The sequence below is a fragment of the Anopheles marshallii genome, chromosome 2, assembly GCF_943734725.1.
Source record: "Anopheles marshallii chromosome 2, idAnoMarsDA_429_01, whole genome shotgun sequence".
Lineage (NCBI taxonomy): Eukaryota > Metazoa > Arthropoda > Insecta > Diptera > Culicidae > Anopheles > Anopheles marshallii.
Genome location: NC_071326.1, coordinates 61,847,433 through 61,919,521, shown reverse-complemented (window position 1 = coordinate 61,919,521; position 72,089 = coordinate 61,847,433). Strand labels below are relative to the sequence as shown.

General features: G+C 39.5%; 5 protein-coding genes across 6 annotated transcripts; 4 read left to right on the top strand and 1 right to left on the bottom strand.

The window, feature by feature from the left end:
• The first annotated feature begins 20,945 nt into the window (after positions 1-20,945).
• LOC128706857 (superoxide dismutase [Mn], mitochondrial) lies at positions 20,946-28,566 on the top strand. Of its 2 annotated transcripts, none has more exons than XM_053801799.1 (4): positions 20,946-20,994; positions 27,829-27,908; positions 27,981-28,356; positions 28,424-28,566. In XM_053801799.1, exons 1-4 carry the CDS (start codon positions 20,946-20,948, stop codon positions 28,564-28,566), a joined length of 648 nt encoding a protein of 215 aa, XP_053657774.1. The 2 variants fall into 2 exon arrangements, with proteins under 2 accessions (XP_053657774.1, XP_053657773.1); XM_053801798.1 differs by lacking the exon at positions 20,946-20,994 and adding an exon at positions 27,541-27,578 and having other exon boundaries at positions 27,806-27,908.
• Positions 23,610-26,396, top strand: LOC128706855 (protein Son-like). The gene has a single exon (XM_053801797.1). It carries the CDS (start codon positions 23,610-23,612, stop codon positions 26,394-26,396), a length of 2,787 nt encoding a protein of 928 aa, XP_053657772.1.
• Positions 28,567-30,380: 1,814 nt separating the features above from the next.
• Positions 30,381-39,555, bottom strand: LOC128708552 (sal-like protein 1). Its single transcript, XM_053803530.1, has 2 exons — positions 39,063-39,555; positions 30,381-31,744 (listed from the first exon to the last, which is right to left on the bottom strand). The coding sequence occupies exons 1-2, from the start codon at positions 39,553-39,555 to the stop codon at positions 30,381-30,383; spliced, it is 1,857 nt and encodes a 618-aa protein (XP_053659505.1).
• Positions 39,556-40,620: 1,065 nt separating this feature from the next.
• LOC128707789 (pre-mRNA-splicing factor Syf2) lies at positions 40,621-41,316 on the top strand. The gene has a single exon (XM_053802745.1). The coding sequence runs from the start codon at positions 40,621-40,623 to the stop codon at positions 41,314-41,316; it is 696 nt and encodes a 231-aa protein (XP_053658720.1).
• A 612-nt stretch (positions 41,317-41,928) lies between these two features.
• On the top strand, positions 41,929-43,613 carry LOC128719196 (activator of 90 kDa heat shock protein ATPase homolog 1). The gene is made up of 3 exons (XM_053812819.1): positions 41,929-42,710; positions 42,783-42,918; positions 43,479-43,613. The coding sequence occupies exons 1-3, from the start codon at positions 41,929-41,931 to the stop codon at positions 43,611-43,613; spliced, it is 1,053 nt and encodes a 350-aa protein (XP_053668794.1).
• Positions 43,614-72,089: the final 28,476 nt, after the last annotated feature.

Here is a 72,089-nt window from a genome sequence, read left to right as displayed (position 1 = left end):
ATGCCGACTGAGTTATGGTATTTAAGACAAGTTATTTTTGTAAATCAATTTTTATGGAAGAACATAGAAAAATGACAAGTATAATATTAACTTTGTCAACTAAAACTCATAACTCAAATCGCAACGAAACAGTAAAGAGATAATCGTTAATTTGCTCCATTAAAAAGAAATGTTTAAAGTTAGATAGGAAAAATAAAATAGCAAACATTAAATGATTCATTACATACTGTATCATTCCTTGCTTTAAATAAATAATAGTTTGGATTTCGTAAACTAAATGTTACATTACTCAACATTTTTAGTAAATACTATTGCTATCAAGCAAATCAAAAATACGACACTCGTTAAATAAAAAAGTTGATAATATTTGTTATAGAATAAATGAAGTAAAACTCACAACAAAAATAGACATGGTTTATAGATATTGGATACATTTTAATGCATTAATCAAATGTCTACTCATACATGATTATGCATCATTTGTTTGAACTATTTGAAACGCGTCTATACCATATATCTAATTCCATATGATTCTACTAACAGGTCATTAGCCTCTGAATCACCGTTATTGATTGCTTATTCTAGCACAAAAATATTTCCTCACGTGCAACACTGCAATTCTATCACCAACTACACGGTGCAATCCATTGAAAAAATCGTGCCTCAGTATCATGTGGTGTTTCCACACTTACTGCACAACCACAGATGCATCGAAATGGATGGAAATTTTTCAAGGTAACATACGGTGGTAAGCCACGCACTCGCCAGCACACACGCGCAAACCGTATGGACAATCGGGCGCCTCCATCGGAGGAGGCGTCAGCTGCAGTACGAATGTATGAACCATGCTAATAACACCTCCTTTGCCTCCAGCATTCGGAAAGGCTATGGAATGCCGCTAGACACGCACACATACAAACTGACGATCTACATTTTTCTACTCTCGTGCCCAATGACCGGGCCACCAGGCGTTCCGGGAAAACGGATGACTCATCCTGGTGTGCTCGACTTTCCTACTCATTTATTTATTCTTATTATTCGGCGTTGATTCAAAGCACGGCATGAAGCGGAAGTATTCGTACGGTTGTGTTCTTTGTGTTGCAGAGCTGGAAAAGAGCATCTTTTTGGTTGCCCACTACACACTACGGGCGAGTGTGTTAGTCGGAAAAATCGATACAAGTTTTCCGACTATTCAGTCCGCGCTACCACCTGCGGTAAAAGATTATCCCACGTTAGATTGGTCAGCCGACATATTTGTATAGTATTGTCTCCTTCTCAGCAATGGAGCGTCGTATTCACGTGAATATCTTTTCTCGCTTTCTCTCTCTCTCTCTCCCTCTCTACTCTGGGGGTGGGTTTTCCTCGCAATCGATATCAAGCGCTCATTCTCTTCCTCATCGAAAGCTGCTCACTGTACGAAAGGCTCTTTGGGAAACGATAAATGGTTATGCATGGCTACTAGCAATGCATACAAAAGGACTGTTGTGTGTATGACAACTTCCCCGATACTGATTGAGAGGATGATGCAGATAATCATTGCTCTGTTTCGTGACACATCTTGTGCCAGATGGGGCCCGCACTTCACAGCCAGTGTCCAAGGATCCACTCTTGCTGCATCGAGTACGTCGTCAGTGAACAACAAACAAACGAGGACTTTTGAAGGATAGAGAGATTATTACGGGTGTTGTCTCGAGTGCTTCCAGAAGGATGTACCATATTGAGAGCTGTTGTGTAATTTATCATTGATCATAAATACCTGATACTGTATTTTTGTTGCAAAAACGCTGATGAATGATACTGTACGATTTGATAAACATGGAGTCACGACATCAAACTGCACTACTCAGAAAACAACAACATTTACACATTTTACAAGAAGACATATTGAGTAAAATTCTTTAACTTGTGAAATCCTTTTTTCTCTATTTCTGCATAAATTTGCAGAAAAAAACTCCACAATCGTCTGCATCGAAGACAACGTCATAAAATTGTTTCCATATTGAACTCACACCAAGTCACTCACCTAAAACCTCACCTCACTCAACGCTGGCACTCACTAGCGAAAAACATGAATATCCTTTATGGCACTCGCGTGGAAATCGCGAGTGGGCATACGCGTTACTCCTTCAAACCCGCCGTGTTCCTACGTAGGTATGTTTTTTTTCTCGTCCAAAGAGAGTAATACATAGAGATGCAGAGAAAAAGAGCAAAGGAGAGTGAAATAGAGAGAAAAAATGACGAGAGATGGAATGGAAATCTTTCGAAGAAAAATTGCACTTAGGAATTCACAAAATGGCGCTGCAAAAATTTAATTTTTCACTTAAGCAAAACATGTTCAATTGTTCGATTCTTCTGATAACAGAAATTGTCCATTTTCACACGTTTTCCATTACAGCACGTTTTTGTTCTATCAAACAATAGTAACCAGGACACTATGTTATAACCATAAGGAAAGAGCGACAGTATGCATGCCAATGCCAATGGCTATATTGTTGGAAATTCCATCACAAATGCACACCATTAACTTCACACACATACAAATATAAATATACATTCACATATATACAATCACGCATGCTATCAGCGGACATGACCTTTAACAAATATTTATTGTGCCTGGGTGCGTCGTAGTAGATAATTAAGATGATTTGCTTATCACGAAAAGGCACGAGACAATTATTTCCATTCCATTTTGATATCCCTTTCTCACTCAGCGGAACTTAAAAAAAAGACAGATAAACATTTTTCTTCACTTCCGAAACATTAATTATTCAATCATCACACTTCGCCACCCTTTAGAGCCGAGTAGGGCAGACACAAGATTGACCTCGAATGGAAGACAGGTACAGCCAGCTCCCATACAACATGGGACGCTGGATTTGTAACACTTACTGAAGGGATGAAGAGATGTGGACGACTTTTCCGCGATGCAGACAAATGTCTACCGTTGCAACAGCTTCTTAGTAGAATGGTAGTCGCACTAATCCAAACACGCGCGTACACACACACACACGCTCAACGGTGCACGTAAGTCGTCGTCGTTGGAAAGGATGGCCTACGCTAGTCACTTATTGGGGTGTTACTGCTTTGCGGTTGGAATTGATTTTCTGGCTTTCCTATACTTCACACAGTGTACGCCCGCGCACGATTTTTGGGGTGTTTGCGTTCCGTTCCCGTTTTCAATCCATGCTGGAAGAAGGCAAGTTTGGAACTGAATCATATGCCCAACAAGAAGGACACACTCGCAGAAAATAATTCGCTCACAAAAGGAGAGGTTTTCGACGGGCAGAAAGCTCTCAATATATCCCAACGTCTCAATATCCTTCGAATCGGTGACGGTCACTCTATTGTGCATAATATGTGATGGCATTCGGTGTTTTGAGCAAACACTCAAATGAGAGCTCTATTCTCACAACACTAACCAGCAGCGAGCGTAAATGTACCGAAGGTACACATTTCTGTGTGCATAGAGAAAACACAGTGCGAGAACGTTCGAGAGTCCTGGTACATGCGCAGTAACGCTCCATGGTACCTTATGAGATGCTTTATCGTTATCGATTCCAATGCACAATACATCTCCCATAGTGAAAAATGGAGATTAAAACTATAAAAATACTCAAATTTCAGATAGAAAAAGAGTCAGCGGGATAAAATGAGAAGAAACACAGCGATATTCCAACATTATGACAGAAAAGTGCCTAACCTTTATGAAAGATATCATATTCTTTATGTTCTCCTGTGGTAAGGGACACCGAGCACAGTTTTGTTGTTTTTATGTAAAAAAAAGCATAACTCGTACATGAGCGTTATTAAAAGCCACAGAGTCAAAGTGCTGAGAAATCATGAAAAACGTCACGATGCTAAAATGTGTATATGCATGGCGGACAACCGATGAGCGGTTCAAACTCAGCACCTCTTCTTGGCACCACTTTCCCATGGTAGGAGTGCGCGCGCAAGCCATAATAGTGAGTGGAAAGGCTTCGTACCGAGTTCTTCACTCTATCCCTAACCTCACGCTTTTTTCCATGTTGGCAAAATATTTTGCGGAAACACTGATTGACAGGATTCGACGCGGGTCATGATTCGGGAACGGAGACGGGCACATCGTAAACGGTCGGTAAGGGGAAACTGTGAAAAGGCGGCCGTTTGCGGTTGTTTTGAAACGAATGAGAAAACTTTCGGTCGAATAGGACACACATCATAGACAGAAACGTGCTGCTGGTCCTGTGGTGGTGGTAATACATAGGGGTTTAAAAATAAAACTCAAATGAAGCAAAACGCAACGCACATTACACGCGTATCGGATGTGTTATGCGATTATATGCGAAACTTTCTGTTAAAGAGAAAGTCTTAGAAAGAGAAACGCATAATAGTATAGCAGAAAACATAGTTGCAGAATTTATTTGTTCGTACTAGACGTACCTTGTACGGTTTGATGACGCTTTAATATCTAATCATGGCTTTATGGAAGTAAAAGCTGTTGTGTTGGAAGTAAATGGATATAAAAACTGTAAAAAAACATCTGTTTCGTGCATAATTTACGTAAATATTACTATAATCCTAATCCAATGGAAATCAGATATGAATTGAAGGCCTAAGTTTCGAACTATTGAATGCACACAAGCCATGGAATTCATGCATTCCGAAGTGCCTGCAATTATGCTATTCACATTACAAAATAGCGTATAATGCGTTTCCGTGAGAAAATAATCAGAATATTCACCCTTTACAAAAAGGAAAGCAATCTGTACATTAAAAGCAATGATAAGATGCCAATAGCACTAATTCACCACTATCTACTAAGAATGACTATTATTTCTATTAGATCACAAATTCTGTACCATTTCACCATCTCTCTGAAGAGTACTACAGTAATATTGAATACATTCCACTACACTACACTAACACATTTAAATTAATACAACTTACGTATTGCATTATGTATACAATTAAGTTTTATTTATTTGTAACACACTTGAAATAAATATCTTTTTTACACTTCTCTTACCAAAGTGCTACATTTCGCTGTGTTAAGGCCTCTCTTTCTAGCAAACAGTTCTATGAACTCCTTCTACCAACACGTTTCGCACGTGCCCTTAATCAATTCAGACAGTTTAGGTGTCTTCTTTAACAGCGTCATCGTAAGCAATAAGCAGTTTGAATGAACTTCATCTCTACAAAGAGTGAAACCCGGTATGAGTTTTTGCTAAACTTTGAGAGAAAAAATAGCAACAAAGTTTGGAAGTTTCTAAATTAGCTACATCGAACTGGCATTCGCATTGGCGATCATGTTTTGGGAGTAGAAAACTAAAAAACGTTCTCTCCCAACAAGAGTTCTTCAGCATAAAAAGAGAACATTAGCATCACAAAATAAATCAATCGTATTCATTTATACTTTTATTTGCTTTCGTTGGGTACGAAAAATGAACCGAAAACTATTACGTGATGCGTACACTCTTGAGTGTAATCAAATATCCTTACTGACAGCCTTCTTCGCCAAGGCTAGTGCAACAAATAGAAAACAGCTAAAAAGCAATTCGCACTGACGTTTCATGCCAGGCTGCAATAAACTAAACGTGTCATCACCCTCCCTTCCAAGAAAAACCTTCAAGAAACGACGAGTGTTTTCGGATGCTTAGAAGACTGCAGTCTAGGCGCGAAAACAAAACGAAATGGTCTCAAGATAGTCATTAGTGGAGAAAATAAAGATGGTGGTGAAAGTTGTGGACGAACAAAATGTGTGCCGGTGGAATTTGCCATTTATGCCGATAGACCTTTGTCGTGCCGTACGCCTTGATGGGTGTTGAGCCAGAGCAAGGAAAAAAGGTCACTATCGGACATTCCGGATGAACGGTCACTGATCGGTGTGGTATAATGGATGTGTAGGATCGGAGGTAGAGACATGGATGCCTAGCCAGATGGTTTGTGGTGAAAAGTTAACAACAAAATCATTAAAATAGATGTTCATTGTACCATTTTTCCTATGTTTGATTATGATGAAAAAAAATGGAAAAAAGGTTTCTTCACAAGATTTTGTCGGCATTTTCTGTTGAACATGGACTATGATAACTGATGTTTTTAAACAATATAACGAGTGCAATTAGAATACCAATTCTATGTAATAACCAATTAATCACTAGACCGTCTCCAGATGAGCTCTTTAAGGAGCAGCAAGAAATCTTTCACCCTTTCGACGGGCCACTCGTTATGCTGTCTGCGAGCTATCGAAGCGTGTAGGTGGATACTATGAATCACATTCATCAGTCTATGTCTACCCGTTCTCACCCACCCACATTGAAGCGAGACAAGACGATCTACCCGTAAAAGTTGCGAGTTGCGTTTGAGCTTGCGTCAGGATCTGCACACGCAAGCCTTGAAGGACACAAAGCGGATAACGGTTGTGTGGTGATTTCTATTTTTAGTTGACGTCGTTTGCCAAAGAGTGTACCGTTCCCGCCACGCTTCTTGACACTCCCATGCCGAGAAGACATGTCTGCTAGCCCAGAAGCAGCAAGACATCCGGGAAAAAGGACACATTTATCGTCTAGATTGCCACAGAATACGTTTGCTTCAATATGGTTGGTGCTTCAAGTGCGAAGAAACATTAGCTCTTTTCGTAGTCACAAGAGCGTGATCGATGTCTTTTTCTAGGTTCAATATTAATAGACCTATTGACAGTTACATTAAATGAGCGAAAGTATATCTAAAACATGCTACCAGCTACAAAGGCAAAACACAAATTATTTAGCAGCTCCCAGTGGCAAAAGCCTAAAACGTATCGAACCGTGCGGTAAGTATAAACTGCGTCACCACAGCTGACGTAACGAATGGTTATCGATTTTTCCAGACCTTCCCTGTGCAAAAGTTTCATCCACTGCATTTCGTTGCAAAAGGTTCATATTTTTGCACCCGGAGAATGGTTAGATGTTTCCATTATTCGACTAAAGATGGAAAGCGAACTTTTACCAAGATGATCAGCTACAGAAGCATAAAACCATTACAAAGCTTTCCGGATTGGTGTTACGGGCCGACAGAAGCAATACAGTGAAATTCTTACTGACACGTGCCATGCTGTAGTCATTTCAGAAGTGGCAAGCCCAACGCCATCCGGAAGCATCCACAGAATTTCTATTTGCACTGAATTTATCGATTATCAGTTAATTTTTACGTAAAACATGTTCCTGTAAGTCTGTTACATTTTACTATTTTGGTTTTTATGTTAAAAACCCACTTAAACAGAAAAAAGAATGCATATAGCTTTCTTATTAGTAATTGGCACATAGTCCCACTTGCGAAAACGTAATTATTGCTTATTAGCGTGTCACAGGCTTGATGAAATATGAAAGATTAAAGGCGTGTTATCGGGAAAGGATGATTCTATAGTGTCATTCATTCATACCGTGTGTCCAACAGGAGTTTAAATAACATCAGGCATGCTACCTGATGAGCGATAGTTTTCTATAACTCTACTGTTTGTGTTTTAATGTTTTCGTCTATATAAAATAGAACGATAAACGTTTCAAACGAAACTTGTTTAAGTATACTGCATTTTTTTTAAATTTTCTTCTTCATGCATTGATAAATATGAATAGCGATGAAAATAACAATTAATTTTAATTAATTAATAATGAATCAAAAATTTAAAATCATGCGGCGCGGTGGCATGATGGTAGCGGCGCCGGTATTCACACGAACGAACCGGGCTAAAATCCTATCCCAACCAATCCCCCGTACGCAGAACTGACTATCCAGCTACGAGTAAATAACGTCACAGAAAGCCAAAAAAAGCAGGCCTTATTCCTTTCTTATTTCATATACATTCTTTTCGTTCGATATCTTTATGAAACTAAATTCAATAGTTAACAACCCCCTTGCGATTATTGATATCTTGGTTGGACAGTGTTACACGCTAACACAAATCGTGAATCATAACTCATTGTATAAATTGTGTCGTCACACCAACGTTCAACGTGAGTTGAAAAATGTTGACCACAGATGAGGGCAAGATTTTTTTTCCTTCTCGCTGCCAAATAACGATAGACCAGCGGGAAGATAACTAATGACGCGCGATTCAATACAAAATGATCCTCCACCCAGTGGTATAATGGAAAATCGAACATTGGTCGGACCAGTACTGTCTGGTAATGGAACGTTCCATCTAAAGGGAGTCAGGACACTCTGTGACAGATAACTAAAATTTATAGTCTTCAATTTGTGCCAATACGTTGTAGAGCTCGCTTTCTCGATTGAGCTTACTTTCGTGTTGTGCCTCTTGGTATGTTCGGTTTTGTGATCTCCTGCTGTTTGTGCTATATCTTGCCACACATACAAGATGGTTCTCTCGAACTTTTTGTTGGTCGCTTGTCCTTTGTACTGCTTATGTTTTCAAGACATTCGAAAATCGGAAAATATTACTTGTGTTGTGTCTTTTTTCTTTTAACGGTAAGTCTTTTCCTGGCTCTAAGAAGAATTGTTTTGAATGGGAAAAAACTATACGAAAAACTAGCTCTGAGCTGAATACTGACGTTTAAAGCGTTGAAAAGAAACAAAAAACACTCTCACATCGGGAAGGTAACCTGTCCAGGGAACAGTTTGTTGAGCAATTTGTTAGAAGCGAAGGAGACACTCAAGAAGCAACTATGACGGTCGTTGTATTTGTTCCTGAAACATTGGATAAAGTTGTGTCCAGTATGATAACCTTTACGCTACTGCCTGAATGATCCGATTAACGACGATAGGTGTAACATAACCTCACATCGCAAGATGAGCTTCATCCGTTGTGCGTAGGATGATGGCGTGGAAAATCACTACGAACTGACGTAGGACCATTTCATTGGACGTGCACAGAAAATGGTGTTTTTTTGCCATTGGTTTTTATCCTTCTTTGTGTAGTATCTCTTCAAGGTGTGGTAAACGAAGAAAAAGCACGAGATGCCCTGTCCCTAATTCTCGTACCCTGCCATCTCAAACATAGTGAACGTTTGGGCTCACTTCAAGAGGGATTTTCATCCGGCAAATTGCGTAAGCTCACCCCGTTCAAGATATTGTTCTGTTGGCTTTGTTTTGCTTTCTTCTGCGCGAAATCCGGTCTCGGCTTGGCGGTGTGCTCGCTCGCCAGCATTCTTTCACCATTTCGTACCCATCGGACAGGGATTTACGCAGGTGAACTAACGCATACCTGCAGCTCACCAACCATCGTCCATTGGAAACACGAGATTCTTGAGCGCTTCACATAAACGTATTCACAGCTGGCGTGCCGGCCTGATGCTGCCATGAAGTGTGCTGTACATTTTAATTAAAATTGAATTATTTATTTCAATTCCAATCGCTGACGCCGACGCAGAATACGCCACGCCGGGTCGTATTCCACAGGGATGGCGAATAATAGTATATTGATAATGGCAGTAAACGGATTACCGCGTTATTCTGATACATATTAGGTATCTTGTCTATTAAGGTTTATTGCGTTCGTACAGTGTTTTTCTACTGGAATAAAGGAATAGGAGACATACTTTACTAAAAATCAATTTTGTAGTTCAAAGTGTTTTTTAATGATTTTTCATGTGTTTCTATTAATATTACATATTTTTTCATAATCACGAATCAAACGCATAAACGTCAATGTTTGCATGTTACTAAAACATCACTTGATATATTTAAAATTGCTACTACGCTGGCTCTCATAAAATGGGTAGTCATTTGCTGTCTTTTGATTGATGATAATTTGATTGAACAATTACTGTTCCAATTACGTACGCTAATTGCCAGTCGGATATCAAAACAGAAGTGGCACTCTATGCGTGTCATTTCGGTTTTCCACTAAAAACTCTATAATGGTAAAAACAGCTTTTTCAAATTACTCTGATTGAGCATTTATGCTATTTGCGAAAGCTCACTTGATGGACTTCATGCTTACGGGGTATAACAGAAGAGGCTCACAGTACACAGAAACACGGGCCAAAGCAATCTGAAACAAAATATTATTCTGAGGCAGTGTTTCTAAACGACACCACCATTGAAAGATTAAATTCGAATATTTCATGGTCGGTTCATTGCTCGTGGGCCCTCCGGAGAGTTCTCCAATACTTTGTTATTTCACCTGTGCGTGAAAATGGCAGAAACAGTCACCAAACGGCCATGGCTCCCTTCAGAGTACTGAAACGCTACCCACGGTAGGTCCGTAGGCCTTTGCAAATGAGTCTGTACCGCAAGCACGACCATCATGTTACTTCTCCATAATGTGCCCCCAACAGTGTGACGGGGAGCCAGAGTGTGGATGTCCTTCTTTCGCTTACGGTGCCATTTTACCTAACACACACGCAGTTCAACCGTTCGACCGAGCTCTTCTTGTGAATAAAATATAATCTTTATTTATACACCTTTTCACCTCCGTACGGTAACGGAGAAAAGAAAGTCACGAATGTCTTAGCACTGAAGGTTACTGGGCTTGATAATACTCCACACCGGAAGGAATATGCTGAGAAAGCAAGCGCTTATGTTGGGAGCTGCGTGTAAATATTGTAGCAGGTAATATTGTCCCCATCATCTCACACGGCTTCTTACCCCACGTGGGGTACACTCGTGGGAGTACCTGCAAAACGACCTCCCCTACAGCAAATTGAAACCTTAAAACCTTCCTCCAAACTCACCGTATTACGACTTCATGAATCCGGCGTGTCATTAATTTTGGCGCAATATGAAGATGTTTAAACAGACGGTTATTTCTGTTACACCTTAAACCATTACAGCCTGTCAGCTGCTTCTGCTTGCGGGCTATCCAACACGATTAGTCGCGCTTATTTATACCCTCCCCCTCGCATTCTATTCACAATCCACGCCCGCTTAACTGTGGGCCATGGAAATATACAATAAAATTTGGCTTTCTCGCAGAGATAGATCCCTTCTACAACCTTCCGATCGGTCACATAGATGATTTGCAACCATCCGTACCGCGGCAGAACGTTGCTTCATTAATCATCGTGGCGTTTATTATACATGCTTTTGCGAGCATCCGTCCGTAATTTATGGGAGCTAAACGTACGGAAACTTTGACGTGTGGATGAGTTCGGTATCAGGATTGGATTGAGCTAAACGAAATCCTGTGGACGTACTTTCCCATGTAGTCGTTCGGAGGACACAAAAACCTGACCATGTAGCATGGTCGATAGCTGACAGGTATTTCTCCAAAGCTCTCCTTCTATCACAACGCCATGTTGGTGAGTGGCTGAAAGCGGCTCAAGGTTAACGAGCTATTTTCCGAAATGGTTTACAGTTCGGTTTGGGCTTGCTGGAGAATTTATCCCGGAACCAAAACTTTGCAACCAAAGAGACAGGACAGACCAAAGCTAGCTTCTGAAGAATGATAGAATGAGATTTAGCGCAAAATTGGAACCATTTGTATTAGGTGATGCTATGAGTTACATGACATTGAGACCCTTTTCCAGGGTACTTGAAGTATTCGTTAGGTGAATTATTTGTGTTATTTAGTTACAGACGTTGAACTAAATTTGAATTTCTATTGCTAATAAGGAGTTCCTTGCTTCTGCCTTCATGTCCGTTTGGTGTTGTTGGTGAAAAAGGTGAAATTGTGCTTTAGTCGCCAGGACAAAGTTGTTACACAAAAATTAATTTGGTCACTATCACTTTTGTCACTATTGAAAACTATGTTTTTTTTTTAATGTTTCTGCTTAGATTTTGGCACCTTAACCAAGAGTTAATAGGTTTCAGATCTTCGATGAGTTTAATCATCATTTCTGGTTGATAGTTTTTGTTGATAAAAATCACCATATCGTTAGCAAATAGGTCATTGTCACAGTGCTTTAAGACCAGATTCATACCGTTAATGAAACTAAAAATAGAATGGTCACACCTTGTGAAATTGAGTCACGGACAATTTACCATTTTTTTGGAAGTACCAAGCTAAATGCAAATTCTAACCATGAATTGAAATTTCTTAACGTCTTCAAGCAACATCTTAACATCTTCATCTTCAAGTCTCCTCAAGAGCTCTGAAAATTGTTGGAAATCTGGAAGTGTCCGATATACATTCGGTGTACATTACAAGCGCCACAAAAACTATATCCATCATAAGTATGATTTTTTATTATAAATATCGTTTTCACGAAAATTAAAAAAAATCCCATATCATCCAATTTACAAAAAAAAGCGGCCCAAATACCGATTGTTCTAAACCAATCCAGACTCAGTTTGAGATTTATGTGTGCTTGTTATCGACAACAACACGCATTGAACCTAATTTTTCTGTTTTATTGTTGCACATATTTCTGTGATTGAATGTAAAAAATAACATAACCAGATGTATGTTATCTGGTCCGGCCCAAAGAACATAGACCTTCGAAAACCCAAAAACTTTATATTGCATCATCGTGAATTTGGCAAATGATGACGACACGTGCCGGAAACATGCGAAGCCCAACCAACAAACTTACATGCTGGTCTTTGCAGATAGCATGACATATCTATTAGACCATTTGAATTTATTTCTTTTTCGTCAAAATCGGGTTCTTCCGCAAACTTTCTCTCTTTACATAATCAATGTTTACAAAGCATCCTTCTTGCTAAACCAACGCCCAATTACAAACTGTTCAGAATAGCACAAAAAATTGAATTTTCAAAAACAATCCATAAATCGCTCTAAGCTGAATTTGAATCTTACATGGTTCGTTACGATTAGGAAAGGATTAATGAAACACAGAAAGGACAGGAATCGTTCCTCCTTATTTCATTCTTATTAATTCGACAATCCACGCCATCTTTGCAACCCGATCGTAAACCGTTCCGATTTTGCTGCTAGAAGCATTTTTTATGAAGGTTGCTTACATTTTGGCCTTACGAAAGAACCAAACCTTAAGCGTGATAGGATATCCGCGTGTACAAACAGTTCCATTCCCAGATGGCGGAAAATTCGATTTCCGATCGACATCTGTTTGCTTTGTTCTCTGTTTCTTCTGCTTACATACCTTTCACGGCCGGTAAGGTAACACACCCGCAGTGGAACTTGCCGCACCATTCGCGAAATTCTTCGCTGTTAGGTGTAGCGGGTACTGTTTTTATGCTTCCCAATCGAAAACATTGGTATCGCCGTCGATACTTTCGACCTGTACCGGTCAGAAAAAGCAAAAGAACCAAGCAGTATTATTTTCCTGGGCCAAATACAACTGCCAATCGGAGGCCAAATCTGATAAAACTTTTTCGCCACCGTATTCCCCAATGGTTTCGATAGCTGTTACAAAGCCCCCGGGTGCACACCGGGGCAGTATGATATCGGTTATGACTTTCCGCTTTGGTTTAGGGTAGGTAGATATAAAAAAAATCACAGCAACATTGGTCGGCACCATCATGTCCATACGGATAAATCCATACCATCGTAGGTACGCCAAAACTAGGTAGTAACAAAATAACGAGATATGTTTAGTAAATACCGGCCAATGTGAATCCGCTCTCTCCGCTGAGTGGTATCGGAGGGAAGTTTACATTACAATTCCCACCGATGCACAAAGCATGTTATTGGCGCAACAACCGTTCATTTGCCCACGTGCACATGGGTCGCGTTTTCTAAAAAGGCTTCTTTCATGCCGACAGAACAAAATAAAAATAGTCCCAGCCGCGGACGCCTGTGCTGTCATGGTACGTTTTCCATGTGAATCGGATGAACCATCCGTGGTCAATGGTCATAAGTAACAAGGTAAGGATCTTCTGCAAAATAAAAACAAATGGTAAAAAAAGAAATCAACACACGCGCATTTTCGCTTCCTTACGTGTTAGTATAAAACTGTCACAAAAAAAACGTGCAGAACATTTTCTTCGCTGCCGTGCACTGACGCGCAGTACTGTGATACGGGAGGTTTTCTCTCTCTCTCTCTCTCTCTCTCTCTTTCTCTATCTCACTCTATGAAGTGAAGAATAAACGAATCAGTCGTGGTAGGATTTTTTTCAAGAAAATTGCACCGAGACAAACAGGCTGAAACATTATTCATTTTCCTCTGAAAGACGGCACGCGATGTGTCCCTTGCGAGAAAGATGGCTTCCGTTGTTCAGAAGTGTGGGTAACGTCACCACAGGGAAAGCAAAAAAAAGCACATACTTGCTTCGTACAAGTTGAACTTATCTCGCAAAGGGCCTGTCATAATCGGTGGTAAGAGACGTGAAGGTATCATCAGAGTTTTTATACGATTTAGGTATGTGCGCATGTATATAATAAGTTGATCGATCGTATCGGTGTCGTATGGAAGCTGTAATGAACTTAATCGCATATAAACTTAATTCCATTTGAAATCGCATACACATTTCGTTTGTTATATAAAATCAGCACAAGCAGTTTCGAAAGCTGTACCAACTATTACTCCAATAATTTTAGAAATACAAAAAATCATTTTAGACTTATGACTTATACAAATTTTGTGTATTACCACTGCCGTTAAATTAGCTATAACTAAACTATTTTGTAAAAGATATCTTGAAATTTTATATTGTACTATACCACAAAGAGTACCACACCCTCGGATTATTTTCTTCTCCGTTCTACTTGCCTGTTTCATAACAAATCACTGGAAAACCATTCAACAAAACCGCAACCAAGCCCCACCCAGTAAAATGTAGCATTCCAATATCCCTTCAATAAACAAGGATCATCCCTTACTGCGTCGAATGTTGCGGAGTGACGACAAGGTTCCTGGTTCGTATCGTTTCCTTTGGTTGAAACTACGTCTAGCCTCTTTTCCGATAACATCACTAGAAAAGAGCTGGTTCGATGAATAGGTAAGCACTATACGCAAATGCAGCCGTATAAATCCATTAAAATCGTGTACTTCGATTTTGTTATCCAACCTTGCCGTACGTTCGTCAAGCGAGCAGAATACGTAACAATCAAAGCTACGTACGCAAAAACCCCCTTCACCGCAGATTCCGGACATTGGACTGGAAGTACCGGAAAATCCACCGGAAACCGCACTGCAAATCGTGAAGCCATTGCACAGCCAGGTGGCGATTACACATTGGATGGTTTTGGTAGGTTTTGTCGCCCCTTTGCCATGTTTGATGTGAATATTTATCATTTTGAAAATAATGAGATTTCTTGCGAGAGGCAATCCAATCGTGAGTCCAATCATTGATGGATTATGAACCAATTCAAACCAAGGAATCCAAGGAAAGAGATTTAATTGAGAACTACGGTAGGATACCTCATGAAGATGTGAAATGGCATTATGTTATTAACTTACTATACTTTTCCATGAATTAATTTGCTTACCTTAACTGTATAATTTATTTATTTTTGTATAGATACAGAAATTGGGGCGGCTGATGGTTGCGGCGCCATTCTACACACGACAGCACCAGTCCAAAATCGAATTCCCAGAAGCAAGGACTGACCATACAACTACGTGGTAAAATTAAGTCTAGTATGCCAAAAATGGCAGGTATGACCTTAGAAGGTCGTTACGATAAGAAGAGAGAGATATACACGTCTCGTGTTGTGCGTAGACGGGACGAGTGGCGACTAAATGCTTACAACTACCTCTACACTAAATATGTGCGTGATTTACTTAGTATGTAACGAATATTAATTATAGCTTAAATCTGGTCGCTACACACATATCAACTTAACTAACAATAATTTAAATAAAACAAATATAATAATCTAACTTATATATATATTTGTTTACATATATAAAACATATGGAGTGAGGCATTATATTTTGTGAGTTAATTACTACCACAAACCCACAAACAAATCTAGAAATTATAGCAACACATTCAGATGATTTCTTATTGAATACTAATTAAGCCACTGGTAGTGTAGCAGAATTATTAGTGCTATAGGCCTTTTTGAACCTTTTCATTTCAAATCCGTCAGTAATACGTCAACTTCGGATATGTTTAGGATTTAACTATTGGGTAATAAAGTTGCGTAGTTGATGTTTCCATTGACTCATCAGCTACCATTTTTTTCCTTTCCTAACCTTAACCCTAAGCCTTTTGATAAGATGGCTTCATCAGTTAAGGCCGATACGTTGTCTCAAAGAAAAATCTTACAATTGGAACTGTACGTAACCTACGATACGTAAATCGTTGGACATACGTATATTGGTCTTATTTGGTAGCGGAACCGGTTCCATACGGCAGGATCGAGTTCCTACGGGTTCCTTAGAAAAAAAATTAGAGACAAATTCCTTACGGGTTGTTACCCCGTAGCAAGACTCAAAATATGCTGTCAGTTATAAAATCTCAGTTGCGTTCTGCGGTTGAGACGAAGCAATAAGTTTTATCATGTACTCGAAAATTGAATTATAAAAATAACTGAAATATATGGGTTTGTGGAATATTAAAGGTGTTGTTGTTGCTGTATGGCACATCAACAATAAACTTTATTTCAATGACCACCAACCCGTGTATGTTTTGCACTTTTGATTTTAACATATGACAGATTAGAGCTACCGGCTTGCTAGAAAACATGATTTTCTATACATTCCTAAAATTTGAATCAAAAACTCATATTTTTGCAAATTCTGTTCTGTTCTGATTGGGAAATTGCACTTTTCTGCGTTGAAACGCATATATTTCCATCCCGCATATATATCATTTTATCCGTTAAAGTGGTTTCCTGTTGTTTATTTTTTTTTTTAAAGAAACTTTGAACTGGGCAGCTTTATTCCCCTCTTCGTATTTTCAGCATTTACGGCACCTAATCGAATATTTACACATTTTAACGCATGGAAGTGCATACTCCCATGCAAAATGTACGATCTACCCTGGTAGTTGGCTATAGAAGTAAGGGGTATTAAAATATTGGAAAGAAAAAAAAGAGATAGAATTTTCTAAATTTTAATTATTTGCTAATTCTGATGTTGCTTTACTCTAAATATGAAGCATTATAACACCTATAACCAGCATTACACATATTTCAACAAAGAAATGTGCAAAATCCCGTACCTAATGTATGACCTACAAGGGGTAGTTGGTTATAGAAGTAACGATGTATTTTTGGTCATTGCAATAAAGATTAAAAATTTAGGTTTGCTATTTCTAGCATTGCTGGTTTTACATGAGGCAAGTTAGTCAGCCCTGGATGCCATTTGATGAAATAATGACCAGAGCTTCTCGTACACTAATCCATGGACTTCAATTCTGGATTGTTCCAAATGAGGCATGAGAAAATATTGTTATATGAGTACAGTCAACACCAGAGTTGCGCGATTCTCCACTATCGCGGATTCGGAGATTCGCGGATTTTAATGGCTCGGACTCATACTGAGTTCATTCATTCAAAAAGTTTGACATTTTGCTGAGTTTTGTATGCAAAATTCAATTATAACATAGCACATTTCAAAAATTTGTTACATTTTCATTATTATAAAAATTAATTTTCATAGCATTTTATAATCATTCTTGAAATAAACGAATAAATATTAATTTTGAATGTCCTTATTAAAATTAGCATACGTTTAATTGAAATTAAAAAGGGTTCGTGATACAAAAAACGAGTAGCCGTTCATTTTATCAAAAATTTAAGCAAGCTTACGTGCTAGTCGCTACTGCTAAGTTGACATTTGTCAGTTGCTAAGAAACACGCGCGAATTAACAGACAGCTAACTAGCAACCGGACAACTGGAACGGATATACAATCAAGGCAGCCATTGCATACATAGAGCATTTCTTTTGAGCAAGTGAAGTGAAATAAGTTTGCACCATTTCTAGGTTATTTCGTTCGACATAGAGGATTGTAATAATTAATATATATCTATTGAACATTTTCTAACATCATATTCAGCATATAACAGCATATTCAGTATCTAACAAGATGTACAGCACACAGTCGCAGGCCGGAGCCCGTAGTAAGACGGTAAGTTTGGTTTCGTTTTCAAATGGTGTTTATTTTTCTCTTGGCCGATGCCATGTTAGTTCACCCAGTCTAATTGATCACAAATATCGGATTAATTTTTTTTAATCGCAAGAACATAAGTGCTGCGAGTATGAGGTGTACTTAATTGATGTTACACCTGTTTAGTGATGAGAAGTTAGAGATAGATCGGTTGATCCGATCCGATCCAGGCTTGAAAAATCTGATCCAATCCTATAATATGGGATCGAATGATCCGAGATCACTGTTGAATAACGCTGTTGATTCCTAACGATCCGGGGTCACCATTGCATGGAAAAAGGGATCCCTTGTATGGGATTGTGATCCCTAGCGATCCGGGATCATCGTTGCATGGAAATAACTCTCCGCCCCCCTCCCCTCCAAACATTCCACCAGAGATCAGGGATCATTCGATCCCATCCGATCCCGGTATCGTGTAAATTTACACAATCCGATCCCAACTTTGCGATCATTTCCCATCACTACACCTGTTATCACCTACGTTCGAATCGTATGGCATTTCCATCGAATCGCATGCTAATACGATCGAATCTGTTACGAGCTGTTACGGTCGAATCGAATGCTATGTGATTCAATCCTATGCCGTTGCCATTGAATCACGTGCCGCTACGTTCGAATCGTCTTTCGCTCACGACATTCCACGTCTGCAACGTCAGACATTCGTTTTGCTTGCCGTGCCGTGTGACGTTTTGAATATGCACAGAGCACAAACAATTTTTCCATAATCGAGTTTACTCTTCCAGCTTGTTCATTCAGTGTGTTTAATTCTGGCCCATAGTCATTAGAATAGTAGGTCGTACAGGTGGTGTATTCATGCTGGTATCTATATGTTTTTTATACAAGAAGAACGGCCAGGCCGTATTGCATATAATCAAAGATAACTTAATCTAAGATACAATTCACATTCGTTTGAAGACATTTCATTCTCCAACCAGTGAAAGGTCATCTTATCCCGTGTGCACTCGATCGGATATTGATACATATACATTGAAATGTATTTATTACATGAAGGCCATGTTGTACTGCTGTCACATTCTGAATAATGGAAAATTGACCAAAACTTAAGAAATTACTAACCCATCATTATAAATTAACAACAATATTGAACACAACTATTTCGACTTATTTTAATTTTAGAACGTAAAGAAAAATCTCGAATTGGTAAAGGCTGTGAAGGCCCAGAAAGTTCTTTGGAAAAAAAATGGTTACAGGAGTAACAATAGTAAACAAAAAGCCTGGAAAATAGTGGCAGCAAGGCAGTGCTGCTCGATAGCAGAAGCAAAAAAACAATGGACATCTTTACTACAATGCTTTAGAAATTACCAAATAAAAATAGAAAAAAAGTGTAAAACCAGGAACATGTAAGATACTGTACTGCTACGTTTATGATTGTTATCTTAAGAATGCGTTTCATTTATTTCTTTTGTTTCGCTTTTTTAGTGTATAGCGAAAGATACGAGCCACAGTGGAACGTCTACAAAGCTATGGCCTTTATAGCGGAAGATGCCACCAATGTTGCCGGCACTCAGGATGAAGTAAGTATTATTTCCTTTATAATTGGTATATTTACTTAAATAAGTTTTGTTTTTGCTAATTTCAGCTGCCTGCAGCATCAGTATTGGAAACTTCCCATCCGGTACAAAACACTGAGTGTTGGGAAGTTCCTTCAACCCCTTCTTCTCCCACGCATCCCGCAAACAGGATCGAAAGTTTTGAAATTCCTGAAACTCCGCCTTCCCCTGTTCCTCCTGTTGAAATTGCTTCTCAGCCGCAGAATCAAATGCAGATTGGTCGAGATATTGAAAATTGGATTTCAACACTCCACCCTCTGGAACAAAAACATGTCATCACGGTGCTATACCGATGGATGGATGGCATGAACCAGGAGTTGGGAAAGGATTAAATGTAGGTTGTTTTATAAATTATTTTTTTGCCTTGATATTAACTGCATATATATATTTCCATAAGATAATCACACACTTACAAATTTTTATATACAGTGCTTGTTCCATGTCTTTGTTCACAAAGATATGAAAAAAGCTATTTTCTTTTACTGTGATCACTAATGTGTTTCTTTACTAATTGATTCCGTTTTATATTATTCAATGTATGCCATTTGTATGAAATAGGTCATTCCCATGCCTAAAATACTTTGGACATCCTCCAAGATGATGACGAAAAACACTTTCAAAGGGAAACATTATGTTAGAAGAAAGCGGCGATGAAGACATAACTAAAAGGATAACGTAACTTTTCAATTAAGCGCTTTAGCGCATACTCCTCGTTAATGCGTTACGCGCTTCTGGCACTCATTATTTGCGCTACTCGGGAAAATACTGTATTCACATTCATTGTTTTTTAGTACCATTTATAATATCTTTCTTTTTCAGCTGGCTAGCTAATGCGAAGATACATGATACGTATCTTTAACTCCTTTCGCAACCTCCTCGTGGTACTAGCTGGATTATGTTTACAGTATATGCTAAATTATGCACTATAATGTAACCATAAACGAATAGAGAAGGAGGAACTTTATCATAAATTATATTTAATATAAAAAAAACAATATTGGTGCGTTGTGTTCTATTTCAAATTACCCTTTTAGAAAACAATGCTCGTAAAACATGTTTTAATGTATCGTCTACGTGAAACCAAACCGATTTTGATTGCTTATTTCTCCGATTGTATGAATCCAATTTACTTGGAATTTGTTTTGTGTGAGAAATTCACTGCTATCTTTTTCCAGTATTCTTTTCAATTTTTGCATCGGAATGCATTTTACCTGTTCTAGGAATACACGCTTTTCAAATTCTCTCTTCACATTTATTATGGTTTTTTTCATTAAAATGACAAAATATCGAAAATATTTTTGCTGTACTCTATACAAATTTTCACAACACAATGATGCATTTGATAGTTATTACAGCTGAATACCACGAGACTAAAATAATTTTTTTTCAAAAATTTACTGAAATCAAGTAAAAAGTTAGAAAAGTTTAAGTTTGCATTCCTACGACTACTGCGATCAACAACGACCATTGCGGTGATGTTCCGAGTTCAAAGGATTAATGAAAATTTAAAATTAGCGAACAGTAAAGCATGACAAACTGGTACAGTGTACCACTTCATTGCAAATTTCCATATGTCCCTAAGCCCTGTCTTATAAACAACATACAAGGAAAACAAATATTTAAAAAAATTGCTCCATCGATTTTGTCTGGACGATTAACAGTAGGGCCAAAACGACGACAGCACGATGCAGCCAAAATGTCCCAGTCTGGCGACTGGAAATGAAAAATTACCCTATGAGTCATTCCAGCCCGAACCGTTAGAATGGTTATTTAAATAAGAGACCAACTCAAATAGTTTTTGAGAAAGAAATTGTTCTAACTAATGGATGGACTCTAATGGGTAACTCCCTTCGGCGAACAATTAAAGTTTGGAATTAGAATTAGTTCGTAATTATTATTAAATTGTAATTAGTAGTGGCTAAAACATAATTTATTCAAAAGTAAATTTTAATTCATACAAACATATTATGTACATAACAATAAGCCATTACAATACTGACCAGCATTTTCTATCTGCATCACTAGCTAAAAGAAGAAACGAGAGAAAATGCAAACGCCAAGGCCATAAAGGTGTGCCCTTTTTGGTTTGAGAAAGCTTCTCATGACGAAACAAAGAATACCGGAAGAAGCTAGCACAGTGTAGTAGCAACAGTGCTAATAAAGTCATCTTGAATTCAAATTTATTCGTTCGTGATGATTGTATCACGCACGTTTGCAAGACGTTTGCATCATAATTGGACAAGCTCCAGAATTCCGTGGGCTTTATTACACGGTATCGTAAGTATTTATCACTTCAAAACATTAAATTTAAGTAAAGGCTAATGTGCAAGCAGAATGCATGAAAGCGATTGTTACCAACACAAAAAGGCAAAAAAAATACCAAACTGCAGTTTTTGATAAAATTTTACAATGTGCAGTAAATTTGGTACTTTTTTAACTTAAAATATGAATAATCCATTTACATTCGCCATCTCATCGTAATTCCAGTTGGGACACCAAGAGGCGAATAACGTTAAATCGATTGAATAATAAATGAGATGCAGGAGTGAACTCTACACGGGAGAAAGTTAGCTTCTTGTTGCGGAAAGCCTTTCATACAAGAATGACAAAGTAGGCGCATTACAATTATCGAGCATTTCACGTACACGAACCCACTTCCCACCCATTACGGTGCTTCAAACATCCCACCCCTAATAGCAACATCCATTCTAAAGGACCGTAAATTAGCAATCGCCCAGTGCCACATTATATAACAATGTATAGCTTTCGAGGGTCCTTGCGCAATAAGGATGTCGGGGAGGTTGCGTTTTCTACGCTGAGAAAAGTGCATCTGTACTCCGTATAAACGACAGCATCAATATATGAAATTCATGCAATGTTTCCAAAGGTAATAGAAACTATTATTGCTCAGAAACACTGCACAAGAATCAATTACATCAAGGCTTTTGCAAGGAAGCTTATCATGCAATATTGTCCCTGGTTAAATTGATTTTCAAGGTATTCTTTGAGAACGAAACTTTACAAATCCCTTCAAAACTGGCAAACACTGAACAATTTTTGGCAAACCCATTTTTTCATTCCTAGCACTTACTTGAATGTGAGCAAACCTCCAGATAACTCAAGAAATCAGCTGTATGAATCCTTCACGGGCCGAATTAACACTATTCTTTCGCAGCAGCAAAGCCTCGAAAGTGATTCACAGTCAAGCACACATACGCACCCCGACAAACACACACTGGCAGCGCTACACCGAGTCGCTTTTTCACTGTTTTCCACTACCGTAGGTGTGACGACTGTGAGTAAGGGAAAAGTTCGATTTTCCCGTCGACCCTATCCGTGTTCCCTGTGGCTGCAGATTTGGGTTGTTCCGGACAAAAACAACACGAACAACCACCTGCAGTAGGAAAAGTGGGTGGAACGGAAGGAGACCAGCACAAAACAATAATACTGCGTGTTTATACCTGAGTGTTTACTTGTCTATTTGGAGGAATGTGTCATTTGGAAGAACATTTTGCACATAGATAATTTTTTAAGCGTGCGAGAAACTACAAGCAGACATCGAAACAAGTTGCGTTTCACTGAATTAAAACAAAACTTGTAATCATATACAATTACATTAAAAAAAAAAAACACTGCTAACATAGCCCATTCAACTGTTCCCTGTTTTTAATTAACATTTTTTTATTTCTGATTCTTCATTAGCTGAACGAATTGCGACATGTGCTTTATTTGTCGTCCAAGCGATTGTTTGAAGCATAAACCGAGATTGTGGAAAAGAATTTGTAAATAATGGTATTTAAACATTGCTACTAAAATTCAGCTTTTTTATGTAATTTTATCTTTTGATTCGATTCACTTCGTGCTACAATTGAATGTAAGTTAACTTTTTTTTTTAATAATTCTTCAATAATATTACGTATGTCCTGTACAGTGGCCATAGTGACATTGCGATGTACCTGCTGTCAGTCAGTAATGTCAAACATACCTCCGACGAAAACAATCATTGTGCTTCGAGACTGTATTATAAAAAATTTTCGTCTTTCGTTTTAGATAACGCGGTTGAAATGAAACACAGCTTATGGGCTGTTTAGCGACAATTTCTTCATGTAACTGAGAACCACTCTGAGGAAAACAAAACCATGAGCGCCTACAGCGATGCGCAAGACAAGCACAAAGGCGATAAGTCGCAGGACATTTTTCCACTGAACATCAAGATCAAACAGGAAAAAACCACCAGCTACGAGGATTCGAGCAAATCTGAAACGGTAGACAAGCTGTCGATCGATGTGAATCTGAAAAACATTTTCTCGACCACCATCACCAGCAGCAGCGGCCCGGAAAAAAGCTCGGAAAAAGTGGTGGACGTGAAACCCGCGATCGAACCACTGAAATCGTCCAACGAAATCCTCACAGAACTTTTCCGTGTGTTTAATGCTGCTCCGCCGGAAATTATAGAAGATGACTCCAACGACGCAGTGGAACAAGAAAAGAAAAAGAAGAAACACAAACACAAGAAGAAAAGCAAAAAGAAAAAGGGTAATGAAAGTGACTCGGGTGAGGAGGAAGTTGAGCATCCAGCTGAAGATGGTGAGAAACGGGTAAAAAAGAAAAAAATCAAGAAAGAGAAAGACCGTGATCGAAAGCACGAAAAACACAAGCGAATAAAACACCGGATTGGTGAAACGCTACTGGTAACAGTGAAGCAGGAGCCTGTGGATGATGTTGACAAAGCTCCAAAACAACGCGACATTGAAAAGTTTAAAGAAAACGGTAAAACAAAGGAAGTAATACCAGAGGAAACTAAACAACCGCTGAAGGGCAGGATACAAATCAAAAGTCTGAAGGATAGCGCTATTTTCAAGGAACTTGCGACTAGTTCATCTCAACCAACGGAACGTCATCATGAGCGACACCATCACGAACGCGATAAACCTTCGCATCATAAGCCGTCCCGAAGCGAGCTGCACAAACGGAGGACTTCCGAGACGGAATTTTCGATGTCGGATGACGATGAGAACAAAAAAGGAAGGTACTACGATTTCTATCAAAAAAAGTACAACTCTTTCTATGCTGGGTTTGAAGAAGAAAACGAACGAAAAAGGCAAGACAGGAAGCGTGACCGACATAGTGAGGATCGCTCCAGACGACATCGTTCGAATACGTTTTCCCGATCACGTTCCCGATCCCGCTCTACGGAGCAGATAGATAAGCAGAAGCTGCTCGAAATTGCCCGCAAGAATGCCATTAATATGCTGAAAAAGGGAACGCTTCCGGGTGCACAGAATTTAGACGGGGAATCCAAAGCAAAGCTTATCTCGAAAATGCATGCCAGTGGAAAAAGCATCGAAGAGTTGACCGCATTCTGCAAGAAAATTTCCCACAAGGACAATGCAAATGATCTGTCCAGCGTATCGTCTGACGAGAGTGATCACGATGCGGACGGAGCAAGCAAAGCTTTTCATCATCCATTTCAACTGAAAGAATCTGCTCCAATTGTGATGAACATTCGCAACGCTACCACAATTCAGCCAAAATCGGCCGAAGAGAAAAAGGCCCTGCTGATGCAGTTTCCAGTATCATCCGGAGCACATCATCGCAGCTCGGAAACGGAATGGATTCCGGTTGAGCCGAAAAAGGCACTTCCATCGACCAAAGCTGCGTCAACCGTTGACTCTGGTGGCTCTGGAGGAGCACCCAATTTTGGAAACAAAGCAAAACAGAAACTCATCCTGCCACCATCATCCACGTTTGTGCCACAACAGAGCCCCGCACCGGACTTCTCTGTACCACAAGGTTCACCACTAGTCCCAAGTATAGTCCCTGCCGCTGCCCCTCCAGCGATACCTCCACTAATGCAACCCCATGTGGGACATATGCCTTTGGCTCCGGGTCCCCCATGCTACCCAACGAACGATACTGTTTTACCGTATCAATCGCCATACCTTCCACCGGGAAATTCGCAAATGTCACAAACCGCGCATCCGACGCCTTCCCATGTACAACCGTTCAACAATATGGCTACACCGGATACATCAATGAATCTTCCCGTCGATACCAGTATTCCACCTCCAAACATGAATCCGCTAGGTGTTGGTCCGCATCAGGAATCACAACAAAGGCCACTTTTCACGCCAGGACCGGGAACCTCCCATCCTCATTCACATTTAGGCCCCGGATCAGACAACATTTTTAACACCCAGTCCGATGCGCCCATTATCGATGTATCGCAGATTGTTAGTCAACGTTTGAATGCAATGCGCCGTCTGCAGGAAAATCCATCCGATTCCGATGCGAGACAGATGCTATACAATACGCAGAAGGACATGTCGACGTGGGCCTCATCCAAAGCAATGCCTGGACAGTTTCTAGGATCGACCGGTGTCAACTGTCTCAGCCAGCGGGAACTGGCGGAAGGTTATCAACCTTGGGCTAGCCGAGATATGATGAAACAAACTGCACCCGTAACGGGCGGTATGGGAATGCATTTGCTGCAGAAGATGGGCTGGCAACCAGGTGAGGGTTTGGGCAAAGAGAAAAACGGTTCATTGCAACCACTTTTACTAGATGTAAAGTTGGATAAGCGAGGACTGGGTGAAGGTGAAAATAAACCACGGCCACATCAATCCTATCCCATGCCACCGTTTGCGCGCCGCGACAGTCGTCCTAGGTTTATGAATGTAAAAATCAACACAGACGGTAAACATCCAGTTTCGATATTATGTGAGTACGCCACGAAGCACAAATGGAATCCACCTATGTACGAGCTGGTGCATGAAAGTGGGCCCGGTCATGCAAAGAGTTTTATCTTCAAAGTGCTTGTGAACGGACTTGAATATCAACCGGCGATTGCGAATAACACCAAGAAGGAAGCGAAAGCAACGGCGGCCAAATTTTGTCTGCAACAGTTGGGGGTTATGATTACTTAAGGAATGACAACATGATTTTACAGTGTAGAAGTGATGGTAGGGAATAATTAGCATCCTGTTCTTGAACAGAGATAATATATAGAAAACGGTATCAAGGCAGGAAGTAACGAAGCTATCGTTTAAAATTTTCCTAATCGGATTGTATATATCACAAACCTAATTAAGCAGAGGATAGTTAAATTCTTTTTACTATAGTGTGTCAGATGCGATTGAGTTTATGAAGTGTTGGTAACATTCATCTTCTTTCGCAATAGCTAACAATCAGCGTACACATTTTTTTGTTCTAGTATAAACTTTTTGCGCCTCTCTTAACTGTAGATACCAAAGTGAAATAAAATGCAATTTTCACTGCAAATAAACACATTTCTTGCATTGTATTTATTTCTTTCTTTTGAAGCTTTTTTCCATGCCTTAAGGAACTCATAACTAGGTAGTTTGTCCTGTTTCGGATCTCACATCTTTTTCACAATTGTTATTTATATTTTTCAACTTAATTACAATTAATTAAGGTATATATGGTGGTTTCAGTTTGGAGAACAGGAACTGTAAATTCCTGTCTTTTATTTCATTGTTAATGAAGTGATAAACTATGGTCCGGTGGTGTATTGGTATTGGCGCCGGTCTTCACCGATCTAAAATCCCATCCGGACCAATTCTCTTTACTCGTGGTTGACTATCCGGCTACGGGTCAATAAATTCTAACATGAAGCAAGAAATGACAGGCCCTAAAACCTCCTGAAGTTGTTGTGTCGATAAAGAAGAAGAAGAAGTGAAAACCCATGAGAAAATACTTTACTAACTCTAACATTAAACTAATTCGTTAAAATCATGCTGGAAATATTATAAAAATGAACGGTTTGATAAATAAACCCGCAACGTGTGATTCAAATTGGTTGGGTTGTTTAGGACATTTTCAAGTTTTCAACTTCTAACTGTAAAACAGTTATCTCATCCAAAAAACGTCAAACATACACAAACACATCCATACAACAAAGTTAGATAATAATAAATTGGAATATCAGGCTCGCAAGTGATTGCCGGTTGCAGTAACAGAATAGGATTATATACTAAAATTGTTCCATAAAAACTTATTTTGTGTTTAGTGTGTGTGTTGTGAGCAACATTATCAACCCTTTAATTAAAAATGTTGGTCATCCGTGGTGCACTTTTTTTAACTGCAAAGTAAGTCCTTTTAGTGTTACTAGCACGGGGAACAAAATCAGATATTGAAAATGGTTCCAAAACGTTATAGGCCATTTTTTCTCTGTATCCCGTCCCTCGCTACTGTAGATTATGTAAAAGCATAACGATCACATCCTGGATGTGCCAACAAAATAGTCCAAACAATGATAACAAGTGGAAAGTACGTAGTGTGTATTTATAAACAATTCTCTTCTGCTACTCTACAGGAACTGCAGCGCTTTGTTGGGATGCCGAAGCAAGCATACTCTGCCCGATTTGCCGTATGATTTTGGTGCACTCGAACCGGTCATTTGCCGTGAAATCATGGAGGTAGGAAAATGGTATCAAACAAAATGGATTCCGCAGATATGGTATATTCTACGTTTTTATTTTCTGCCACAGCTTCATCATCAGAAGCATCACAATGCGTATGTCACGAATCTGAATGCAGCTGAAGAACAGCTGCAGGATGCTGTGGCAAAGAAGGATGTCTCCAAGATCATTCAGCTTGGAAACGCGATCAAGTTTAACGGAGGTGGTCACATTAATCACTCGATCTTCTGGAAAAATCTATCTCCGGATCGAAGCGATCCGTCGGTAGATCTGCAGAAAGCACTGAACCGTGATTTCCAAAGTATGGAAAATTTTAAGAAGGAAATGAAAGCTGCTGCCGTAGCTGTGCAGGGATCTGGTTGGGCATGGTTGGGGTATAACAAGAAGACAAAGCTGCTTCAAATTGCCGCCTGTCCGAATCAGGATCCGTTGGAAGCATCCACGGGTAATTTGAGGATAAATAATTTTAGGAACCACACAACATTCTCAATTATTTCGATTTTTCCTTACAGGTCTTGTCCCACTATTGGGCATCGATGTGTGGGAGCACGCTTACTATCTTCAGTACAAAAACTTAAGACCCAACTACGTCGATGCCGTATTTGATGTCGTGAACTGGAAGGATGTCTCTGAACGGTTGGTAAAAGCCCAATAAGAATAACCGCCGCAGTCCCTTGTGTGCGACGTTCGAATCATCAAAACCGGAACATGGTGTTTTCTGAAAACCTATCTACAACTGTGCACATGTATTTTCTAGTGGATGAAAAAAACGGTAGTTATTCGAAATAAAATCATCTTTTCAGCGATACCTATGCCTTTATCAAATGCAAAGTTATCAACCGTTTGTATTACTATTTTGAATTTTTAAATCCGGAAAAGATTATGAATGGAGAAGCTTGACAGCAGTAGTGGATTGAATTTCCTAACAAGTTAGTAAAACGTAACATTTCAAAATGTAAAAACTCTTCTTACCAAACATATTTCTATCTCGTAGGGTACCGGTACTTACACAAATAGAACTTATATATCTCTCTCTTGTTGGCGTAACGACCGATTAGGTCATGGTCATGGCCTGCCATTTCTGGCTTACTAGGCTTATTTTACCACTTCGCCGGATAGTCAGTCCTTGCTACGGGGGATTGGTCCGGATGGGATTTTGGCCCGTTACTTATATATTTAACGTAGAAGTTGGTAAGTTCAAAAACACTTTAAATCCTCTTAGCTATGTTTAAATGAAAGGTGCTCAGAAGGTTGGGATCATAAAAGAGGGGTGACTGCAATGATAAGCTCTATGATCTACACGATAAACTCACTATCATAGCCAATTAGATTCTTCAGACTTCCATAGGCTGGTCAGATCGTTAAGATGGCATCGGACAACCCAGCCCGTAAAGTTCTTTTAGATCGTACTCATCGGTACTACATCAGGTCAAGATCACAAAGTAACACCGAATCAGTAAGTGACTAAGCAAGTAGTATGGTTTCGGTATTATTAGCGTATCAATATCGATGACACGTTAGATTTCATCTTGTAACATACATTTATTGTACACATCTTCTTGTCTCAAGTACAACCCACGCTTCAATTTACATTCCATTTACACAATGCATCAAAGGTACAACCAGAATCGCAACTTCAAAAATCTGTACACGCGTAATAAAAGAAACGTTTCAATTGTGTCAACTAAACTTATTCGAACTTAGTAGTTAGTAATAAATGAAAAAAATAGAAAAATAAATAAATCTTTAACTCTTCCAGGATTCATATAAGCAGCGCGCAATCTACCGTTAATGTAAGAAGTGGATAATGTAAATAGAAACGGCTTTACTAAAAAATAATAAACCCTTTTTTAACTTTGCGGAAGAAATTTTACTATTTCATCGATATAATTCCATTATAAGCTCACTGGGTGAAAGAAAAAATCTCAAAAAAGCAAATTTTATAGTAGTGTTTGTCGAAAATGAATGAGTAAAGGGGAAAAATGTTCATACAAAGCAAGTGAAAATAAGATTATCGACACCAGCCGAAATTTTTGGAATTATTATCGTGCTCATTTTTTTCTGGCCATATAAATATTCTGTACACAAATCAATGAAATATCCGAAATGGCTTGACATGGAAATCGTTATAATGTTTGTTATTTTTACTGTGGAAGAAATAATCTCCTGTGAGTTAAGGTGTTTGCAAACACGGTAATTTGAATTCTATTGGCCGGCTTGTAATTAAAATAAAACATCATAAAAAACAGGATTCTGTCTCAATCTTCTAACGTGATTTTTGTGACACTTAAAAAAGCCTCTCCGATTGTGTCTTTTTCTATCTTCCACTTTAAGGAAGATTTTCTTTGGAACCTATCTTTAGCGAAACAATGCCTTAATATTAACGATGACGAACGCTAAACGTATTATTCGGGCGGGGCAAGAAACTATCCGAGCAACGAGCAACCAGGTTAGACCTTTGCTATGTATTTAAGAATACCTGTCTAAACCGTTCACTTCTGTAGCATATCCTTCCGGTATAAGCAAGTGACCATTCGTTTCATCAACTGAGCGCGATAACGTCATTTCATTGTCGTATAGCGTGGTATGGTCGGACAGAAAAGTTTCTTCCACGTGCGATACGTCAAATGAGTCTCGCAGTACCGCATCTTTTGCTGCTAGTTGTATTAACGCCAATGCTCCCTGTAATTTACGATTGTTTTCCTCCGGTTTAGGGGAAAAATTGATACAGTTTGAAGCGGTGTTATTTGCTTGCATTGCTGCAGCTGGCTTGTCCGACAGTGGACGGGCACAGTCCTTGCTGGCTACCATCAAAACCGTTGGTCGAGTTTGGTTGGGATCAACTGTTGCCGGTGGAACGGTGCACATTACCGGCAACGGTAAGACACCGCCATGACCGATGCCTTCCATCCGTGGCAAAGGCTTGTTATGACCCGTCACACCAAGAAGTTGCCTTTTGGACGGGGATATTGTGGTGACACTTTCCTGATGCAGCTGTTGCTTCAGTGCCATCGTGGAAGTCGTAGACGAAAACAGCTTCTGCGAGATCAGATTCGGTTCCAACGGTTTAGCAAGATCGTCCTGCCAAGCGTCACGCAACCATTTCTTCTTCGGGTTGAACGTCGATTGTTTCGACGGAGCAAAACATTCATCGCCGGATTCATCTTCCTCCTGGCTCGTAGGTTCCTGCCACTGAATTAATTTCGGACGCGAATTTTTCGGCTTCGTCGTTACTGGGCTGATGGTATGGCTCATACAAGCGTTCATGTCCATCAATCCCTTACGGCTTGATTTGTATGAATTGTTCGGTGTAATCGGTGACAACAGGAGCTGGTTATCTAGACCCGCAGTACAACCTGAATCCGCTACTACTCCATTTACGGTTCCATTTACACCCGTCGGGAGGAAATTTTCATTATTAGCAGCCCGCGGTGTCAAATGTGGTCGACGGTTTTCATTTTCATTCTGGGGCACACCATCCGTTGTGCCACTTCCATTCTCACAACTACTTCCGTTTGTTGTGTTGTTGCGCTTGGGTGTTTTTCGTGTTGGTGTACGATCCTCTCGCTCGGTGCGATACTTTTCTAACCATTTAAGTACCTCACTGTTCTGTTCCGGCACGGTCTGTATAACAAAGTCATCGCACCGCTTGAGTGTATCGTGCGGATGATCGGGACAGTGACGATTTGCGTGCGTAAAACGCATTAGGCAATGGGGGACGGAGCAAATGAAGGGACGTTCGCCGGTGTGCAGCCGTTGGTGCGTTTTCAATTGACCACTCTGTGTGAAGGCACGAGTGCAGCCTGGATAGTCGCACAGGTAAGGACGTTCACCTAAAATTGGGGAAAAACATATGGTTCTTCTATTAAAATCTGCTGTTTAACAATGTACTTTAGCAATCTTTTTATTTGGTAAAGTGAATATTAAAAATCTAGTATTTTTGTGTAATGAAAGCAAATTCAATATTTTGTATTTTAAATCATAAAACCTGTCTTTAGCATCATTCTAATCTACTCTTTAACTTCTTTCGCATGCACCTTGACTCAATGTCGAGACTTTGATTTCTAACGGAACAAACGTTTAAATCTCCCAAGAAAACCTTAACGTATAACTTGTTTCACAACATTCTTTCCAAACCAACCCAAACCCCAGTCCCAAAACAAACGAAGAAAAAAAGCAACAAACGAAAACATAAATTTGCGTCGAATGCCCCGATCACGTTTTGGGCGAGTTTTAGCATGTTTGTCCCGTATAGCAAAACGGGTTGTCCCGCAACCTGAATTGCCTTGTGCGCAAAACATCAAAATACAAGCGTGCCCCTTTTAAGTTGTAAAATTGATGAATAAATAAAACCAAGCATGATGCGTATGGTGCAGAGTTAGAGGTATGTACAATTGAAGGAATTAGAACAACATAACCTTTACATAACCTATAAATGCAAAATTATTTCTGTTTATTAAATTTCTTTATTCACATGCATAATAAATAATGTAATAATCAGAAAATCAATGGAAATCGCACGCATCTGCAAACCTTGCTCTACTGTATCTATTCCTAATCTCTATCCGTCCAATACTCCGCATTTGCAATGTTTTGCAGGTCTTAGGCAGGATATTTTTTTTTTACTACAGAAAAAATGAGAAAATGATCTTCCTAGGGTGAAGATCCTTCAGTGGTACAATGATTGTTGCCTGCAGGACAAGCGCAAAATTTAGAAGCTGATCTTCCTGCGAATGAATGATCGGAAACGTGGCAATTCTGTGAGGGGAAATCCGAAACTATCCACCCCAGAAGAGCAACAAGGACAACTAGCAAGCGGAACTTTGCTGTTTTTATTCTTAACCGATACATAAAAGATTTACGAACGGTGCGGTAAGATGCTTAACTTGGAGAAAAAGGATATTGAGGAAAAAAAACCTTATCTACTGGAAAAAGGACGATGAAAAAAATCCTTCCAACCTATCGCCAGGCACAAAGGAAGCAACAACCCAAGGATAAACGAGAACTCACATCCAGGGGCTCCTTTTTCTGGTTTTCCTATTCTAGAAATCGAATACACAGGGTGGAACACGTGCAACCGTGCGGCACACAACTCGCGCAAGCAAAATTCAAACCTGCGGACCGAGGGTGCGCAAACCCACCGTGACACATCATGCGCCTGATGGGGATCGTCATTCGTCGTCCTTGTGTACTGTTTAAGCGCTATGCACGGGATAGTTGATAGAGATTGCTTGAGGTGAAATGTAAAGGGCGAAGAGAGCTCACGTGTTGCATTAAGCGAATGCCACAAGAAACGATTGCGAAAGAGGGGTAGTGTATTAGGGACCCTTTTTTTGCCCTACAAGGTTTTCCTATTTGCTCCCTTCGCGGGTCCACATTGCGGTAGAACAATGTGATTTAAATTTTTCACCAGAGGGTACCTGGGTGGTGTTGAAATTAATCTCAAATGTCCCTGGAGAGTGGAAATTTCTTGGGAAGTTTTACCTCGTGAAGGGATAGACGCTTTAACAATAAAAATTATGCCTCAAAGCGCATGCGCGATATATTATTACGACGCATGTTATTTTATCAAACGGACAACAATACGATGACAATTTAAACGGATATTATAGATTTTTTTTAGATTTGTTAAATTAACACAGTCTAGGATTTATATTAGACGGCAAGAACCAAAGTCCAAAATTCAAACACGTTTTTTTAAACATCGATTTGCAACTCGGAAACCAGATATTAAATAAAATAAAATAAATATTATTAAATAAATATTTATGAACCGATTGATATGAAATTTTCAATAATTATTAATTATTTATTAATCGTTGTGCTAAAGTTACTAATACTTTACTAAAGTTAGCTAGGTCATTTATACAAAGTTTTCTTTTTGTTTGGTGAATAAAATACATACAAAAAATCAGTGAAAATTCTTTTGGTAACTTCCTTTATAAAACTCTTAAATTCCTTCTGGTTTCTGGTGATTAATGACAAATTGTCATTGGGTACCACAAGCTATCTGCATATAGCATCTCTACCTGGATTTCATAAAAAAAACTAACTTACTTTAGAATATGTTCTAACTATTCTTCTTCTCATCTAATGCTTGTGATATTTATCGCTTTATTTTTTTATTACAGAACATTTTTTCACTTTCTAACTCATTCTCACCCGAAAACATTCAGTTATTATTTTAAAATGAATGGGAATTGATTAATCTGCTATATTGCACTTATTTCTGGAAATTGGTTGATTTGGTTTTACAAAATACAAAGAATCTAATCAAATGCACGTGTCATACGTTACCGTGTCCTTTAGGTGTATGGTGTATAAAGAGGTGCTGAGTTAATCTGATTCAGTTTCTTAATTCTTCAAATATTCATGAAATCTACGAAATGAATCTTTCGAGAATAACTCTCCAATGAAGATTCATAAAAATATTCATTATATGAAAACATTGATATTATCAAAATGTATCATGGTTTTTCTTTTCCATATCCGGGACTAACAATAAAACATTTGTTTGTTGCGAAATGCTGTAATTAATTTAAATATTACGATATTAAAAGCTTCAACGAATGAACTACATGCTTTCCGTTGACCCATGAAATAATATAAACAAGCAAATACATATTGAACACACTATTGCAATAAAAAATATAACCTCTCTTCGTTCCACGCCCATTAAAGATGCACTGTTAATCACGCATTATCAACAACACCTAAAACGGACATTGCAAAACATCATTATAAACCAAGACTGTTGCGGAAGATCCGATTAACATTATTGTTCGAACATTACACCATCACAACGCGAAACAAAGATCGCAGAAAAATGAAGTTGTCAAAGCATGTCGAAAAACGGGGAAATGAAATCCATTTCTAGCATTAATGCATACGCAACGCGTGCATGAGCGGAGCTGTTAAAACCATAAAAGAGTAAAGGCATGAGAAACGCTCATAATGAAGCTACGTTCCGGACCGCAGAAATTAAAAGAGAACCAACAATAGTAACGCAGAAGAGGATGTTTAAACTAAAGAAAGCAATCTTTAACCGCGAGGTAAGGAGGTTCGATAACAGACAGTGTAAAAGTGGCGAATAAAACTGCCTCAATCAATGAACCTCCACCAATGTATGCATGGGAGCGAGAAGTGCTGAAGCTTGCCTATTGTTCGCTCCATTTTCTCCATTTCGCTGATCCGTGCACCCCGATTCGGATCTAATCAAAATCAATTTAAACCACCCAATTTAAAAATCTCTTTCGAAGCCTCTTTTCGCACTACGTTCGCACATTAGAAGAAAAAAAACAACCAAAGAAGAAGAAATGCAACAGAAAATATAAAAAAAAAACGTTGGCCAAAATTTTGCACGATGTGAATGACCACATCGTTGCTTCCTACTCTGCGAACACTACACAATACCAGCAACTCCCACAACGCACACAAAACACACGTCTGACCTGCTTTATGTTAGCGAACGAAGATGATGGTCGACATCTCGATAGATCAGCGTCAGTAGAGACAGTATGAAGCACCTTCATACATTTCACCATATTTGTGAGGTATGAACTTATCGAAACTTTCAACTTCCATCATCATTAAACGGATTTCCCGGGATAGGTTTCATTTTGCCCTCGAACGTTGAAAACAGAATTTGAATGAAGAATGAAGCTCGCTGGACTTTTCAGTCTGCGGGCCATATTGATTGAAAATACGATAGTGTGGGGGCCACTAACACATTATCTTGCGGGTAATTTACATAGATGTTGCGTTGGAGATATTTTTTTTACAATTTATAGTTTTAATTTTACTAACCATTACAGTAATTAATATTTAAACAGTTAAAAACTATTGCAACTATTTTTTTTATTAGACAATTTCTTAAAACGATAATAATAGCGATAGTGTCGCAGGCCGCACTGGAGACTCTCGAGGGCTGCATGCTGCCCACGGAACGTAGTTTGGAGATCACTGTACTAGAGAATAGACAATTTTCTCGAGAGAATTGAACTGAGAATGTACTAGAGCGAAATCTTTCAAGCGTTCGCGCCTTCTCCTTTTGTGCCGTAGGTAACTATGGGAGATCGGAAACTCTACAGTAAATTGAGCTATTTCTTTGGCCAAATTCCGCTCCACATTGCTCGATCTTGTTGGAGCGATGAGGGCCAATGGCCAACTAGATTGTGTTACGCGGTTCAGCCAGCTTCTTCACCGTTTCCTAATCCTGGGGGATCTGGCAATTGCGTAATTAGCGAAAGAATCAAGGAAAACCCTGAGCTCGATCTACTGGAACTATAACGCATATTTTTGACCGTAAGATATTCAACCAGGGCAAACACTATAAAGCACCCTATTTATGTTTGTGATGAAGGGGGAATCTCTTTCTTTTTTCTGTCTTTCTTCCCATGATCCATTAATTGTAGAAGTAATAGCAGTAGTTGGGGCAAAAATAGAAGAAACCCGGGTTCATTTGATGAAATTGATGATCAACAAAAAGGAAAGAAAAAAAATGAAACGAACCATCGATCTCGCCAGCCAGCTGGAAAACGATTGATGGGCGATTTTTTCGGCTGGTTCGCCCCGTTTGTGCTGTTTTCGTACAACATCGAACCATCAGCGTAATTACGGTAATCATTATACACACCGGAGTATTTCGGGTGTGCTAGTGCACACTTCGATTTGCAAGAAGCAATATGCAGGCATCCGTGACTTCTGTCTGGCTGTTTTCCGGTCATTTTGCCTTCCGTCTTGAAATGAACGAAGGTGAGATCTTCGATAGATCTTGCTCAACTGTTCCATCCAATAAAAAATGACTGCATAGTTCGAATAATTATATTCCAATCATTAAACATGAATGAAAATATTTTCTTAAATCAAAATATTCCAAGGTACATTTCTATGCCTAAAATGAAATATATATAGGTAGTAAAATGTATATTAAACATTTCAAATTTCTTTGAAAAAGAAAGTATGTCTAATCCATTTAAGAATAATCTAGCATTCGACCAATGGAAGAAAAAGGTTTTTTAAAAATGTCTAACCGTTTCAATGCAATCCTCTTTTCACCAACGATGCAATACCACAAAGCGAAGGAACACAAGATGAAAAAAAAATAACAGATGTGCAAGCTTGCCTTAAGCCACATCCATTTCAAACGATCCTTAATCGGCTCAAAACAGAAATGCAAAAGCACAACAAGTGCATTTTCTACATGCAGACGAATATTGAAGATAGGTTTTTTTAACGGTCGCCGCTTCAAACCGTAAAGAAGAAGCGACAAATTTCTCGGGAAAAAGAAGAATGGATTTTGTCAGAAGGTTCGTAAAAGGGATTCTAAAACAAAGCGGCAACTTGTGGATTTAAGAGGAAAACACATGAGACAGAAACCATAAAAGAAAATATCAAAAAAGTAAAGGATGTGACAAACAACGAAGAAGAAAAAACAAAATGATGAAAAATTAAAAATCTGCAAAATAGAAAGAAATGGAAGAGAGAGAAAAGAGAAACAGCAACAACGCAGTGTAAGGTGGTTAAAAAATAGATGATAAACGGGAAGAGGGTAAAGAAACCCCGAACTGCTATTTAAGCCATTTAATGAAGTTAAGCCAACTTCGGGTGCATGTGTGTGTGCGATTGTTCGTAAGACGTACAACCGATACATCGAACTCCGATACACACCTGGGATAGCAGTCGAAGGTTTAAAACGTTATGCGTGTTGGTGTGCGAATGTTGAATATATTGTGCGAAGAGGAGAATTGAAAAGGTAGCATAAGCGTGGCTTGCCATGAACTAAAAAAAACACACACGCATAAGTATGTACCAACACATGAACACCAAATGATGGAATGCATAGCAACGCAATGCGCAACACACCGGTATTGGGCTTCACTAGCGCCGCTCATATCGCTCAACCAACTGACCGTGTCCCGAACCAAGTGACCAGCCGCCACCCGCTTTTAAGAAGCCGGTGCGTGTACACGCTTGAGTTTCCGCAAAAAATAATATGTCTGCGCACCAATACACGGGTACAGAGGTTTACGCTGTGGAAGCTTTTAAATAGCAAACGCATTGCCATACTGGTGTTCCTTTATGCGGCATCCACGACACGACCTCCGCGCGGATTGTGCGTGTATTGGGTGGACCGGAATCATGCGAATCATACTTCTCTTTCGTACTCTCCGTTTTTCTGCTTGGTGCTGGGGAACGCTCGTCAATAACGAAACAACCGAATGGTTATGATCCGGTGCTGTCGATGACGATCACTGTCATCATCATCAGGGGCCTCGGCAGAAAGAAAGGAAATTATTTCATACGTTATTATCATTCGTTGCTTACTTTTCTCCCCAAAACCTTCGGGGGAACATAGAGAAGAACGTACAGTAAAGGAAACACATTTTCTCGAGTTCCACCTGGCTGCGGTGGGTTGTATTTTTTATAGCCATTCAGAAAGGACAGCCCCCTGTGTTTCGAAGAGAGCCAGCTGGTGGTAGAACCCAAGCAAGTGCTGTTGTAATCAGGTGGCATTTTCCAGCAGCATATTTGTCGCTGCATATTGCATCATGGTAGGCGATGATGATGCTGGACAATCAAAAAATCATATTTTGGAGCTACAGGAGTTGAAAATGTGAGAAAAAATGGGTAAACATGGCGACAAGTACACGCGTAGAAAGAGTGATAAACGCAAAACCCACCTGAAGAATGCAGTAAATGGTAGCAGGTGCTAAGGAGCATTGTTTTTTTATTCTCTTTTCAGGAATCACCTGACCCAAAAATACCCCTTAAATATTTCCTCATAAACTTCATAAGACTCCAAAGGGCCTCAACAAAGTAGATGAAAAATTCACGTAAACTTTTACATTATCAAACCGCTCTTAATATTTTCGCAATAGATTTTTTGTTTTGTCACATAATAAAATATGCAAGAAACAACCGGAATAAGGTGCCTATTCACTGTTGAGAGAATAAAATGTCTTCAAACTAATGTGAATTAGTTAATTAGTCAGTAATTTACCATCATAGCCAACGTTGCGTAAACTGAAAGTTAGCAATAGCTATAAGCAATACAAAACAGTTTTTTTTTTAATTCTAAGGAACGATATTGACGGCCTACTAATATGTTGCGTTGAGATACTTCTGCGAATCGAAATCATTTCCCGTTACCTGTGTGAGTACGTAGATGTGCCTGCAAGGACTTTTCTCTCGGGAAAACTCGATTGCAGTAGCGGCATTTTATTGCGGACGGCGAAATCGAACCCTCGACCATGAGCGTCGTCAGTGCTTCGGAACGCGGCCGGCCGCGCTTATTTTCCGACTTCTCGGCTGAACCACTGCCACCACTGGAAGTGTTCCATGTTTGCGGTGTGCCGGATGAGTTGTGCCCACCGTAGCTTCGGTGTTGATGCCCATCCGGAGAGCTGCAGCTGGAGGTGGGACTGGTAGCGTCACTGAACCAATTGTTGTTTTGGTTCCACGATTGTTGCAACTGTGACGATGTGCTGAGTGTTCCGATCTGATGCTGCTGATGCCCATTCGTGGACGAGGGTGTACTGAACGGTGGTGGTGATCCAATGCTTACCGATGGTGGCGGTGTGCTTAAGTAATTTGCGCATGGCGGCACAGCCGTCTTAAGACGCTTGGGACTGTTTAGGGCCATTGGTAAAGAGGGTGAGCCGTATGCTGAGACCACAAGCTTGATGCATCGATACGAGTGGTTTGTTTTGCATGCACGTAATATTAATCCATTTTCATGTTGTCACTGTGTTACACTGTTTCAAACACACTGAACCATGCACACAACACTACCAGCACACGCAAGCACAAAATTCGCACGAAATTGATTCACTTTAAACAGGTTAATTTGCTAGTTGCTAAAGTCGAACTTTAAACTGCACACAAACAACGCGGTTTCTTTAACGTTACTTTTTATGGGTTTTCTAAGAGTAGAAAAGTAGTTACTTTTCATTATTCAAGCTGCATTTTACGCCTTTTCCCGATACAATAAAACTCACACCCGGCTTATTCAGTGCAGAAATAAAAAAGCTTTCTGTAGTATGCGTCCATACAACGCAATGCATATTATTTTTCTGGCGGTGCTTCGTCTTCCTCGTTTTCACGAGAATTGGTATTTAAATTTGTATCGTTCAACAGGTGGGTCATTGCTGCGTATGTTGTTCTCCATTTTGATATTGTTTGACATAAGAGCTACGTGTCATTTCAATGTAATTAAAATGTTTGTAGGTTTGAAATGATATTTTAAGCTTTAAATACATACCGAATATCTCATATAAAAGAAGTTTTGTTTAAAGATAATCATCGTACGTATTTCGATTTGTGAAAATTGCAAAAATATTCCCAATATTCAATCCATAACGAATACAACATAATCCCTTATGTCAAAGGACACGATGTCAATGTTTTTTTATATGATGGTGACAACCCAACCAAGACAAATTCAAAATATTTCAGACGAATTATGCTCAAATGAACCTTGCACGCATGTAACTCAAATATGCCTGTTTTTGTATGCATTCCAGTTATCTTAAAAAAAAAACAGAACAAATTAAAACATTTTATATACTGGACCGAAACGTCAATTTTGACAATCGATTACCAAATGGTCCATCTATCTTTAAATATCTTGGTTTTGTTTACCCAGCAAAGTCGTGGAATAAACAACGTAGTAAAAATACATCCTATTTAGTTCAACGAAATCGCTAACATGTCTGAAACTGCAACAAGTTCATTAAAAACATTTGCTGAGAAGCACGCCGAACGAATGGCACGATTGAAACAGTTGCATACACAACGCAATGAAGCCCGCGCTTCAAACCATCAAGAGGTCATCGCGGAGCATGAGCGCAAGAAGCTGCCTGCAAATTGGGAGGCTAGAAAACGACAAGCTGAATGGTTGATCGGGGATTTGAAGGCACGAACGGAAGCGAAAGAACATGGGCTGGATTATAATCGAGTGAAAATGCTTAACGTATCCGCCGCCGAAGCAGACCGCATCGATAAGCTAAAAGCGAAGAAGAGGAACGCAGATCCGGGCTTTTCGGACTATGAAGCACAAACAGCACGACAGTACAATCGGTTGGTTAAAGCGATGCCTGCCAGAGATTTGGAAAAGTATGACGAGCAAAAGGAAAGGTACGGAGATGCTTTCTACGGCGGTCCGAACGTTATACTGCAAGGTTTGCACAAGGACACTCCAGCTGCGATCGATAACATGGTGAAGGACTTGGAAGGGCAGATAGCCAAGCGTAAAAAGTTCTCTAGAAGACGTACACACAATGATGATGCCGATATAGATTACATTAACGAAAAGAATGCCCGATTCAACAAGAAATTGGAACGATTCTATGGGGAGCATACGGCAGAGATCAAACAGAACTTGGAACGCGGTACAGCTATCTAATATGTATTGAAATATCAATATCCATATTTTATTGAAAAGAATTAATAAAAATAAGACTAAAGAACAAAACAGCTGAGTTTTGTTTGTGACTCACAAAGAGGTACGAAACATCGCACATGATTAGAGCAAACACCAACAAAGTGAAGAAACATCGATTTTGGTTGGTATTTTGTTTGACGATCGACCACTGTGCATGCTGTCTGTTTGACAGTTGTGTGACAGTGTGTTTTGACAGACGCTTCGAGACAGTTGCTCGGCATGGAAAAGCCGAAAAATCTAGAAAAGTCTTGAAATTTTCGTGATCGTTCAGCTAATATTTGATAATCAAAACTGCCAGAGATCACGCTTGTAAGCTATCAGTCTCACTCGCTCGAACCTGTCGATTTGCATAATAAGCGTGCTAGTCTTCAGTAATTTAATTTGCTTGCGCAAAAATCATATTTTCCTCAATAACACATACCGTGCACTGTATTGGAACGGAGAATAAACGCGGCGTTAAATAATCATATAGCATCACGCTCTTGTCAAGAAAATTGCATCCACGGATCCACGCTGAGATTGCTCGTTGTGGTGGTCTGCGTGTCGAGTAACCTCTTCATAAGTTGAGCAAAAATGGCTAAATGGGGCGAAGGCGACCCACGCTGGATTGTGGAGGAGCGACCGGATGCGACAAATGTCAATAACTGGCACTGGACAGAGAAAAACGCTACACCATGGTCGAAGGATAAATTGAAGGCCCTTCTGGATGGATTTGTGATTTCCGGATCTGGCTTGGAATGCACTATAACAAAGATTGACAAGTTGGAAGGTGAGGCAACGGCCAATAACCGGAAAGGGAAGCTAATATTCTTTTACGAGTGGAACATAGTGCTGGTATGGAAGGGCCTATTTAACGATGAGGAGGTGACGGGCAAAGTGACCATTCCGAACCTCTCCGAGGAGAATGACGTGGACGAGGTGGAATTAACGGTATCATTGGATAGTTCCAATCCGGCTTCGGAGAAGATGAAGCTGTTCATGTATAACGTCGGCCGGGAGAAGCTGAGGAAGCAGTTGGACACCTACATTCGTGAGCTTAAGGCGGACTTTGCTAAGGGGTTGATCCTGCCGAAGAAGGACGAAGTGAATGGTACAGAGACGGAACCGCAGAAGAATGACAAAGAAACTGTGTTCGCTAGCGGGTTCAACAAGAAAAAGATTGACCTCGAAACCGTAACCAGTCCGAAGGATACCTCGAAAAAGGACGCTGGCTGTAAGCTCCACTTGAAGACGCTGAAAACGACGAATAAGTTCCAGTGCAGGTCGAACGAATTATTCGACGCACTTACGAGAGAGGATATGGTGACGGCATTCACCCGTGGACACGTTAAGCATGAGCTATTCAAGGGAGGAGAGTAAGTGAAACTAGCGTATTCAAGGGTATAAAGGGATTCAACATCATTTTAATGTATGTGTATATATCTTAGCTTCGTTTACTTTGGAGGCAATATTAGCGGCAAGTTTGAAGAAATTGTGCCGAACAAGAAAATTGTACAAACTTGGCGATACAAGGAGTGGCCTTCCGGACATTATTCGACTGTAACAATGGAGTTAGAAGAGCAGGTATGTATATTTTGGGTATATGCTTAGTTTAAGGAACGTCTTACGCTTGCAACTTTCAACGTTTAATAGAATTTCGTTCGTATATTAGTATATTAGTTAATTATACAATATAATAAGGGTATATCTTTTGAATTGATTAGCTTTCTACATTAGATCCGGCATGGCATGGCGCAACCTTATTAGGTATTTTTTGTATATTCATTTGTGTCCTCTAACGCTGTATGAAATGTGATTCTCAGTTGAATAGTTTTATTTTATGAAAGTGTTACATCGCAATACTATATTCCTAGTGAGCAATCGAGAACAAACACGAGGGTTTAATTAAAACAAAATAGTTTGCCGCGGGCTGAAAAAAACCAAATAAGTTGATTTCTTTTTTGTGTTTTGGAGACATATCTGGCAGTAATATGTTGTTATTGTGATAAATTCTCATATATTGGTATTCAAAGTTATCCACCGTTAACATCACTTTTTACATCACCGTTGAATAATATTATTAAGTCTAAGTTTGGTTGATATACGCTCTATTTTTCTGATCTTATTATTATGTTGTCTTCTAGGAGGATCACACAACACTTAAACTGACCCAAAAGATGATTCCGGCAGCCGAATTCGAAAGAACCGAACAGAATTGGAAGCGATACTATTGGGATAGTATTCGATCTGCTTTTGGATTCGGAAATCTTCTTTTGTAAAGGAAAAAAAATGGTATAATCATTCACTGTCACCAACAACACCACAATATGCACTCTTTTGCACGCTCTGTCTCAACAAATTCCTACCCTCGTTGAAACGCATTGCGATTAGTACTAATCGGGAAAGTTATAATCTATAGTTTCGGTACAAAAGCGGTGGTTGTATCGGCTAGGGACTGTAAATTATAATGAGATTACTATTACAGTTGTATGACAAATAGTTACACAAAATTGATCAGACACTTTCAACGCGATCCGAATGTGATTAGTATTCAACATTTGCTCTAAACTGGCAATCTATTTCGAACGCAATGCTTCATTTGAGTGCGGAAGGGACTCACTTATTGAAATACAGCTATAGTAAGACAAGTATATTTGAATTAGTCATTTTGTGTTTCATTCGTGCAACTGAGAAAGCAAAATTGCCCATATCTGCCATTAGCTAGACGTGGCTTGCTAGTCTCATTATCCAGCGACACCTTGCTTATATCATTGCTTTAATTTATGTTAGTGTAAAATTAAACCCGTTCCGATTATGCACGAAGCGTAGGATCGTGTTGTACAAGAACAAAGATAGCGATAACATGTAACAACGAGCAGAGTACGTGGTATTGTAATGTGAAGCGATTTTACTTTTGATATAATAAAAAGTAAACTAGTAATTCTAATGAGCTAAGAATTTCCGGTGTATTTAGTGCAGTGTTACACTGCATAGTTGGAAAGAATAAGGTTTTCCAAAGTAATCGTAATTTAGTATAATATACTCGTAAAACATTCTTCAGAAAACAAAAACGATAAAGGCTTGGGTGGGAACAATGACTCGTTTGATGATTCACGGATAAGTAGTGTTATTGAATGGTTGATTTCAAAAGTTTCGTCAGTAGCATTTCCACACTAGACGATCGGGATGGTTTCAGCTTCTAGTCATCATAACTTCTTGAATAAAGTGGAAAAGTTTTCGGATACAAAATGTCGTTCGGATGAGCTCCTATTGGTAGAAAGACTAACTATACTCTCGGTAATCCAGGACCAATTCATAACGTCCGAGTTTCATAGTTGCGGCAAGATTTACGCTACTGGTTTGAAGTCGAATGTAGAAAAAGCGAAATCGCAACATAAATATTTTTTTGTCCCGCACAACGAAAGCACTAGTTCGTTCATTATACGCAGCTACAGTTGGATGTGTTAGAGGGGGAAAAATCATAAACAGAGGATAATGTAGAAGAAAAAGTATATATATTTCACAAGTGGTTTATTGAATCAACGGCGGTACACGTTGAAAAACAAAGTTTCTCGTGCTGTTATCAAAGAGTACATATGATATTGTCATAATTTTCATGAATGTTAAGGTTCATTTTATATCATGTTACAACTATCGTTTTAACTCCTTCCGGTTGACATCCAGATCGGTAACCTTCCAGATTACATTTTTTACATCTTCTTTACCGCACCTCACGAGGTCTAGGCCAGCCAACTCTGGCTTTCTATGACGTTATTTACCCGTAGCCGAATAGTCAGTCCTGCGTGCGGAGGATTGGTCCGGATGGTCGTGATTTGGTCTTGTGAAGACCGGCGCCGCTACCAATACACCACCGGACATAGGAAGCGTAATACACCACATTCTGACGATTTCCAATAGAACATCAACCGTGTCGTGATTTAGTTTTGCAACTAGCGTACGGCTAGGGAGAGTACTAAATTTTATATGAACGGGGATTATTTGCCATGTTGGCAAAGTGTGATGCTTCCAATGATGTAACAAATTATATATTTTAATTTTAATTTTAATTAAGGAAAATTTATTTTTCATTGTGGCAGGTGCAACCAGTTCACCTCCGTTTTTCCCTAAGTACTGTGCTGTTGTCCGCCCACCAATTACTTCAGGAACAGTTTTGGAGAAACCGACACCAATGCCATCAGCGAAAAGTCAATACAAATTAATACTTAAGCAACAAAATCATTAAATACTTTATGATTTCGAACGTTCTGCAAATGCTATTTATTAAAAATTTAAAATGTTAGTACAGGTAGTCCCCGAGATATGCGGTTCCTCTTATACGGGGATTCGGAGATATGTGGTTTTTGTAAATTTGACAGCTGAGTTACTTTATAGCACAAAATCTAAGCAAACAGGTGTAACATTGATCTAAAATAGCTTTCTTTTTCATATAAACCATTTGTTTTTAGTTTATTCTCATGTATTCTATAAAAAAGTAGCCTGGTTTTCTGAATAAATTAAGTGTAGAGAAGAAAGTCAAATATCTAACCTTCAAGTTGTGGTGTTAATTGTAGACCTTTCTTTATTTAGAGACGTGCGCTGCCGGGCTGGCGTTATGGTGATGTTGCCCGGTTTAGGTGTGACGAGATAAGAGAGCTCTGTGTGGCGTACGCAACTTATTTATAATGTATCCTAACACTAATACTAGATTCTAATTCTCTAAACCTAGCTAATTCTATTCCTTACCTATACATACATATTAACGGATGCCATAAAATTACTTAGCTACAGGGTGGTTCTTACCACACGCCTAACCTTTTTTTTTTTCTTTTATATAGTTTGATTCTTAGTTTGAATAGTTCCTATTCTTGTGCACCATTTCGTTTTTATTGTTAATTTTTACTATTACATTTTCATCTTGGATTTCTATTAGTTTGTATGGCCCATGATATTTCGCATCTAGTTTACCTGCAACTTCGTTTCGTATCAGAACAGTATCTCCTTTGTTCAAAACTTTAACTTTACATTTCCTATCATACGTCGTTTTGCTTTTCATTTTTCTTTGCATTATTTTCTGACGAACGTCTTTGTGTACAATATGCAGTTTCGCTTTTAGGAGATTAGCGTAGTTTTCTAAATTGTAATCAATTCTAGAGTGTTTGGTACTATTTATTACGTGGGACGGTACATTGGCTTGTCTACCGTAGACAAGGTAGAATGGTGTATGGTTAGTCGTAGAGTGTACGGTGTTGTTGTATGCGAACTCGTAAATTTTCACCCATTTACTCCAGTCTAGGGAGTTATTGTTACTAAATATCCGCAGGAAGTTCCCTAACATTTTGTGTGAATTTTCCAATGCTCCAATGGTTTCGTGGTGATAGGCGGTTGAGTTTAATTTATCTATCCTGAGTATCGTACAAATATCTTTAAATAACGATGACATAAACTCAGTACCACGGTCTGTACAAATACACTCTGGCACTCCATATTTAAGTATAACGTTTTCTACGAATGCTTGTGCAACTGTATCAGTTTGTTTGTTTTTTTATAGGAGTTGCGGTGATGAATTTTGTTAGGTCGCATTGGGTAGTTAAGATGTACTGAAATCCTTCTGAATTAACGAATGGCCCTACAAGATCCAAGAATATCTTCTGCATTGCTTTGGTGGCTGTTGTGGTTATTTTTAGTGGTATTTTCGGTTCATTCACATGCCTATATCTTTGACATTCGGCGCAATTCTTTATCATCTTCTTAACATCCTGATCGATCCCTTTCCATGTGTAACGTAGTTTAATTGTTTTCAATGTGCGTTGGATCCCGGCGTGACCCGCAGTAGGCAAAATATGGTAATCATTCATTATTAGTAGCTTCTTCTGTGACTCATTCTCTGGTATAACTTTTACATCCTCATTCAGCACTAGAATTTTGGGCATTCCTTTTATATTGAGTGTTTTCATTTGTTTCATAAACTCTGTAGTATGTTGATCTTTTTTCCTTACAATTAAATATACTTTCTTCTTCAACTCTTTAACATGACCTTTCATCTGCGTCAAGATTCCTCGTAAGCGAATCAAGCTATTGATGTGAGGTACAGTTATTTTATCTTCGGTTATTGTAAGGTTTTGTGTATTGGGACTCAGTAGTAATTCAATGTATTTAACTTTACTAGCTTCAGGCTGATCCGTAATCTTTTGATCTTCTTGATCTTCATGGTGTATTTTTGCTCGCGTAGTTATTAATGCATCTGCGCTCATATCTTTCAACTCCTTCACTGTTAAACGTGACAATGTGTCAGCTACAACGTTCTCCTTCCCTTTTTTATAAAAAATTGAAAATGAATATTCTTCCAAAGCTAAGCGAAATTTTGTAAGTCTGCTAGATGGGTTTTTCATAGAAAACAGATAAACGAGTGGTCTATGATCGGTATATATTTCAAATTCTCTTCCATAAAGATATGGTCGATAATGTCTAATAGCCCAAACAATTGCTAGTAGCTCTTTCTCGATTGTTCCGTAGTTTAGTTCAGCTTTGTTCAGAGCCCTGCTTGCGAAAGAAATTGGTTTATTGTTTTTATTACTGAGGACCGCACCGATGGCTAATCCTGATGCATCGGTATGCAATATGAAAGTATTACTTTCTCCAAAATCGGGAAAATCTAGGATAGGTGGATTAATAAAAAGATTTTTCAAAATATCGAACGATTTCTGGCAAGCTAGACTTCATCTAAATGGGATGTCTTTTCTGGTTAAATAATTCAATGGCATACAGATTTCAGCAAAGTTCTTGATATGTTTGCGATAGTAGTTTGCAAAAGCTACAAAACGTTTGACTTCTTCTGCATTTGCAGGTGTTTGCCAATTTTGGATACATTGTATCTTCTGAGGATCTGGTTTGACGCCTTCAGCTGAAATGCAATGACCTAGATAGATCAATTCTTGTTTTAGAAAATGGCATTTGGCTGGATTTAGTTTTAAGTTAACGTTTCGTAATCTCTCAAAAATACTTATCAAATTTTTATGATGTTCTTCGATTGATCTCCCAAAAACGATAATGTCGTCTAGATATACAAGGCATTTTTCAAGGTTTAAACCAGATAACGCAACAGTCATCATACGTGAGAACGTAGATGGACTTATCTTAAGACCCATTGGTAATTTTTTCATTTGGTATTGGCCGGTAGGCGTAGTGAAGGCAGTTATTGGTCTGTTTTCTTTTTTTAGTTGACATTGATAATATCCCTGGGAGAGATCCAAATGGGAGAAATATTTCGATCCTGAAAGAGAATCGATTACCTCATCTATATTGGGTAATGGGAATTTATCATCCTTTAGAACAGTATTAACTTTTCTATAATCGATCACAAGCCTCCATTTTTTAATATGATTGATGATTTCTTGGGTACTAATAAGACTGGGCTGTTCCATTCGGAACATGCTTCTTCAATTATTTCATCCTCCACTAGTTTAGATATTTCATTATCTAGTTGAGTTCTTTGTGCATAAGGCAGTTTATATTGCTTGGAATAGATGGGTAAAGTGTTATCGCGAACCTTCAATGTTGCTTCATAAATGTGTGTTGTGCTTAGTTTATCGTTTTTTAGGCAAAATATGTCATTATATTTTACACATATTTTTGAAATAGCAGATTTATCACTATCAGAAAGGTGAGTTAAATCTAATTCGTTTAATAATTGGTTAGAATGTGCACAATCACGTTAAGGCGTATTTATTTTAGTAATAAAGTAATTGGTTGCAGGTTTGATAGTGGGTTTTAACGATTTAATAGTAATGGGATGATTCCGAAAATTTACAACACGAACCGGTATTGTACCATTGGACGGATTCGAAATTGTGTTAGCTATGTAAACGTAGGGTTGAATGGCTTCATTTAGCACTACACATGTATCAGTGAACGTAGTAGCAACATGTACAATGGCTTCTGTTCTTGGTGCTATAACAAAAGAATTATGATCATTCATAGAAATAAATTTCAAACTGTTTTCATTGAAATTCAGAATTGCTCCATGTTCCCGTAGAAAGTTAGCTCCAATTAATCCGACTATGTTGGATGGAAGAGTGTTTACGATATGAAATGTTATAGGATATTGTTGTGAAGAGAATGTTATGGTTGTTTCAACGATCCCTAAAGCTTGTGTTTTTCCGTTCAGACCATTAATTTTTAAACCTATAGAATTATTTATGGGGATATTAGACGGCAAGTATTTTTTGTTAAGGATGCAACAAGTGGCACCTGTATCTATAATAAGCTCAAAATTCTTATTGAAAATTGAAAAATATGCCTTTACACTTTGATTTGTTTGTGGACTAGCGAAATAAATGTCCAATATCGTTTAAATTATCTGAGGTTTCCTGGGTTGGAACAGTCTCGGAGTGAGGTGTATCGGCCAAATTTATATTATGAGTGTTATTAGCTGGTTGATTTCCTTGCCGATAATCTCTTGAGTTTGTGTGATAATTGTTGTTATACGATCGTGTTCTATAAGGACGTCGAGCTCTATTGGTGTATGTCCTTGGACGCGATTGGTACGCATTTCCTGGTGTTTGTATAGTATGTCTGTGTCGTGGATAATTCCCATAAGATCGATGGTTTGGTCTATTGTAATACAAATCATGATCTCTTCGGTAATAAGTTTGGCACCAGAAAGACGAATCATTATTCGATATTTTTTCACTCGGCTCGCACTCTAAAGCATCAGAAACTGCTTTGTTTAGCGTAGTAGGATTTCTCGCTTGTAGAAAAAATCGAGTATTAGGATTTTTCAGTCCATTTACAAAAGCTCGAACCGCTATTGGTTCTACAATGTTTGTTGCGGCTGCTTCGCTGGAAAAAGTACCGGACGAAACGTGTGCTGCTGCAAGTTTGGAAGCAAGTTTTTCCATTTCAGAGCCAAATTCGGAAATAGATTGTTTTGTTTGCTTTTGAGAATCAATTTCCTTTTCGACAGCAAGCGGTGTTAATTGTATTCGGAATCTATCACGTAATAACCTAAATGCCTCTGCAATAGTAGTAGCACGGTCAATCGTTCCATGAGCACTGCCAATTAAAGTAGTTTTAAGAAATTTAAGAGTATCTGTTTCGCTTACTCCTTCTGAATAATTTTGTAATAATTCCACACTTTCAATATAGGAATTCAATTCAAATGCGGACCCATTGTAAGGTTTCACGATTTTTAATGCTAAATTAATATCTAGCTTTGGAGCCATTTTAATTTCTTCTTCAATGATGGCGGGTATGCAAAGAGGTTTTGTATTTCCTCTGCTAGATGTTCTGCTCGCTCTTCTCATAGGTAAAAAAAAAATTCTTAAAATGGCGCTTCAATACTTGCACTGATAACTTACGCACATTTAATCACGCAATACACATTTTTAATAAATCATTTAAAAAAAAGAATAAATAAATAAATTAATAAATTAACGTAAAGTATCTCAATAAAGAATGAGTAAAATTCAGTGGATGAGGAGCAAAATTTAGTAGGAGACTTTGCACTATTTTTTTTTTTCTTCACGTGGGACGCATTTGCACACTGTGTAAATCACTGGCCTTTGACAAATAAATATCTTTTAGAAAGATTTTTTTTTTCACATGGAATACACTGTACCTAATATAACTATACCCTGCTTTCACAATTATTCTGATATAACAACATAATTTTTTTTTTTTGTTACGCACACACATGCTCACTCACCGGGATTGCAGCATTCAGTTGCCCTTTAGTGTCTGGTCGGATGCAGCTGCGATGGCGGATTTTCGGCGTCGTTCTCTCGACGCAATACGGTTGTCCTTACGAGGATTTCTTCATCGGGTCATCAGGCTGCGCTGGGTTACTGCTCTTAATTCGTACGTTTTGCCTCGTGCACATGTGGCTGCGATGTCGGATCTGCGATAGCGGCTCGGTGACGGCGTTCTGGTGATGTCTTCTTTGGCGTCTGTTCGAAGTTCACTGCGCTGGATCGGTGGCTTGATTTCGAACCGTCGTTGTTTCATCAAAACTGGCTGGGATGGCAAATCTTTGACGGTGTTCACTCGATGCTACACTATTGTATTCTCGACACTAAATTCACTGCGCGTGTCACTGTTCTGAGGTCATACTTTTTTTTAGTGGTGTGCCATCTGGAGATAACGTTCTAGAAGCTTCGGCTGTTGACCTCCTGGCAGGATCGCCATGTAGTGTGTTTGCAGACCTTTCTTTATTTAGGACGTGCGCTGCCGGGCTGGCGTTATGGTGATGTTGCCCGGTTTAGGTGTGACGAGATAAGAGAGCTCTGTGTGGCGTACGCAACTTATTTATAATGTATCCTAACACTAATACTAGATTCTAATTCTCTATACCTAGCTAATTCTATTCCTTACCTATACATACATATTAACGGATGCCATAAAATTACTTAGCTACAGGGTGGTTCTTACCACAAAGTATAAACGATTTTACTCCCGGATTCGACTTACGCGGAAATTCGAGATACGTGGAAATAAGCAAGAATCAAAACAAAATATGTACATAACTTGTTGAACTGAAATCTACCCAACCGCTCAATTCTGGCAGCAGCCTATTACTGTACTTAAGCTATTAGTATTTGTTTTAAACATTTCCCTACAATGCACTCGCCCTACAATCGATCACGTTTAGTGGTGTGCTTAACGAGCGCTTAGTGTTGTGCACATTAGCTAAGTTGTGAGTTTTATTGCGGCAAATTTAAACGCTGCATCATCATACGTACACAACATTCCAGTGCAGAGTGTTTGCTATACATTTGCTCCAATCGATTAGACAACAAGCGCCGAAAAGGGTTTGCAGTTATCAAAGAGCAATAAAAACTATTACCATCTTATTCCTGCTCAACCGTGCGTAACGGCCCGGTAGTTATTAATTAATTTGTTACAACCGCCCTCCCAGTCCGTCTGAGTTTCCGGCTTCGCTAGCATTAGGCACGCACCAACACACGCGGCAAATGGCCACATTCGGTACTCTCTGTTTCGAAACTACCCTTTTACAAAGAAACTTAGGGCGAACGAGTTTTAATCACTTTATTCGCAACAGTGTCCGGGGAAGGGAGTTGGGAGAGGGTTGGGTTGTGGGTATAAAGAATACCTTGGGAGAGCGGTTGAAAAACCCCCTACGGTTTGGAATGAGATGGTGTTTGGGGAGGAAAAGTTTCACGATTGCACGAAAGCACCATACCGTAGCGATAATGCGGTCCGAAGAAACGAAGAGCGGGAAGGAACAACGGATGACCTAAGATTAGGACCGTGGCGAAATTAAGCGGCAACGATGTTTTTGGGGTATGCTCACTTACCACACTACTAGCATAAGCTGCTAAATGTATCGCTGCTTTCAGTCTGTGGGTGTATTTTGTTCTGATAGTTTTGAGGATTATAGCGAGATAGGTATGGAGTGCTCAGGTGTGGATGCGAAAACCATGCAAACGGTACATGGGGGTTTGCTTTTTCGCGTGGAGCTACGCGCAATGGTTGTGTGTGTGTGGTTCAATTTCACGGTAAAGCTTGACTTGCGGTTTCTTCATCATATGTTCATTTTGAATGAAAATGGGTTAAATTATTTGCACTCGGCAAAGCCTCGGTCTGGAAGCGAAGTAGGCACGGTGGGGCAAGCCACTACACCGGCGGGCTTATGCATTATACGTTAATTAAACTTTTGTAAGAGTCTTAATAATTATCACTTAACGTGTGGGTTGTTGTGGTTTGGTTGGTTTTTCTCTCTCACTCTCTCTCTCTATCTCTTAAGCTGAAAGAGTGACAGTTAGGAGAACCCTCGAAACAGAAAGGAAGCATCAAAGCATTTTCCTAACTATCTAGTAAGATAAACACATACACTCACACGTGCAGCCTTGATCCATGCGTTTCATTCTGCAAACGTTTAACGTGTGTGGGATGTGCCCCGCCGTCATATACATTATTATCGTTCCATTTGCAACCCACGAGATGGCACCAAAATGGCAATCATTAACATCGGTTAAATGCAGATATTGCCGCACGTACCCCGGCATGTGTGTCCCACCGACATACCACCGACCAGGCGTCCCCATCAAACAACCATGGAAAGGGAAATGTTGCTAAACCTTTGTAGGGGCTGATTAAGAACGAAGTTCGGCTACCGAATACCCGAAGACGGATTTATTTCTTCGACCCACTGTCGTCGTTTTTGTCATCGTGAGGGCACCAAACGACACACTAGACAAACAATTAAATTAGAGTGTTTGTCCTCAACCCAAAAACATTTGATCGGTCAACTGTGTGGTTGAAGGGTGGTCCGGTTTGAATATTTATGAGCCGCTGAGAGCATCGATGTTGATGCATCGTGACAGGCAACAAAATAAAGATGGAGATTTGTGTTCTGTATTCGACGAAAATTAGCAATGTCTCCACGAAGTAAAATGTTGTAATTTAATATCCTTGAACATTTTTTAATTGATTTTATTACAAAACATATAAGGCAGTCCCTGAGATACGCTATTATAGCACACCGCTATAACACGGAAAAAATTCGCGGATCTCGAAATTACGCGAACGGCGAACGTATACTTCAAGGTTACAGAGTCGATTTCCTTCTCTGCGATTAAATTATTCAGAAAATTTAGGCGACTTTTGGAAAGAAAACTTTAATATAACTAAAAAAGACATACTGTTTATGACGAAGGATGTTATTTTCGACCAATTTTTCACTTTTTTGCTTAGTTTTTTTAACTAGGAGAGAAAAATTAGAAGAAGAGTAACAAGTTAGAGAAACTAACTCAGTAGTCGAATTTCCAGAAACCGAATACACAAATAACTAAATTACTTATCGTACAAGCATTTAATGCGTAAAATCTTCATGCCGCAAAAATAAAACCAATTCCGGTGATAACATCAATCCTTTGATCTGCTGTTTTTCTACAAGCTTTCGGAGTTGTGTGTGTGCACGAACCAACAGAAGGCGGAAACGTAAGCGATCGTATCGCCCTCGCACCTTACACTTAACGATACACTGTATAACATGAGCCAATTTTTGTTTAAATCTAAGCCTGTTTTCAATCCACTTCACCGTGTCCCGGCACACGTCACATAAAATATTTTCTCTAGATAGTCGTCTTGAAGCTGAGAAAACCCCTACTTCCAGTACGCCGTGCGGTGGCGCAGTAGGTAAAGCCATGAGCTTCCAAAGATGACAAATATACGAAGAACTTAATCCATCACAAAGCAGAACAGACGTCCACGGCGGGGTCTTGTTAAACTCCCGCCAGCGCTCCTTGCCCGTCGGTGATCTTTTGTTATGCTTTGTATTTGCAATACCCTTCTCATTGGTAACGTGCGGGATCGAATTCAAAGCTCAGATTTATGACGTTATATCCACGGTGATCTAAAAAATTATATCCACCAGGGATTTTGCGCCCGAATAGCCCTCCCGGTAGGAGGATGTGTTTCACCGGGCACAAATGGGCCAAGGACTAGCTTTCGACGGCCGAAAGCGTCGCCTTGGGGTTCACATTCTGTAAGAAGCAAAAAAAAAAAATATACAAAAGCGAGCAACTCGGTACCTCCTTCCCTTTGTGGCTAGATATGCAACATTAAATGTCTTATTTACTGTGACGCGTTCTGTAGCCGGATGGAGAATGAATATGTAATGGAGGCGCCCGGTATTTTAAAAAAATTCTTATCAAAGCGGAACAGTGGCACTAACGCATGTTCGCGGAAAGTTAGTCACAAAAAGAGATTGTCGCCTAAGAAATGTACAAAATTTCAAAACTTTTTACAAGAATAAATTATTGTTGAAAATTAAGCAATTTAATTTAAGATTTGCATTTTACATCTCTTATCGAATTTAACGAAGCAAAATACACCTGAACATGTGCCATTGAATAGGTTATTATTATTATTATTATTGTTTTTCATTCGTAACTCAAACACTAAAAATTCAATGAGTAGTCTTTTATTACGCTTATCACGCAAACATTCCGGCGTACAATTGGCATGCATTCTACCCAACGCATACCTATACAGTTGGGGGGGAATTCAATCATCAAACGTACCGCCAGTAATGATTTGTTGATCCGTAGTAGATTTCCGTAGCATCGTACCATCTGGCCAGGGTAGCCTAGACGGTATAGTAAAGCTGACTCACTATTACTACTACTCCAGCTATATCATCATCATTGATGGGGTCATCCGTGACGGGGATTGTTCTACTCGGACACACTTAGGCGCTGGAGCCTTGTCTCGCTTGCACCTACTATCGTACCATCGCTGTTTTGGGAGACGTATCTCCCAAACGTGCTTTGATCGCCAAGGGATGCGCACGCGTGACGCGCCCCGATGAGAAAGCTACGGATGCTGCGAGCCGTGCGTACGCGAGTGAGTGAGAACGAAGGAGCTAGTAGGGTTGAGGTTGCTCTGAGCACCGAACAGATTTGGGAGCAGAATCCATTATGGAATGTTTGGCAGTAATATCAAAAGGCTGCTCCGGATGCTGGATGCTGGGAGTGGTGTCGTGATATAGTAATGAAAGCTGTCCTGTTGTAGCTATTAATTCTCCCATCTCTCCTATCCAGCAAGAAGCGATTGTTTCGTCACCTTCTTTCCCTTTTCATGCCTTACAGACGAAACGGTGTGGAGAGCATTGGTGGCATCTGAGCGAGAGCAAAGTATCCGAACAAAATGCACAACAGTTCGCAACACGGGCCAAGTCGTCAGTCCCGGACGAGACTTGTAACGGTGAACTCCCGCTGAGTGTGAATCGGCCACAGTATAAACGGTGCATGTTTCTTTTTTTTCACCCATCTTATCCGGGAAGCTGGTGTCTGTTGGCAATGCCAGGACACGGATCTTCGCCAGCGGGCCGGAGTTGTAACGGGTCAGAGTTCTGCGGGTGCTACGTGGTCCGAGACTACTCTTCAAGTCTTCATGTACGACGAGCGGGTGTTGCTTGAGTGGGAAGCAACCAGGCAGTTGCGACTAAAAGCCCAGATTTTCGGTCAACGAGGTACATCTGGCGACGTTTGGTGTGACCTGGAGCTATTCGATGAACAATTACCCGTTTATACCCGTGCAGGGAGTTACACAGGGCTGCGAGCTTACCCAGCTGTGGATAGTTTTCTTTGAACCATACATCCACGCATACACATTCGCATGAAGAGCTTCTTTACTTTTGTGAATTTTTGAGGGATTGGTACCGTTGGGTGTACGGATAAGACGTCTGACAGGTAGTGGGGAAGTCTGAGTCAACTAGTATATAAGGGTCGTCTTTGCGAATAGTTATGCGTAAATATTACAACAATACAATGGGATTCCGATTGGGACAAGCAACGTGTGACCGAACACATCAAATCAGCAGTGAAGATGGTGAGCTTCAGCAATAGAGAAGAGCGTGACCAGTAAGGTTAATCGTGGTCAGAGTGATGGGATGCGGGTGTGTATTGTGTGATGTGTGAGCTGATCAATATAACTTGACAGGGTGGCTTTAAACTGTCAACAGCATCTAATTGCTGCCTGTATGCCGGTGGCCATCAAGAAAAAGGCAAAGAATAGCAGTGTTTTGTGAAAAATCATCATCGTGTTTGCGTGTTTATTACAATCTTCTTCAATAATGAACGTGGCCAGGACTGCAAATTGAAGTTTCCAGTTGGTTACGGTCGTTGCCATCCTGTGTGAGAGTGTGTCTAAACGTGAAAGGTAAAGACATCTGAGCAAAACTTTTTGTTTCGTTGTTCTAGCGATTTATTTAATCTTCAGCAGGTTCGTTCTACCTTGACCTCAATTCGGTTAAGCTTTGCGTGTGTGTCGAGACTGGTTTCGCATCGATGTAGACGAGTGTGGGCATTTCGTTCCGGTTTGACTTTCACCCATTTCGGCTTCTTTTGGTGGTTTTTCGGGTTCTACTTCTTGGTTCACTGATTCCATTGGTTCCACTTGCTTCGTTGCGGCTTCAAACACCAATGAACATCAGAAGGTGAAATTTAACTTTTGGTTTGATTTGCGGTTTAAAGTTGTTTTCGACATCTTGCTGAAGTGGAGGAGTCAATATTGTTTTTGTAATTACGGATCATTAATCTTTAACATGTGATTCAGTCTGATAATCAGGAATAACTACTGAAGCTGTTGTGATTGTGCAAAATATTGTTCCAAAATCCTTTCGCTTTATGTGTTGACCCACAGACTTGGACGTACAATCTAAGGATGTTTGCAATCGGACAGTAGTTTTGGAACGCTCTCAGCATCTCTCTCGTGTTTCTCCATGTTGGTCGCTCAGCTGGCCTTTTTTTCTCTTCCATTTTTCCCACACTCTTATCTCATAATATTCCATCTTTCTCCGTCTACTGTTGAGTATTACTTTGCTACTCCGTTGGTTGCCTAGGCTACACTGTGTTCTAGTATGTCCCCCGGCGTATATACAAGTGTGCGTAGCTGTGCTGCTCAGTAATGTGGTCATTGTGTGTAATGGTATGAGTATATCTCGGTACACCCACATCCACATACACAAGCTTTCAAACCTTTAGCTCCAGGAGCTTCTTCGGCCCACCCAAGTAAGAGCCGTGGTCTGCGAATGTTACGAAATAATTACGATGAACTCATAACAATTTGTATCTCCATCGTTCGTACGGGCTCTCTGGTGCCTACGCGTTTGCGGTGTAGTCGTACTACTGGCGTGGATCATAAGAAGCAGACTGGTTATATGAGAATTTTTTGTTTTGCGAATTTCCCATCCCATCTCTAACCGTCAGCTTAAAACTTTACCCCGAGAACGTTCCGAGCAAGTGGCGGTGATGGATGGCAATGCCAATGCGAGATGTGAGGTTTTGGTTTAATGTATCATTTTTATCCTTCTTTTAACCATAAAAAAACCCTTATAGCTCAGTGGGGAGTTAGGCTTACGGGTACAGTAATATGTAGTAAAAAGTTTTTCTCCAACATTTCACGTAACTGTGAGGTTTGTTGAGGTTTGGTACCGTTTTTCATTTGCTGGTACGGAATCAATTTACCAGCGAATCGATAAATCACACTAAACCCCCACTAGCTCAAGCCTCGCGTTCAAATGTCAGGCAGGATTTTCATTTCAGCTACACCCAATTTCTGTCAATTGATCTGGAACGAACCTTTAAAATACATGTAAGTGTTGCTCTCCTTTCCGACCAAGCAATTTATGTGTCGCCTCAAAAAAAAATCTCCTCAAATCAGTCGGAGTACGCTCGGGGTTTCGTTTACCGGTAGGTTTAACGCACCGTGTTAGCTTAGCTACTTCCCGCAATGCAAAAGAAATCGCTTTTATCATTCCCATTGCAAAGCCGCCTAGCCTCACCTGGTTATGCCATGCTTCCCGGGGTCAACCGCAAGATAAACAAGATGTGGATTAAGCACTGTTCAATCACAAGCGTCCGCGGCTTAGAGTTTTATAGCTAGAGATACTTTTGTTTTTAAACAGCTTTTTTCACACATATCTGTGAATTAGAAATGTATGTAGAAATGATGTATATAGCATTATCTTTAGACAGTTGCTGGTGCTAATCAAAATGTCAAATCTTTTTTGTTAAAGAATTATAGAACAATTTTTCGATTACGTTACTAACCGTTTGTTATTAAAAGTTCAGATTTTTTACCCTTAATAATAATGTATAAGGAGTGTACAACTTAGTGTCGTCGTTTAAATTTTTTTGAATTTACGGTGCTATAAAACTATAAAGAAACAACCACTAACTTTGATAGCTAGTGTGGGGGACATTCCATTTTCTATTCAAGATGTGCGAATTAACTTTCAATCATTTCAACGTAGTATTTAATCGTAATCTGTCATCTATTAAGTGGTAAATTGTGAGCCACTTTGTCGATAATGCAAGGTTATTAAAGTAATAGCCAAACAAAATAAAAAATGTTGATTTGATATCTTACAGTATGTATTTTAACTTAAAACTAATCTTCCCTTTAGAAAAAAATAAAATAAAAAAAACATAACAATGTTTTTGAAATCGCCTCTTTGGACAACTACTGGTTGAATAAAGTGAAGGCAGTACAGTCAAATAAATTTTACAAGTGCCAGTAAGTGTACGTATATAACCGAACACGAATGGAAAGTTTAACGTGTGAATAGAGCATTTGAAAAGTAGCAATTATTATGTCTTTAGCGATAACCATAAAAGTGACTGCTATATTTTAAACATTACAGGACATGACTATCTCTACACGCATATTGCACCGTAACCTAGAACCGATCCAAATTATACTCACAACAACCAACTTTTGATGATCTTGGGCCGTTTTAGCTCATCCGGCAGAAAGAAGAGGCACCATCAGCATTCCTCCAGTTTTGAGGTCAGGAAGGATCTTCCAATTGGTTTCGGAGAAGTTGCTAATGGATTTCGACCATCGGCTAAAGATTCAATCGCAAACAGCCTCCCCTAGTCTGGGCTCTGTCGATGAAAATGGGCATGGTTTCGTTTTTTTCTTGGTTGGTTGTTGAGTGTTTCATTCGCCATTTTCTTATCCTTGTGTTACCTTTCTCTCGGATGGGTACGCTTCCGCTCTACGGGCAGCAGCCTGCGTTGGTTCATCAAATCGGGTTTCTTCCCAGCCAAATCCGATATCGTGATTCGAACTCTTGACAAAAAAAAATAGGTCCACACCGCGAATGGGTCAGATGCGGGATGGCAATCAAAAGAAAACGCACAGAAGGGTGTTGAATGTCAAAGTTGGGGAGACTACAGACGTTGAACCCGAGCACGGCACGGTGTTGAAAAGAAGTGATGGTCGAAAGTAATGAAAAGAGCGATAGAAAAGTGAACAGCAAAGGGAAGGAAGTTGTGTTATTTGGATGCTTTCCTATTTTTATTGTTCCATTCTTTACAAACTTGTCTTTTCATTTATTTATTTTTTGTTTTTGTACATGTGCCTGTATGTGTCTTGCGCTTATTTATTAGACAAAAATGATGCGAACGAAGCCGAGGCCCGGTGCCATTATTAAAAGCGCTCTCAGTTCAGGTCATTCGTAGGTGGCTTTTTTACGATTTGGAACAGTCTTCTGTGATACCTAGCAGCATTTGCCTTGCTGAAAAATCCACCAACATCTGCCAGAGTGATTCCGTGAAACGTTGTGCCCATTTTTTAGTCGTTCACGGTGGTCTTCCGCAGATGATGCTACTCTAAGATAATACACAACCGCGCATGGGTAGCCGTCCCATTATTTACCTCTTTATTTTTTTAAACTTTGTGTATAGCTTAAAAAAAATCATGGCCCAGAAAAGTGCGACCGGTGGCCGGAAAACCCAGGTCCATTGAAACGGAAATTGTTATGTTGTTCAGTCGACGACATCGCCATTGTGGTGTGGAATCTTCACTGTCCCGCTTGTCCACGTGCTTTTTATTTTCCCACCCGTTTCGATTCATCCTCACTCGGGTTTATTCATTTCCAAAGAAGCTTTACAGCCGAGAATTGAGGTTTTTTAATCTTCCCCCAATCCATCCGCATGTACCGGCATCGTTTTTACTGTCGAGCGAACGGATGCTGTCGTGCGTGTGTATGTATGTTGCAAGTTCTGCAGAGTGTTTGTGAGATAAAAGATTATTCCGCTTTGGTTTTTCCCCCGATGGACCGACGATAGGAAGTTGCAGAAAGATTCGGGTACGATTTTTATATGTGATTTTTCCTTTATTTTCCCTTTGCACCATTTTACCACTCAACTTTTGTTTCAACGCGTCAACAACAAAGGACAATCTGATTGAAGTGGTACCAATCGCTAAAAACTCACATCCTAAGCAGATCCCATGCAACGTTGCACCAGCGCTAGCGCGTGTGCGTCTTTCTTCGCATCAAGTAAAGGACGATTTAATGATGGAGGAATTTTTAATTTAACTGAAAGCTTCCGATTGGTAAGCGTTTTTTTTTCTCGTGCTTTCTGGTTGGTTCAGGAAAAAATGTATTTTCTTCATATGAATCCCAAAATCGATTCAAACGAACTAGGATATGCTGGTTCCAGGTTCCGTTCGATTTGGTTTCGGAGCACACCTGTGAGTGCACTTAAGCTAAACTGCTGTTTCGATTAGGGTTTTGCTAGGGCCCTGAAAAGATGTAGATAAAATCAATCAACTACTACACACAAACGGGGGGTACGCACAACCTGTTAGTTGTCGTTAGGAACCGTACCTTAAATTCTCGATAGCATCATGTTGCCCTTTTTAGTTGATTTCCCTCTGTATGAGGGGAAAAAACCCCGGTGATCGATACACTTTACGATGTAGCAGCTTGAGACACCTTTGCCAGTGTGCATTTTACCGTACAGAGTACAACGAGAAATACCCGTTTGAATACACTTTTATGTAAAAAAATAGATTAGTGTACATTTTTGCAGTTACCATTTTTAGCATCTCTATTTCAAGCTTCCCGATGACAGCTATCTTTATCGGGTGCCTTTTCGTATGCAATAAGCTCCATGTTTTGTGCAAGCTTATGTGAAGCTTATCCCAGATGCAATCGTGTGGTAAAGAGAGTGCGAAATGAGCTATCGAACTTTAAACTGTGGTTTATGTTAATTGAATTCTGGTGGGGAGGTTTGAAATGGTTGAATATAATTGTTATGTGTTTCCGTCATCCGGTCTTTATTGTAGTTAAAGCGGTATTGACGCGTCGCTTAAGGTTACAATAACGTACTAGTACGAGTAGCTCATTTCGCTAATGAATAGAATGACAATGAAATAATGAGGGATTTAATAGACATGTTATAGCAAATGAATAAAATGGAAGATTTGGCTGATATTTTAACTATTTATTATAAATTAAAGCGAAATTTTAATTGAAATTATTTACTTCACTTCAATTAACCGATTAAATTATTAATTAATGCGCTTAGGTAACGGTTTTCAAATGTAAATCCCATTTTACAATAAAAATGTACGTTATTATTGGACATAACATCAAGTTATTTATGTTGTCGAAATAATTCCGCAAGCCTGTTGCTTTGGTAATTAACCTTTCTTTGTTTCAAAGATCTTTAACGATATATCGGTATAATCATTTGTTAAAACCGTTCGAAGTAACATCTAAATTGAAACAAATTGCAAAAGTTTTTAATAAATCGAGCTGCACGAGCTTAAACTTTCCTGATTATGTGTGTTTAGGGGACTTAAAAATGCGAAATCAACCGTAGTATGGCTTTGTGGGTTGCGCTCGTACGAAGAGTAATGAAATATGTTCTCTCATCGATTTATTCTCGTTTCTTATTTTTGCGTTTGTTGATCTTATTCCCATTGGAAAAGTACGGAAAACGAGAAATTCGATTGATTCATTGAGGTCAGCACGGTTGCTAGAATTTTAAAAGAAAGTCACCCGAGGACCGGTATGCGTAACTAATGAAATCGCACAAAGCATCGTCGGAAAAGGCACAAAAGTTGAGGTCTGTTACATTTTTGTTCGAAGGAAATAAATGGAATAAAGGGAAAATTTTCATGACACACAAAAAACAAAATGTAAGTGAAAAAAGATTTACTGTAGAGAACAGAGAGTCGTGCATGGTGAATGGTACGAATTGAATTTATTTTGCACCCATTTTTTAACGCTGTGTTGGTTGTTTTTTTTATTGTTGTTCAGCTTTGAGATCGGAAAGCTTTTGATGCTGCTGTTAGCTGAAAAGCTTGGAGAGTTCCAAGGGTGAGATTTTGAATTTGCGACCACGAGGGACTGCTTGAAGTAATGCGAAGATAACTGAAAGCAAGACGACAGACTACAACAATGGTAGCATTAACACGAATGCCTACGGTATCTACATAATGGACAACATAACGCATAAAGCATAAGAAGAAAGGACCCCCGATTACATTCGAGGAGCATTTTTACATAACAAAGCAAGCAGCGGGAACGTTTTTCCACTGTTTCTTTGGGTGTGGATCCGGTTTACATTATTGTACTTGGTGCTCCGTATACAGTGGAATCGTGTGTTTAAGCGTGTATTTGTGTGCGAAGTAATACGGTGTCAAATGTACAGGCTTATCGAACAGCATCCATCCTCAGACCTACTTCGACACATATCTTCACCTACCCGTGGCAATAGAAGGATGCTGTTGTAAGCAGCCAAAGGGAAATTCCGAAATGGAAATATTGTACCCTTTCCTGACGTCAACACTGTCATTGCTTTCGTTTCTGGTCAGTTTAAGCTTTTTCCCCACTTCAAGCAAAGCGGCTTTACAGGAAAAAAGGTTAAAAAAAGGGAAGGTTCATGACGTTTTGCGATTGTGATTATGCGTTGTACGCTTTGTACTCTAACAAGAACTAACAAATGTTACAGAATTAAAGGATACTATTTATTTTAATAGTGTAAGTGATGCTTTGTTATGGACACATGTTATGTATACTTTACTCTTGGATTCAATAAAAAACGGTTTGTTGTCCCAGCGGATACCCACCGCCGCAACTCCCAAAGCCGGTGTTTTACCGGTTGGTTGGTCGATTTGCATTAGGTGATTTTGCGTTGTGTGACATTGGTCAGCTGGGCCGGTGGTTTGATGGTTGCGGCGCCGGTCTTGCGGGTGAATAAAGTCACAGAAATCCGGAAAATGGCAGGCCTAGACCTCTTGAGGTTTTTGTGCCGATAAAGAAGAAAAAGAAGACATCGGTCATTATTTGCTGCTATGCAAAGTTGTTGATAGGTTACCATCGCCGATTTCGCTTCATGCGACATATTGGGCGAATCGCTAAGTTTATAAATTCGGTATCGGTCTTGGCCTGCAGTAGGAGTCCTTTAAACTTCTCACGGACTACCACGTCTACCACGGTAGACGAGTGTCTACCATGCCACCTTTATCCATGTTAAAGACCTAAAAGGGCTTTATGGGCTACGTCGTCCGGTGACATTCTAATGACATGACACTTGAACTTAAAAGAACATCCAACTGTTTGTTTGTTTGGCTTGTTGTGTTAGCATTTTGTACAATAATACAAATACATCTTTGTACAATAAATACATCTCGTTTCAACTATTGTATGTTATGAGAACGCAAATTTACGCTATTGCAACTATTAATTTAACTTCTAGAACCCTTCTAGATCTTTGTTTTGTCATATATATAAAAATTAATGATATTTTATAATGCGCGAGAGGAATGCCGACTGTCCTTCATCAAGGGACGTAGAGAGAGTGAGTGTGTGTGTCTCGCACGTCATCAGAGGGCCATCTCCTGTCACCTGTGAGTGGCTTAAGTGCTACTCACTAAAACATGTCCAACACTTTCATTATTAAAAGGTTTAATCGATCTACGAACCTCCCAAGCACCATCTAATTGTGCGAAACTTCTTTTACCGCCTTGGCAAGCCTATCAGTTATCGAAAACAGTTCTTAAGAACGAAGAAATAATAATTAATAATTGTTATGCGCTTTGTCAGACATAACAATTGACCGTTAATTGTATTACTATATAGTGTAACAGACTTGTACACGTTTCAAGTAGTTACATCTTGATGCCAATATTTCTGCTTTTCAAAAATGCTTGATTTTTGAGGCCTATTAATTAGGTTCACATCACAAGCTAATCAAATCACGAACAAAAGTAACATGCATACATGTGTTAGTGCTCTTTTGTTGCATTAACCTTAAGAAGAACCCCACGTGATGCGGAGCCATATGTAAATTATTCCAACCGTGGCGCTTGCAGTAAAATCTCAACCACGTCGCTTTGATGTTCGAATCATCGGTACCGTTGCGAAACACGAAGCAAGATAGTTTGACTAATAGACTGAACCGGCAAAACTCATGTACTATGTACCGACTAGCGCAAGATACGTCCCGGAGCGGAAGTTACGATAAAACTCCAAGGCTTACGGCATAACACGAAGATACGAAGGTACCGAAACAGCAAGGAGACTGTGCAGCAAGATGGGTGTGTTGGTCGACCGACTGACAACCATTCTCTTGGTACCGGGTCGACGGCTCATTTCAATAATTCGATAAATCATCAACCATCCCCATCCGGATGCGTGCACCCGTACATCCGTACCTCTTGGTGTGCTTCCGGAGGAGTCTATGGTAAGGTTCTGGCAGGCAGCTAAGTTTCTGCACGCCAGGTTTTGTCGGTGGTATCTTCTCATTTCGGTTGCGTTTACATTTTTCATGAGAACAGTGCATAGTTTAAATATTCATCTTCTACTTGTTGGCCTAATGACGGTAGTCGAATGGACTCTAGGTCCGGTTCTCAATGTGTGTGTGTGTGCGCGCGCGCGACGTAAATTGTGTACGATGCCTCGGTTTAGCAGCAGTACCACCGTTGATACTGCACGAGACGCTGGTAATGATGGCGATGATGGTGATGTGCGTAGAAACTACGTGGCCTAACGATCGTCCATCCGTATGATGGAGTCGATGAGGTTCTGTACTAACAAAGTGGAGCATTTTGGTGAGCTTGGGAATGCGACCGCTTTTCTCGGAATTCAGTAATAATCACAGTTTGCGTTCTTACGTCAACAAAAGTATATTATTTAATCAGATTTTTGTTTAAAAAATGAGTTCTGTTTTGTGTAATCATCGATAAGAGCATTAATGAATGAATGTAATGAATAAAAAAGATCTTTACAGACCTTTAAAAGATTCGTACTTGATAAAGGTTACTCTATCATTCTTAATTAATGTAAGATAATTAATATACACTGTTAAGAAATAATACATAACATTTTTGCCACTAGTTCCGCTGTTCAACCAATAGTTTACTAGTCATTAAAATCTCTTGTTGCAAAATATGATCTGCTGCACGGTTTGTCCACTATGACAAGCGTAAAATTTATTTTTGTAGCAATTTATATTCTATCTTCACATATGTTTAATCCTAAATAAATAATACCAAAGCAGCAACCGCATTGCTACACAGCAAACAGCTTACGGGTACAAATTTCCAACCGAACCCGAGAAACTTCTAACCACAACCACCAAAAAAGCAAGATACAAATAAATTGAACGGTTTGGTATTGATAGCTTGCCATGGATAGCACCCGTTTTCTCATATATCCAACAATCGTCGGTTTAATCCACAATCCCATTGGATGATGTCGAGCAAAGTTGTTTCTGTTTATTATTTGTTGAACCGGGCTTTGTATACATTTTCCAGGGTGTTTTCTTACTGTGTGCTTCAAACCCCGTACAAGATGGAATGTATCGCTGGCGACACCTTTCTGTAGCTTATCGTGCTGTCCCAAAAGTCGTTGACCTTCGGTTTGACCTACGGTATCAATATGTTCACTTGTGGGCCCTTTTTATCTTTCATAGCAAGCACACATTACGCGAGGAGGATACGTATCGCACCGAATCGCCGACCGTGGATAAGCGTGGTTCCCACCTTGCACTGCGTAATGAAGGGTGGATGCATGGTGGTAGGATATTGGATGTCAGTTTGAGGAGTCTTAGGAAAAGCAAATACTTCTTCATCAAATAGAATATATATTAATCTTTCCGGTTCAATAAAAATCGTAAAGAAGGAGACGAATGTAATGGGGATGGGTTGAGTTTTCGCTACCTTCTGTAATCGGTGTAGATGGATGTGTGCTGCAGGACTCCTACTTACTGTTAACATATATGAATGTTTTCCGGCACGGCACGGCCAATTGTTATTACTATGTAGTGTTTCTATCTCTTTCCAGGAAATTCCAACTTTTCTTCCCACGCGTCGTCTGGTACAGTGTTGGCTGCTGTTAATGCTATAAATTGTAGGTGTGTGGGTTGGGGTAACACTGTGAACGTTAAATAACAAAAAAATCTCCAAAATGTCGTTTTACACGTGCCAGTGAAACGAAAATCCTGCCAAGCAGGAAATAAAACTGAACGGCATTTAGAATTAGCCAACTAATGAACATTGACTAGTGCACGCGCCGGAAAATGCAAACATAAAACAAAATTCATTTCACGAACTTTAGCACCGTCACCTGGAACGGGGAAAGTATTTACTTTCCATTTCACAGAAACAGTTCATTCCTGGCAGAGCAATAGCTTCGTTTCACTGTTTCAACGGAAAAAGGTATGCGTGTAAGTATAGGGCAATCTCTCTGTGTGTGTATGTGAATGTGTAATCAGGGAAGGAAACTTTTGCTATTGCAACTGTACGGTATTGCACTCCAAACGCAAGGGGTGATATATTCTTCCGACCCATGGTGTCGGTTATGTGCTCTGATGGTGGTGATGTTGGTGAACTAATGGTGGAAATGTTTTTCTGCAAAATGATAAGTTCCTTCGCGGAAGGTAAGCGTGCGTGAAATTATTCGTTTTGGTAGCAATTAACCACGGTTACAAGTGCGCTCGGTGCTGGAAAACGTAAAGAGTACTACTGTGTGCCGGTGCGATTGTGTGGGTGTGCGTCTATGCGACAGTGTTTGTGTTCCTTGAGTGGATGAGTGTGTCGGGATTGAGATAAAAAATAGAATGTCTCCAATGAAGGGAAACTTCCCGCTAGCAAAGATTATTGCGATGATGGGAAAGAGTGTGCAGCTAGTTACGATCTGCGATCCTTGCTAGAGGATGCCCGTTGGTACGTGGCCGTTTGAAAGTGTGCGCTTGTGTGGGTGTGCGTGTTGTTTGGTGGGCGGTAGGATCGCGTCCAATTTATCGGTCACTGTTGACGTGTTTGTGTTCGTGTAACAGAGTGGTTGTATTGCGCAAAGAAGCAGCGCTAGCAAAGAAGCGTAACCCGTTCGTGTGAGCGGGTGGCATGATGGATAGAATGCTTTCGCGATGGATCCACAGCGGAGAGCCATTGAAGCCGTTGTTTATACGATAAGGTAAGTAATATATCTCTTTCTGGATTCACGCGTTGAATCGAGTAATGTGATGATCACGGAATAAGATAACATTGTTTATACATTAAAATGTTTTTTTTTCCTTAGAACGGCCTCGCCGTATCGACTTATTTTACAATGTAGTCGGATACTCAGTCCTTGCTACGGGGGATTGGCCCGGATGGGATTTTGGTCCGGTCCGTTCGTGTGAAGACCGGCACCGCCACCATCATGCCACTGGGCAGCCCCATTAAAATGTTTTTGATTCGTAACGAAAATCCTTGCATTCAGGGTGGTTGACCTATATTTGATCTATGTTATGCACATCAAATATGTGTGCATGTGCGTTTGTGTGTTTGTTAGTCACGCCAGTCTTCACGCGATAAGACTGAAATAAAATTCACCCTGGACCCGTTTCTCTCAACGCAGGACTTTCTAAAACGTCCTCTAAACCGCTCACGGTTTCTGGTAGTAGACGGCTTCTGATAGACTCCATCATTTCATCTCAATTTGGGTCTACCACGTCCACAATCCGACGGTCTCTTCTGTCCATATGGAGGTCTTAAAAGGACTTAACGGACTGGGTCGTCCGGTGACATTATAATTACACGACAATCTATCAGATCCTGTCGAGTCTAATTCGCTGTACGACAGTGAGTGCATCTTACAGCTCATAGCACTCGTCATTGTAGCGACTACTATGTTGACCTTGCACAGATCATTGGCCAAAAATCCTTCTGAACTTCTTCGTCTCCAAAACAGGTAAGGAAAGTCAGTTTTGGACATAGTCCATGTCTCTGAGACGTATAGGAGTACTGGAACTGTACAAATCCTAAAAAGCCCTAGCTTTATTCACCGCATTGGTGTTACGAGTAGAGGAGTTTCCTCAGAATGTTGGCGGTGCTGATCTTTGACACAAGAAGTTTTTTGCAAAAGAAACACATTTTTTCAACTGTTAAACATAAGCAAATAACAATAACAATAAACAAATACATTAAATTTAGGAATGAAAACTAACTTTTATGCATGCTACATGAAATTGGTTTTCAATACATCCTCAAGTAAACTTTCTTGGACTTAGTCATGTTTGTAGCAAACAATTTGTGCCATGCATTATGTCAAACGATGCGGTTTGTGTCTCTGATAAGGTAAACCAAAAATATTTTACATAATAGGACCAGTTTAACATGAAGTTTCAGGCTAACTTATTAATTAAAAATTAGCATATTTATAACAAGAGCTCATCAGCCTTGATTCAATGCACTAAGATTAGTAATTAACTAATTTGAATATTCAATAATTAAAGTATGTGGTTCATTCTCCATCAATGTTACGAATTAAAAAAATAAAATAATAAACGAAAAAAAAAATAGCGAAGACGAATTTTTAGAACAAGATTGATATTCCACTAGTAATATTTTCTCCCTACTGTAGTCTCTTCATAGGCACATCAGTTCTTCCGCCAATATGAAAAAAAAAATCCTCATAGTTTTTAATATTTGTTTATTAGTGAATTGGTAGTTTAAAAAAAAATATTTTATTTTTCCTTGACGATGACAATTATATAAAAATATCCAAACAAATGTTTTTACGACATCGCGATATTCAGTAACGATACAATTCGTTATCCAAAGATTTTGTTGCGTTTGATTTCATTGTTTGATTCACACATTTCAGGAATTCTGGGAAAAGAGTGCGGTTTTTACGAAACATTTTATTCAATAAAGCCCTTATGTGGGAATATCCGAAAAGCCTATGAATGAGTTATTTAGTCAGAACCTTTAATTGGCTTTACAGCAAAAGGCAAATAAAAACCAAATGAATGAAATGTCATGCAAGAGGATTGCTAATACTTATCCTTACGATGGAATAGTATCACGTAACTGAAAAGCTGTTGGTATATGATCAAGCAAATATTGAAACAGTGCATTTTTATTCATTCTCCTTGCTATTGAAAACATATATGTACGTGTTAATGCATCCTTGCCTAGGGTGTCCGGTAGTACCCTTTGTGTAGGTGCACTTATTCTAGTGCCAGAAGCGTGAGAATGTACTGATGTTCCTGGCTGCCCCGTACGTCCTTGATTGTTGAAGGCTATGTTCCTTTTTTCCAACGCAGGGTCGTGGCACTGTCGGCGTGTGCGTTTGACGTTCATGGTGCAACGTGAATTGACTGCCCTTACACCATTTCCTGCACCGAACTATCGCTTTGTCGCCCTGGTATACTAACGCGAGTTGATGGACAGGCTCATTATCATAGAAATTAAATAACGAAAACGAAATGGAAATTAATGGAAAATTATTGCTTTTCACATGCCATCGGTAGATGGGGATGTGCAGCTTTGGTTTTCGTTTTTTTCTTCTTATGCAAGGGAAAGCTTCCGGTCCAGCTGCCGGTGTGAGGTAATGCACACAAAAAAGACAGAAAGAGAAAGAAGAAAAAATCGAACTCATGAAAGATTAATTGGTATACAATGGTCCTGTGCGATGGTATCTCTGAAGTGAAAGTCACCCAATTGGACGTTGCGGTTGGCCCATTGACGATGATGCTGCAACGATGGAGCATCGCTTTATGCGGACGGGATGCTGCCGTAATGTGCTTGCGCCAGCGAAGAATGATGTGCTTTTATGCGGCGAGTAATTTCTGCACTAGTAATTTCTAAGTAATTGGAACTATTAGACGCGATGAGTGTTGGAGAAAGCTGCTTAACTTCGTTCGGGAAAGGGAAAGTTTTTCTTTTGCACCGTAGTTGCATGGAAACATTATTGTAATTGTAGTGTCTAATAACTGGCCATGCCAATAATGGTAGTTTTGTTTTATCAAGCTTTCCAGTGGGATTTACTCATTGATTTGTGTTCTTTAATTCAATTCAAAATATTAGTTTAAAGTAAAGGAGTAGCAGATCGATAGTATATATAATTAATTTTCTTTGGCGAAATAATTTAATAAAACATTGTAAAACGTCTAATGAGAACGCATTATACCGCTTCATTTGTTACAGAATGTTGCTAACAATATTATTCGAGGTGCAATTATGTCGCTTCAAATTCACCAGAGTTCGTAATGAAAGTGGCATCAGTTAACATCTGGCACATTCTATTTTTCATTTCTTCCTCCCACTGTACGTAATGTATGAATGTACACTTTCGAAACCTTGCTTCTTTCCAGAGTAAAAATTTAAACATTCTTGTGAGTATTTAAACATGTTAGTATGCTCGCACGTGTCCTTTTTACCACCAGTTATTCTACGGGAAATGGGAAAAGTTTAGCAGTAGCAACGGAAAAGCACTCCTTTGAAAGTGACTGCAACATTTACAGCATAAAATCATGACAAGGTGCTCACGGAGAGGCAAGAAAACGAATAAGATTACACGTGTAGAAGCGACGCAAAAGCTCTCAAGCAAACTTAGTCGATATGAAAGAGAGCAGCACTGCAAACCCTCAACAGTCTCGTGAATGTGCCTTTGCTCCTTAGGCAGTGGCAACCCATGTATGACGGTGTTCGCATTGTGTTGATTCAAAAACGGTTTACAGTAACATGTTAACATGGTGTGGTAGGATTTCAAAAAATGTGTATACTGAATTTTCCATCCATAGCGTTCCGTCTGTACCAACACCACGATACATGCAGCAGTTGGCAAAGTATCGCTCATCCCTTCCGGTGTTCCACTTGTTACTTTTTTGTTGGTCTAGTTTTGTATACCTTTCTTGCCTAATTCTACGCGAATGTTGGCAATTTTTCCTATCCTAGTTTTTTTTGTTTTTTTTTTCTTTTGCGATGACTATGTACTTCAACTTCGTCACCGCTTGCTATCCGTGACACATTTTCCCGGCAAAGCTTTGTGCATGTGTTTATGTATATACAATAGCGAGTGTTGGTTTTTGTATCTTTTAAAACAATGTAGGAAATTGTTGTAATACTTTCCCAGCAGAATGTCTTTTACTCAGCGTGAATTTCCTTCCGTTTGTCGTTTTCTCAACGAGTTGGTGTTTCGCTTAATCAGTAATTTTTTCTAA

Excerpts from the sequence above, each read along its gene's own strand:
- LOC128706855 (XM_053801797.1), top strand. The coding sequence starts at position 23,610 with ATGAGCGCCTACAGCGATGCGCAAGACAAGCACAAAGGCGATAAGTCG.
- LOC128708552 (XM_053803530.1), bottom strand. The coding sequence starts at position 39,555 with ATGGCCCTAAACAGTCCCAAGCGTCTTAAGACGGCTGTGCCGCCATGC. Across the intron at positions 31,745-39,062 it reads ACATCTACGTACTCACACAG|GTGAACGTCCTTACCTGTGC; the intron begins GTAACGGGAAAT and ends CCCCAATTTTAG.
- LOC128707789 (XM_053802745.1), top strand. The coding sequence starts at position 40,621 with ATGTCTGAAACTGCAACAAGTTCATTAAAAACATTTGCTGAGAAGCAC.
- LOC128706857 (XM_053801798.1), top strand. The coding sequence starts at position 27,541 with ATGTTGGTCATCCGTGGTGCACTTTTTTTAACTGCAAA. Across the intron at positions 27,579-27,805 it reads GCACTTTTTTTAACTGCAAA|GAACTGCAGCGCTTTGTTGG; the intron begins GTAAGTCCTTTT and ends GCTACTCTACAG. Across the intron at positions 28,357-28,423 it reads TCCGTTGGAAGCATCCACGG|GTCTTGTCCCACTATTGGGC; the intron begins GTAATTTGAGGA and ends TTTTCCTTACAG.
- LOC128719196 (XM_053812819.1), top strand. The coding sequence starts at position 41,929 with ATGGCTAAATGGGGCGAAGGCGACCCACGCTGGATTGTGGAGGAGCGA. Across the intron at positions 42,711-42,782 it reads GAGCTATTCAAGGGAGGAGA|CTTCGTTTACTTTGGAGGCA; the intron begins GTAAGTGAAACT and ends TATATATCTTAG. Across the intron at positions 42,919-43,478 it reads CAATGGAGTTAGAAGAGCAG|GAGGATCACACAACACTTAA; the intron begins GTATGTATATTT and ends GTTGTCTTCTAG.